Genomic DNA, 62,796 nt, shown 5'->3' on the forward strand with positions numbered 1-62,796 from the left:
TAAACACACCAAAATGTACAGGAAAATGTGCTCTAGGATGTACATAAGTGAACACAGATTTGTTTGGGTGACGGAATAAGTAGTTTTTAAAGTAACTAAGTTTTTATATATAGCTAAGTATTGTCATTTTGAGAATATAATTTAGTTCCCAGCACTTAGTTAGGCAACTCATAATCAGCGGTGACTCTAGCCCCAGGGGATGAAATACCCTCCTCTCCCCGGAGGGAACCTTCACATACACATGTTCACACACACACACACACACACACACACACACACACACACTCCAGATAAAAATAAAGTAAGTCTTAAAAAAATACAGATGAGCTCTTTATTTCCTGATTTGCTGTGACTTTGAACCCCAGCCCCTAACAACTGTTTGGATGACCCAGTCTCTTAGACCAACCCTGTCTCGTAAGTTCAAAGCTGCCCCTTCCCCACAAGTCAGCGGCCTCTAAAGATTATTCTCATCTTCTTGCTCAAAACAGAAAAAATAAACACAGGTCAATTTTCAGATTATGTATAAATACATTATTAGGGTATTGATTCCAATTTATGATCGTCATTGGGCTATTATTCTTTCTTCAAGTCTATCTCAAACATAGTCATGGCGGTACAGACGGAAAACCTCACCTAAAAGCAAATGCACCCAAGAGTTTGCTTTCTGCAGAGAGCTCTGTGCCGCAGGAAATGAGGCACAGCGGTGCTGAATGAGACGGGATCCTGGAATTTGATGAGGATGCTGGAGACCCAGCCAATCAGGAGCTTCCTACCTGCAAAAGTTATGAAGATAACCCTAGGCTGGGTACTGGGTACACAAAGTACTTCTCTCAAAGCCAAAACAAACTGCCAGATATTTGTTGACTACCGTCTGCCTGCCTAACATCCAGATACAAAGTCCTTTTGTCCTCCAACAGTGTGTGCACCTGAGATGGTGTCGCTTAGCAACCTGAGTCAGAATAGGCACTTTGATCCAGCTACCTTTTCCTACAGAAGGGAAGGATCTCATACACTTTGAGTACCTGCTAATAGAACTGTGTGTGTATTCTTTTTCCTTAATTATCTTCATTTTACAGATATGAAATCATGTCCTTGAGGATTTCTGTGAGTCTCATGTAGCTCAGAAGTGGCAGTCCTGGAGTCGAAGGATCCCCTTTGCTCTCACAGTTTCATGCCTGTTTGTTCTGGAAATAATTGCAACCCGCCCTTCAGCCAGGTTGTTAAAGCCGTGTTGAAAACATGTACGCTGAAGGCATTTGAAAAGAGTCGTAATGGGTATTTGTAAGATTTACAAATGTGCCCTAATTGCCGTCTTCTGTACTTAATTCGTCCAGTGTGAGGCAAAGTAGAACTGACTGAATTTCCCTGATTTGTTATTGAGAAAACACCATCAGCTTGCCAAGGGGTGGGGGGCAATTCAAATAGCTTTTGCAATGCCTTATTCTATTTAAAGCAATCTGCTGGACAGATTTCTTCATGCGGTCGGTAGTTAAATGCAGCTCAGATAGAGAATTGGCTCCCCTGAATCTCTGCATTAATATGATTAATTAGTATAGCTCATATTGATTGTTTTCCTGGCAGTTGAAAATGGAAGATAGAGGAAAGACATTAAATGTTAAGCCCTGAACTATTTATTTAATTACCTCATTTCTTTTATGAATATGCTTGCTTTTCCACTTGGAAGCTGGCATAGAGCTTAAGTAATTCGTGCACGGTCACACAGCAAGTAATTGCTGAGGGTCACCAGAGTCAGGTTTGTTAATATGCTCGAGTGATTCCAAAACTGTTACACTATGCTATGATCTCTCCCAAATTCATCTCTGGTCTTCCGGGAAGTGCTTTTAATTGGTTCAAGTAACACACACACACACAGACACACACACACACACACACACATTTAACGCTTCATCCAAAGAGCTTGGAAAAAATATGGGCAAGCCACAACAGCAACAGAATCAAGTAGTATAAGAAATAAATAATCCATATGGAAAGGGCTGTGTGCAAAGAGATGAAGACAGGAGCGAGTTACTGAGGAAGGGGGGGTCTGGGGTTAGAGACGGTCGGCCTGTTCTCTTAGGGTGTCTAGACATCCTAAGGCAGGCGGTCATGCTGCTGCTTTGAAGGACATTTGGCAGAGGCACAGGACATGGGTCAGTGTGACAGAAAGAGGAGGTGGTTTTGGCTGGTTGTGGCTTCTGAAAGCATTTTCTACAGAGAAGTGGCAGCAAGGGTGGAAGGAAGAGAGGAAGGCATAGGTTTTAAAATATTCAAATGAAGAAGCACATTCATTTGGTTACTTTTCTATATATAAATGAATACATATATACATATGTGTATATGTATTTATTTTTCAGTGCTGGGGATTGAACTCCATGCCTTGTACACTAAGTTACATCTTCAGCCTCTCCTTATTTTTTTATTTTGAGACAGAGTTTCAGTAAACTGCCAAGGCTGTCCTGGAACCCACCCTGCAATCCACTCAGGCCTTGGACTCATGATCTTCCTGCCTCAGCCTCTGGAATAGCTGATAGTCTGTCTAGGCCTTCACTCACAGGCCTGGACACATCTGTACCAAAAGAGGTTCATTGGGAAGAACCATATTCATATAAGTGCTGGCAGGATGCCTAAGAATAATTTGTACAGAAGCTGTGTCTGGCTACACCAAGAGATGTCTACTGGCTGGTGTAGAGTATGATTCTAATAAGCTTCATCATGTAAGTCACAGGGGCTGTAAGTTTACATACAGGACATCCTTTCTGCCCCAGCGTGGTCAGTCAGCATCTTTGGGACACTGTTGGTAAAGGAATCAGAATTAAACATTATGGTATTCCTACACAAAGGCTTGAAAATACTTTGTCAGTGTTCAGTGAGCTTTATGGCTTATAAACAAATATTTCTTGAATACTTGCCATACTTCACTTTTATTTAAATGTCTTGCATGTTGAACTTGTCTTGTTCCATTTGGTTTTTTGTTGGTTTGTTTTGGGCCAGGGCCTCTCTCTCTCTCTCTCTCTCTCTCCCTCCCTCCCTCCCCCTCCCTTCCTCCTTCTCTCCCACACCTTCCCTCCCTCTCCCCCCCCCCCTCGTCAAAATTGCCTTTCAGAGTTTCCTAAAATGGAGTAAAGTAGAAAAGAATGAACTTTTGTAGACCCGGAGGGCCATTGTTTAGCTTAAATCAATGATAAGACTTGGCCGTTCAGCAACAGATATGCTGAGACAATGTCGTCAAGACTGTAGAAAGGGACAGAAAAGGTCACCATATAGTGACTGAGAAAGAAATCCAATTGTTACAACAATTGCAAATGTACATGCACCTAATACTGGAGAAATCTGCTTTATGAAGCAAACATTAGGTATAAAAAAGAGAGGCTACAAACATCAATGCCCCTTTTCAGTAATTAGATCACTGGCAAAATTAATTTTAATACCAAAGATTTTAATGATGAGAAGGGTCCAGCCATGTGCACTACATCTGGAGGAAAATATTTAAACATCTGGAAAAGCAAGTCATGACTTGGAGGTGGTGGTTAAATGTGCTATGTTGGGACTATAGGAAGAAGGAAGGTAGGTGACATGTCGTGACTAGGAGGGAAGAACGGCTGGGGAAAGCGGGGTTAGATCTAGAGATCACAGTTATTGCAAGAGGCATGCATGACAATATTTTTTGTGATTTGTTTTAAGTCCACTGTTTTCACCTTCCCATTTCTCCATCTCTGCTCCTCGGCAACACACTGAGCAAGTGTAGACTCTATTTCATCCGCCTTTTACACAAGATCTCTGTCTTGTCCATGGGGGACTATTTGGAAACAAACGTTTTCATCTCTTCCCATTGTTCTTTCTATCATCTTAGGAGCTGGCTCCTCTTAGTAAGTTTTCCACCCTTTCCCTGTGTTTTCTTATGAAAGCTACACTTAGATCACCCAGCATAGGAGAGAGTCGGTTAGTTCCTCATAATGGCCTCTTCTTTCTACTTCTTTTCTCCAGCCTCTTACCTTGTCCTGCTAAGATTTCTGCCAGAACCTCTGGACCATTTTCTCTACTACTGCAGCTACATTGCATGTCTCTTCATCCTGTATCTCTCTGGTGAGTACTGTGTTCTATTTTGATGTTGAGAAAGAATATTGCATCTGCCCTTAACATAGTTCATATTATTTGATGTCATTCACTACAAGCCTGTCAACCCATGGGAAGCCAAGGTCATCATCTCTTCTGGATCTGCTATTCCTCTTATCCATTTGTCAGGGAAGTGAAAGTATTTTCAAATGCTCATCCCAAATCATTGTGCCAACTCTCCACTATTATAACAGATACCTGAGAAAATAGCTTATTCTGTCTCATAGTTATGGGAGTTTAGGTAAGTTAATGATTGGTCTAATTGCTTTGATCCTGTGGCCATGCATATCTTGATAGGGACATATTACAGAACAAAATTATTCACCTTATGGCAAGAATATGATAGATAGGTAGGTAGACAGATAGATAGACAGACAGACAGATGGAGAATGACATGCCATAGTAACCTTCACAACATGGCTGTAAATGACATGAAGACCCCACCTCTGACAAGTTCCTACCAGGACTTCTATTTCAGGGATGACACCTTTAGCACATGAGCATTTGGGGAGCACTTAAGATTCAATCTAAGAAGTTAGTCAAAAACTACAAAGGACAAGGAAAGCTGTCAGACCGCTGAGAGCAGAGCAGGGCAGAGCAGAGCAGAGCAGAGCAGAGCAGAGCAGAGGCTGTTTGCCTTCCTACCTGCACATTAGAGTTCCGGAATATACCAAATGGATTTAACTGGAAAGGTATCTAGACTCTCTTTCTAAATTGACGGAAGCCCACTATTCCTACCATCCGAATAGTGCATGAGTCCCCTTGAACTGCACATGGGACTGAACTGTGCATGTGATGGGAATTCACTCATTGTTATCATGTTGATCATAAAGATACCAAGAAAGGCTTTTGTTTTTGTTGCCATCAAAGACAGTACACCTTTGACAATGTTACAACATGTCAGTCTTATACCTCTGTGTTGTAATATGAGCGGAAGGGCTGCGTCCCCGGCACCCAGCCGCCCGCATGGCTAGCTTATGCCCCGAAATAATTACACGGAAACTGTATTCTTTTAAACACTGCCTGGCCCATTAGTTCCAGTCTCTTATTGGCTAGCTCTCATATCTAGATTAACCCATTTCTAATATTCTGTGTAGCCCCATGAGCTGGCTTACCAAGGAGGATCTTAACCTGCGTCTGTCTGGAGTAGGGGAATCATGGCGACTCCTGATTCAGCTTCTTTCTCCCAGCATTCTCTCTGTTTACTCCACCCACCTAAGGGCTGGCCTATAAATGGGCCAAGGCAGTTTCTTTATTAAATGAAACTAACTCCTCCATGGGGAAAGCGAGCAGGGAGCGCGCTGTAAATCGCCTTCCTAGCCGGGAAAGGTGGAGCTTGCGCCCCCCCTGTGCCGGGTCGGGGGCAAAATAGCCCGACGTTGGGACGCCACCTCTGGTCATAAATGGAGAAGAGGTATCAGAGATGTCTGATTCAGGGTTTGGATATCGTTCAGTGGTAGAGTACTCATCACAGCACGGCTGGGGTTGCACGCAACAAGGTGCCCAACTTTTACATGAGCAACTGGGACCTAAATTAAGGTTTTCAGGCCTATGCAGCAAGTGCTTTCCCCTGCTGAGCCATCTTCCCAGCTCCATAAAATGTTTTTTTAATCATCGCGCTTTTTTGTGAACAGTAGCTTTGCAGGTCACTCGAGTCATAAGTGAGCTCGTAAAACGGCAACTGTGCAGCTGCCTCGCTTTCTCTGCAGGCGCTCTCTCTTCCTAGTGGGGAGCTCACAGAGTCACTGTTCCATCTTAACATCCTGAGCTGGATTCCCTTTGAGCATCTCCATCCACTGAGCCAAACTTGCTTCTGTGGTTCCGTCTCAGAACTTATAACCCTGGACTCTACTCAGCATCTTTTCCTTCACAGTCATTCAGACACACCTGCCGCTGAGGATCCCATCGTTTTTATTTCACCCAAAGAGTCTTCTTTGTTTTCATGAGTCAGATTCAGAGTTGGAATTTCCTCTAGCTAGTACATCTATTCCTTGGGAGTTGAAATTGTTAGTGTATTAAGCCAAAAATCAATCACTATTTTTTTTTAAAGCTGGATATGAACTTTAACACATGTCTGGATATTTGAAGTCCTAATACTACTTCTTTGTTTTACCTCATCCCACCATCCCACCAATTTCTTCCTGCTGCTGCTTGTGAAATATTTTCCATCCCAGGCTACATTCTCAAGCTTATTTCCTCGGATCCACATTCTATGTTGGTATGTAAAGTGTTCGTACTTGGGACACTGTTAGCATCATCATCCACGTCTCCATTATTATTTCTGTTGTAAAGACTTGGTACCAAACTCACTCTGTCTTTGTTGCTTCTATACCGAGGGAAAGGCTGTCTCCACGAAAATAAGCAAGTTCACAGTTTTATGTGAACTTGACTCAAGCTAGAGTCTTTGGAGAGGAGGGGGCTTCAGTTGAGAGAATTCTTCATTAGGCTGTAGCGCCTGTAGGACATAATTAGTGATTGTTGTGGGAGGGCTCAGTTCCTTGTGGGCGGGGCCACCCTGGGCTGGTGGTCCTGGGTGCTGCAGGAGAGCAGGGTGAACAAACATGATGAACATATCTGTGAGGCGCACTCTGCCATGGCCTCTGCATCAACTCCTGCCTCCAGGTGCCTGCTTGGATTGAGTTCCTGCCCTGATTTTTTTTCCGTGATAGACTACGATGCAGAGGTGTAAGCTAAATAAACCCTTTCTGCCTCAACTCACTTTGGGTCACTCAGTTTCATCATAGCAATAGTATCTCCCACTGAGACAGGCTTACTTAACCTGTACTAAGCTAACAAGGGTCATTTAGTAAAGAATTAAATGTAGGGAAATGTCACTGAACATATATGACCAAGGAGACTCCCTGAGCTCCATGAGGAACTCAGCTGATGTCTGAGTGGATGGAAATGGTGCATTTGCTCAAGACTCTCAGGTTTCCCTGGTTTCTCGTAGTGTGTCCACACTATTCCTCAAACTCTAAAGCCCAGCAGTTTCTACTTTCGCAATAAACAAGCATCTTAGTGACACTGTACATGAACTTCCTTCCAGACTCAAGGCCTACACCGTCAAGTTCAGTTTGGGACCATTACTCTGAATTTACTTCCGGTGGTTTACTTTCTTTGGTATCACAAGCCCACACTTGGTCTAATCATCTTGAGAATAGCAGACAGGGAATAATAGCTCTTCTAGGAGAGTGTGAAGGCAGAGCTGAACTGGCTCGGCACTCCGTCTTAGAACTTTGTTACCATAGATCAGTCTCTAAGTTCTTTTCCTCACAGTCATTTTCCAGCTTATATATATATATATATTTTGGTAAGATACACCCCCAGATTAGATATGGGTTTTTAATTAAGATATCTTACATTTAGTTTTTTAATTAAGTTTTATTTTATGTGTAGGGTGTTTTGCTTGCATGTATGACTGTGTGTGGCTGGTGCCCTTGGAGGCCAGAAGAGAGTATTGGATCCTCTAAAACTGGAGTTGCAGCTGGTATATGGGTTCTGGGATGTGAACCCAGATCTTCTATAAGAGCAGTAAGTGTTCATAATTCCTAAGCTATCTTTCCAGCCCCTTATTTTTAATTTTTACTTTATTTATTAGTGCGTATGTGTGTGTGTGTACATGCAATAACTTTAGGGAGTTGGTCCTATCCTTCCACTGTAGGTTCTGGGAATTGAGCTCTGGTTGCTAACTTTACTGGACAGACACTCTTACCCAAGGAGCCCTCACCCACTGTCCGTCATTCCAGCATTTAAACCATAGTTTAGGACTTAAATTTAATCCATTATTATGTCCTATACTCACTCTTTCTTCTAGAGTGAAATGAATGAAAACATGCTTGGTACTCTGAAGTATTTCAGATTCCTGCTAATAATTCCTTGAAGACACCTCTCCTATTTTCCTGTCCCATGTGCTTGAGAAAGAGGGACTTGTTTGTTACTTGGGTTCCATTGTGGCTGCCTTTAAACTGCTCCACAGGAAATTACACAGCTTTCCTCCTCCCAGTATTGGGACCATGAGGGTTGCTGCTTTCCCCCTTTCTTTCCTTCCTCAAGGGAGGTGGAGTATTTCCATCGCTCCATCATCAGAAGCCATGCCCTTCAGGTGTGTGTCTGCAGCAGACTGGCACCCTCCTTTTCGTCTCCTGCTTCTACACTCTGATTTCTGTGTGATCTGACTCTATTCTAGCTTCCTAATTTGTTTGTATTTTTGTGAGTGTGGGATGTATTGTTTTCTAGACTATCTGGAGACGATTCAACCTAGTGTATATTCTTAGCTCCGGAGAATACCTCCATTTTAACCTTCCTCTCATGTCTCACTTATTCTTCTTTGTCTAATTGGGTCAAGTTTTGCCCCTCTCCAACTGTGAGTCATCATCTTGCACCTTTAAAATTTCCATTAACAGTCCCATTTCATGGAGATTATTTATACGCGGGACTTTTCTGTGAGACCTAAGTATTTTTTCCCCGATCCTTTCTTATTCCCGAGTGTGCAGAAAGCATCCAAAATACCTGTACCTTGTAATTGTTTTTGAAAAGAAGACAAGCAACTTTTTCATGGTTTGTCATTGAATCATTGGGCTCTACGGATCGAGATCTCAAGATAATTATAATCCTGTATTTATTCACTTCCTTTACTGTCTTCCGGAATCCCAGCTAAGAGCACAGCTTCAGAGTCAAACAGTTCTGAAGGCCTCCATTACCTTGTCAGGAAAATGGGGATAATGGAAGTTATTGCTGAAAAGAATTCCCCTAAAGATTAAATAAGAAAACGAACCGTGAGCGTTGACTGCACTACGCTGCTCAGTCAGTCAGTGCTGGGTGCGGTCACTGTGTGGGGACTTCTGCTCGATTCTCAGCTTTGGAACTTGGAACCCACATCTACCAGTTTATTAAGCAGCTAGGTCTTTTGATTTTATTATTATTCTTTTGCATAACATGCATTTCATGGTGAGAACTCCAGAAAAAGAAACACTGACACTAAGGTGACCACCTTTGATTTTTGCTTCTTCATTTCCATGCATTTCCTTCAAATTCATGGACTTATACTCACACTGTTTTCATTCTATTTCTTCACTTATCCCTTCCTAAAAACCATTCATAAATCTTCTTTGTGTCGTATTTTATTGGGTGGAGGTCAAATTCAAATCTCACCACCATTTTGCGTCCTGTACTGTACTACAGAGGAAGTGAGATAGAGCTCAGGGTCTTGCATGTGCTGTACAAATGCTCCATTACTGAGCTACCTCCCAGACGTTTTTAATTTTTTGTCAGATAAGTTCTCTCTAAGTTGCCCAGGCTAGCCTTGAATTCACTTTGTATTCAAGTCGGTCTTGAACTAGTGATCAACAGCTCTGTCTCGGTTTCCTGAATAGCTGGGATGATAGGCTTGGCTTCCTCCAGTGATTAATTGTTAGCTAGCTACATGACAAGTTCTGTATTAGGTGGATGAACATGCTTAGGTATGATTTCCTTGAAAAATGACATGGAGAATTAAAGTGAGCAATTCAAGAATATATTAGTAGTAAATAGCACCTGCAAAGATGGCGAGACAAAACTATAAACCAGTGGGGAGGAGAGAGAGGAGAGAGAGAGAGAGAGAGAGAGAGAGAGAGAGAGAGAGAGAGAGAGAGAGAGAAAGAGAGAGAGCACATTTTTTTATTTTCTTCAAACGGAACAGTCAGGAGAGCTTTGTGGAAGAGATCAAATTTAATCTACAAGATCGGCAATTGAAGATGACCAAACTGCAAAGAATATTCTCTTTCATTCCATCCATTATTGTTATTTGTATATCTTGATTTGGGTTTCTAATTCCTAAATACAAAGGAGACAAATTTCTATTGATTAAACAGATTGGGAAATGGGGACCCACCGTGTTTTATTGGATGCTATGCTGTGCACACTCAGAAACCTTTAACATATGGAGAATGGATCCAAGGCAAGAAGTTCCATTTCCAGTGTTTTCGAGGGCAGTGCACATGTCCTTTCCCCAAGCTTAGTCACATTTTTTATAATGAGTAACTGCTCCATGAAATAACTGATAAATGTGCCAACTCATGGTACAGATGAATCCCCCACCTCTGAAGGCTTGGTGTGGGTCCCGATTTAGATCTCCAATACAGGTCCAGTGATTGTTGAAGTTGTAGGAAACGCACCACTTGGAATGGTCATGGTAAGAACTGAAGGAATATTTGTGATCTAGTCTAATGTAGTTGATATTGTAGACGTGGTAACGAAGGGAACAGTTGGAAGGAAGCTCATGATTCCTCCGCTGCCAGGTTTGTGCTAGTAAAGGTGTCTTCAAGCTTTGAGCCATCCAGCCTGTAAAGATGTCTAGGGGCCAGGAGGAGACAAACAGTGAATGAGATCGGCCAGGTCATCCCTGAAAAGTCCCTGGGGAGTAGAAGCCCCCACTGCTCTGTGCATTTGGCAATTGTAACAGCAAGACTGCATTGTAACATAGTGGGATGGAAAATAGTTTCTAAATCCTAAAACAATATTCAAACAAAAGTTATTATTATCATATTGTAAAGATGTTGGAGTCTGCAGACACCTTCTCTCCCACACAAAGAAAGTAATATGTTTTAACCATGAAAAAACTTCTGGAAATAATAAGGCTTGAAAATTAGAGGCAATTTCAAGGATTTTTATAAGCCATACTATTATGATTAAATTTTTTTGAAGTCAGTGGGAGGAGTTTTAGAAAGTATTAGTTTAGAACAAAGAGAAACTGACATATGGTCATAAAAGTTAACTGAGAGATACCGTGCAGGATGAGCTTGAAAGGGTGGATTTCAGAGGATGTAGGAAATATAAGATTTTCACCTCTGTGGCAAAAACACTGGTGTGGACTATGGTAGCAGGAGAGTTGGAGAAGATCTGAAGAAACTGAAAGCTCTTAAGGACCTGAAACCGGGTGGATTTGGTGGCTTGTTGGAAGAATGGGAAAGAGGGAATGTGTAATGTCTTGGAGACGGTGTGGAATATGAAGGTATGTGGGTGAAGATGGCGAGACCAGTCTGGCATGTTGCATTTGGTGAAGCAGCCCATTCACTGTTGAGTGCATCCATTACAATAGAGGCCTGGGGCAGAAATCCCAGCCTTGGAAATCATCCAAGGGCTTTCTGAAATTATGTCACATGGCACATAGAGCAATATAGGAAAGGGGAGAAAACCATATAGCAATCTCTTCTCCTGAGGAGGCAGCTCTGGCACAAGGGACTTTAATACATCAGAAGGAAGACCAGGAGGCTATGCTGCCAGAATCAGTGAAGGAAAACACCAAGGAAGGGAAGGTTTTCATCAGCACCGTGGCCGGCAACGGCTTTTGCTGTTCCGTTAGTTTCTGTATCTCTAGTGTCTGACATAGGCTGTAGGTAAATTCCCTATAAAGTATAAAAGAAGGTAAAAAACAAAAAGCACGGCAGACCACAAGGCTATGTAAGACAAGCATTCACGGCTGGGAGACATTGCTTACAAACAAAAGAAAGACTCAAAGTGAAGAGTATCAAGCAGCTGAAGTCTCTGAGGCTGTTTCAAAAGAAATTTGGGTGGAGAAGGGGAAACCAGAAAGATGGACAGTTTAAACTTGAGGAATAGCTTTTAATTAGGCCTGTGTGCTACAAAGAAAGAGTCTATGAGAGTGGGAGGTTTGAAAGAACAGATTCAGTAGAAAAAAACACCGAAGAGTTTTGAGGCTAGAGTGGGTTATAGAGAGGGTATGGTGGCTGCTGGAATGTGTATAAATCCAAGTACGAAAACATGAGGATAGTTAAGAGTGAGGGGGTACAGAATTTAAATGATTGCTCCCTTAGGGTCTTCGTTCTAACCATGGGAGAGAGGGAAGGGTTGGATAAAGGGCTTGAAAACAAGGAGGACTCAGAGCAACTGTCTAGCAGACTCCGAAAATAGCTGTGACTCTATGCCCAGCTGAGACTGAAACCGAGTCTCTGGAACCCCAGCTGTGTGTGTCTAAGGTGCTCCTGTGTTTGAGCCGGCAACTGCAGCCATTCACAGGGAACAAGGAAATGCAGGAGCTGATGCCTGAAGTCTCTCTTCCCCTTTGGCCTCCTAGATTCCTTTCTTTCCCACTTCTCTGTCCCTAATAACCAGAGCATTTTCTCTAAGCAACCACCCGATTCCTACTAACAAGGCGGCAGCCTTTCATACCATCAGTATAAAGAGAGGATTTCGCAAAATGGAAGAACACCAGTCCCTGGGCTGATTGAAGAGCGGCGAGCCTCCGGCCAGGGATGTTTAAGGAGCCAGACTTGGCACACATCTGAGTCATATGGATGAGTTTTTGATGGAAGATGTTTGGGATGGAGCAGCTGTAGATGTTTGGTTGGGAGACAAAGAGCTGAAAATCTAAATCGAGAGATAATAAAGAAAGACTGAGAATTTAAGCACTAATGGAAATACTGATATTATCGATTTTTGTGTGGAATTAAATACAGAAACAAAATATTCCCCAAGCATATATTCCTCCCACCCTTTTAAAGCAACAGCCTTCAAATGCCTTGTGGTTAAAGTAATTGAAGCATATTGAACATTCCTACTCTCCATATTTTTTATGGCTTTATGTCATTTTTAGTCTTTTGGAGGGGCGGGGGTATATAATGTTTATATGTATGCATATATGCACCTATGATGTGTGCACATATATGCATGTGCCTGCCATGTCACATGAATGGCAGAGGACAACCTCAAGTGTCAGTCCTTCCTTTCTGCCTTATTTAAGGCTTAGTCTCCCTGCATTTTGGCATGGCATACCCAAGGCTAGTTGACCCATGAGCTTCTGGAGCTTTTCCTGTCTCTGCTTCCCTTCTTGCGGTAGGGGTGTTGGGGTTACAGTGCATTGCTGTTAGATTTGACTTTATGTGAATTCTGGGGATTCAAATTCAGGGCCTGGCAATCAGTTTATCCAAACCCTCTCCCCAGGCTGTTTTATGTCTTCCTCATCGAATCATTAGATAAATTCTAATTTACCTAATAATTATCTAACTCATGTAATTATTAGGTAAATTCTGTTGTTACCACCACCCTCATTTTTGAGATGAATTAACTCTGCCACATACCTGGGATTATAAAGCTTGCAGATGCAGAGCTGAAATTCATTCTTACATAACCCTGCCTTGTTGTCCACCTGCTTTCTTTCCTATGTGTGCTATATGAAGGTAAAGAACTCCCAGTGCCGAACATTCAGCTTGAAGGATAATCAACTCCTTGTACACCTCATCCCGGTAGAGCTCTGCACTCTGCCATATGATTTCCACGAGTCAGATGAGAGCCCTGGTGGCTGGGCTTGACTGGCAGCTCCACTCCCTCTGGTATTGACCAGAAGCCAAGGGGCTGTGTCCACCTGTGAGGGATTTTTCTTTATTAAGTCATTTGAAGTGGGAACACCCAACCTTTAACTTGGATCTTTTGAGGCGGGTAGATCTACTTTTAATCTGGGCCACACCTTCTGGTGGCAACCTATCTAAAGGGCATGAAAGAAAGAAGCTTCTGCTCTTTGCCTGCTTGCGTTAACTCTTATTGTCAAGTTCAGTCTTTCACTGAAATTATAGGTTAGTTCCTTGGAGTTCAGGCATGTACTGAAGACTAGCTGAGACATCCAGCCTTATGGTCTGAACAACTACTAGATTCTTTTTATTTTATTTTATTGATTTTTACTGAACTCTACATTTTTCTCTGTTCCCCTTCCTGCCTCTTCCCTCCCTGCTTCAACCCTCTCCCAAGGTCCCCATGCTCCCAAATTACTCAGGAGATTTTGTCTTTTTCTACTTCCCATGTAGATTAGATCTGTGTACATTTCTCTTTGTGTCCTCATTGTTGTCTAAGTTCTCTGGGATTGTGATTTGTAGGTTGGTCATCTTGAATTTTGCAGGAAAATGGATGGAGTTAGAAAACATCGTTTTGAGTGAGGTAACCCAGATACAGAAAGACAATTATCACATGTACTCACTCATAAGTGTTTTTTAAACATAAAGCAAGGAAAACCAGCATACAACTAGTGGATTCTTAGCCTTCCCATTGGTAAACAGCCAATGTCGGATTAGCTATAAATCGCTGTACTAAATATCACGTAGATATGTATTCATTCTGCCACTTTTGTCCCTCAAGAATCTAGTCTAGAGTCTAGACCAGTGGTTCTCCACCCTTGGATGGCAACCTTTGGGGATCAAATGACCCTTTCACAGGATTGCATATCAGATATCATGCATCTCATATTTTGACATTATGATTCATAACAGTAGCAAAACTACAGTTAAGAGGTAGCAACTAAAACAATTTTATGGTTGGGGTCACCACAACCTGAGGAACTGTGTTAGAGAGTTGTTGCATTAAGAAGGCTAAGACATTGGTCTAGACTAATACAGAGCTCAAGTGAAACTGGGTGAGAAACATTTCTAAGCTCCTGTACTTGAGATCAAACACATTACATCTTTTCTAACCTCCACACTGTCGTTTGCCAAATAAAAGTATTTTGGGCTATTTGAACATGAGATCTTAGAAGATGTTTATCTGTGGCTGAGGTGCGATCTTGGGAATACAAAGGCAACATTTGTTCTGAAGAAATCTTTGAAAAACTGACATTGAGTCTATATCTAAAAACGGGTTTGTCTCTTATGCAACACAACACACACACACACACATGCACGCATGCATACTATCTAGTTCCTCATGTAAAGTACAGAGATCTCTAATCAGTAATTTCCTGTTTCTGTGTATTTTTGATAGCACTGAGGCCTCTGAAGGCATCCAACAGAAAGTCAATACCTAAGTTTGTCATCGTCCCCAGTACTTGTGCAACATCGGTCTGCCTCACCCATGTTTTTGTTACTTACCTGGCCCCCAAATTAATTTGAAATTCTTGCCCTGGTAGAGTTCAACAATGTCACTTACAGACCAGGAACTGAGGCTGGGTAAGGGATCCTGCTCAAGGTTTCACCCAGCAGAGGCAGTAGGAGAATCTAGGCACCAGAAGGTCTATGAACAGATTAATAGAAGAAGCGGCACCCTTGTTTATATGGCTCCTGCTTCCTTCGTCAACACATTGCCCCTTTTCATAAGCTCCAGGGTTACCTATTTTTTTATACTGGCTGTATTCGAAAGTTATGCAGATGCCACTTTGTCCATAAAGTCTCCCTGAGGATGGATAATCATAGCCATCTTTCGGAAGTGGAGGAAACCTGGGGACAGAATGAATCAGCCAGATGCCCTGGATTCTGTTCCACACAAGTAGACCTATGAAAAAAAAAAGACACATTTGATTTGGAGAAGTTAGAAAGCAGACTTCCTCTCAAAATACGTTTCAAAACTGTGATACTGAAGCCTACCTAAGGGTTTCTTAGGCTCTTGAGAATGATCTTACTCCTATTTCAAGGACTTCAATAACAAGCCAGGTACACATCATGGTCTCCCCTTATTGGAAAGGGGAGCCAGGGAGGACACTTTGTGAAGAGGGGAGCTCTTGTTAACCATACATAGTACCTGACAAGCTCCAGCTGGAGTCTTCACCTGCGAGCAGCAAAAAGCCGGTTAAAAGAAACCATAGCAAACAGGGGGTGCTGGTAGAACTTGGTTTTAAAAGGCAGCTGCTCATTTGCTGGAGAAGGGTCACCCAGTTTCTACAGACCTGATTTAAAAGAGACAAAGCAAAACCAGGTAGCCATGCAAAAGCATCCTTGTTGAGCATGTTTAGGAAGCCATGCAAAAGCATCCTTGTTGAGCATGTTTAGGAAGCCATGCAAAAGCATCCTTGTTGAGCATGATTTTCAAAAGTCTCAAGAGCCCTACTAAGATGAAAGCCACAAAGACAGGCCGTGACATGGCAGAAAGGCCCTTATCCAAAACACTTTCCATGTTTATAAACATATGATGGGCTATCCAAAGCTTCCAGGCCCACAGGAACACATTAGCAAGTCCATTCAAATGCCTGTTGACTTGCTTTTTCAGAGAGTACCCCTAGAGGAAGTATACCATGGTGGAAGCTGTCAGAGGTGCCTACCTTGCTATCACAGCCTCCTGGGTATGAGTGGAGCTCTAGATCAAACGAAACCCCAACTACACATTAAACTCCCCAAATCCTTGCTGCAAATAGCAGGTCAGGAAAGGAAGGATCAGAGGCCCCTTGGGGTGAGGATGGAAAATACAGCAAGTTCTAAACACCACTGGGTTCTGTGCTAACAAAGCTATCATAAGGGCAGCAATGTCACCAAAGCTTGCAATTTCACAGCGTTTGATGGGCATCACAAATGATTTGTGTTCAGGGATGGATAAGGAGCAGACAGAGACTCACACTGTAGCTCAGGCTAACTCCAGTGTCCCTGCCTCAGCCTCTTCAGTATTTCTGGCTATGCCTGGATATGCACTATATTCTTAGTCAGATATTGAATATTGGCTGCCCTAAGACCAAATACACTTTGATGATATATTAGGTTTGCTGCATATTGTTAAGTCTGAATTCATTCCCTGCCAATTATTAAAATTTTAAATACTCTAAAACACTAATTTTTAGCATCTCTGAAAAATTGCATCCATATAATTAAGGGTAATGGGTGTCCTTGCTAGATATTATAAGTACTTTCCAGTTCCCTGCTAGCTCAGCCCCATGTCACCTGCTGACCTTATGTGGCTTTCTTTGAAGATATTTGGATTTGGAACATTCTGGAGAATACTTATTACCATAGAAGTTATTTGTGGTATATGAAGTTGAACTGAGTTGGAAAGATAATATTTATAATATTTTATAATCTACTGAGTATTAAGATTACTTGTTTTTGTTTATCTACATTTAAATTTTTCTATAACACATATACTTATGGATGGTCTGTAAATGAAAAATAACAAAGGTTACTATGTTAAGAATTCCTGGATCAAGAAACAATAGGTAGCCAAGCACTATGTTACTAGCAAGAAAAACTTTAAGGATATGTTTTTAAGTGTTTATTTTAAATGGAGTTGCACATTTAATAGAATGAATTTTATTCAAAGCAAATATAGCTCGGTAAACTTCCATAAGCCTGGCATAAGCCTATAATCCTAGCAACATGGGAATTTCAGACAAGAAGATCAGAAGTTCAAGGCTAGCTTAAGCAATTTGAGCAAATTCTATCAATGGTCTGGGGGTATAACTCAGTAGTAGATTGATTGGCCTGCAAAAATGAAACAAATAAAAATCAACAAAACCTAACTAAAAAGTGTGTATATATACTTCTCTCTCTCATACACACCCTCCCACCCCCATTATATCCTTGCTGGTGTGTGTCCATGTATATATACATATGTACATATAAACATACACATATGCACACATGCATGTGAATATATGTATATATGACTTTTGTATGTATATATGTACTTGAATGACCAGTACTTGGCGTGATTACTTTAAAGCACATTTTTTTTTAAATGGTAAGAAATAAACTGGGATTTATGAAAAGGGCTTTGGAATGTCAAGTCATCTAATTATTTTGTCAAGTGCTATAAAGAAATCACACCTCAGTAAGTCAGGATGAATCATAAAAACAAAAGCTGTCTTTTTAATGTGGAATATGAGGAAATTAAAGATGAAAGGCTTAAGAAAATGTTGATTCCCAATAGGAAAGGAAAGCCAAGAACCCCTGACTTACCTTTGGTATGTCCATACTTTCTGCTGTAATTCATAGACTTAGGGACACCGTCATTGTATATTAGATAGGCTGTGTTATTGCTCTGTGGGAATACATGAGGATTATAATGGCTTAAGTCCTCTATTTTCAATTACTCTCAGTCTTTCTTTCTTTCTTTCTTTGTGTTTTTTTTTTTTTTTTTTTGATTTTCGAGACAGGGTTTCTCCATAGCTTTTGGTTCCTGTCCTGGAACTAGCTTTTGTAGACCAGGCTGGCCTCGAACTCCCAGAGATCTGCCTGCCTCTGCCTCCCGAGTGCTGGGATTAAAGGCATGCGCCACCACGGCCCGGCTACTCTCACTATTTCTATCAACTTCCCAGGCTGTAGCAGAGAGCTTTCATTAGTACACACAAGAAATCATCCACAGGAACATGAACTCTGTGACATGCAAGACGGACGGAGAGAAGCCCATTTTCACTCATACAGATTTTATATGTATATGTGTATTTGCATATTTGTGTGCATGGGGTGTGTGTGTGTGTGTGCATGTGTGTGTGTGTGCACGCGCTAGACAACAACCTTGGGTATTATTCCTGGCCTAGAACTAGCCCAGTAGACTAGGTTGACTGGCCAGCAAACCTCAGGGAGTCCCCTGACTCCACTTCCTCAGCTCCCGGATTACTGGCATGTGCCACTGCCTGGCCCTTTTAGCCTCATGTGACAGGAGCCCTGTGTGGTCTGTGTGTGAGGATGACACTTCCATTTCCCTTGGTTGTTTTGGAAGCAGGGATCTGATTAAGCAAGCAGTGCATGATCAAAGGGTGCAGAATTGTTTGTTCAGGAAGTAAATCTGGGACAACCAGCCAAAGGTTACACCTGGGTTTTTTCCCACAGATGTTATAGGTGTGGAGTGGAGCAGGTCGCTGGGATCTCATTGCCTCTGCCTGGGTCGTGCCTCACTGCCTTCACGTAGCTTTGTATTTAATCAGGACTCCTCATTACTCCCCTTCCTCTCTCATGTGAGCGTCGTTTTCCCCCAAACCATTTCTTAGTGCCACATTGACACTTAGAAAGGTGGTGAAATTCAGTGTGTGATACTGGGTTTCTTCTGGTGAGATTCTCCAAAGAGGTTGCTTAACCTCTAAGTCGGAGGAAAGCTATTGTTTTGGTAGTGTCTCTTTGTCATGCTTTGGGAACGTCTTTTATTTGTTCTGGGTGGTTCCATTTCATTGTGTCAAGATGCAGTGACTTTTATTGAAACCAGTGATGTTGATATTGAAAAAAATCTCAGTGACAAAAGCAATAAAGGAAACTCATTTCCTAAAAACAAAACAAAAGCCCGTCCCTACGCCCCCTACGCTCTTCTCAGGTAGAAAAGTCAATAACGAATCTCTCGAAATTAATTATTTGAGGTAATCCAAAGGCACTTAAAAATGTTCAGTATAGTTTTTACTGTTCTGTTTTGCCTTCCGGGAAGTAATCTGTTTTCTTAGGCTTGGGCTTTTTGTTCGTTTGTTTGTTTTTGTTTTCTGTGTGATCAATCACAGCAGTGCCAGGATGGTAAGGCATCACCCTTGGCCTGAGAACTCTGACGGGTACTCTGAGCTGGCACTGACCGTGGTCACAAGGCCATGTGTAGTAAGTTGACCTAGCGAAGACATTTACTCTTACAATAGATGATATTTATTATTACAACAGGGAGTGCAACAGACAGCTAAAGTTAAATTGATTGTAGCCCTGTTGAGGAAAGATGCTACTGAAGAATGGAAAAGATCACAGAATAGGCATGATAGGGCTGGCAGCATAAACCTGTGGTTACAGCCTTAAGGAGGATAAGACAGGTGGATCATGAGTTCAAGACTAGCTGACAGCCTTGGCTACACAGGGAGGCTCTTTCTCTTAGAATGTGTGTGTGGGGGGAGGGTGCATTTGACAGAGCAGGCAAATGTGAAGGTGGAAGTTGATTGGTGGGGGCGTGGGAGGAGGTCTTCCATTACTTCTCCACCTTATTTTGAGATAGATTCTCCCACTGGATAGAGGAGAGGAGGTCTCAGTTTCAGCTAAGTTGGCCGCCATCAAACCCCATCAGTCTGCTTGTCTCCACCCCCAGTACTGATGTTGCAGGCATCCACCAAATTTGCCTTTGAGGGTCATCTCCATGGGCCCCAGCTCTATTCCTTTAACCCATGTTAAATTCTGTCTTGATCACTGGATGTTGGACTGAGGGGATTATCCTCTGACCCTAGTCTAGCAGAAGATATAGTTAGACAAGGATAAGCCACTGCCAGAGCAATTTAATTATTAAGGGATATGGAGGGTCATTATTTGAAAGAGTAAAAGACTGGGAACAGTTCCAAGTGTAACCAGACCATTGGACTAGTCCCTGAGACATTTGTGATACAAGATTGGCTAGTCTGATCTTACATCCCACTATCAGAAGATCAATACCAACCAGGTCAAAGGGTAGAGAAGACAGCTCTCTTTCACTGGGGCAGGTAGTTCTGTCTTCCAAAGAACACCCAGGCAAAAGTGTGTGCCATTTACTCTGCTGCTTTCTTTTGAGCCAATCAGATATGGGAACCAGTCCCTTTCCTGACATTTTCCTGTCTAGAACCAAGCGCTTGAAGCCCTGTATGTGTGTGGGTTTTACTCATACGGCGAAGGCTTTTCCACTGTCATTTTGCTCTACCCCAGCCTCCCTTTTCTTTCTCTCGCACCCTTGAACTCCTTACATTCTTTAGTTTAGAGTAAAGGTGGGCAAGATTTTAGTCTGTAACCCAGACGGGCCTGGAGGTCACTTATATAGCCCAGTGGACCTTGAACTCATGGCGATCCTCCTGCCTCGGTGATCTTCCTGAGTGTTAGGATTATAGGTGGGAACCATACCTGACCCTTCTCCCTGTTTTTGTTCTGCTAAGCAGGTGTAGTGTCTCCTTATTCCTAGGCCTGGACTGCCTTTCATGCCCCGAGATCATTATTGGAATCTGCCAACCTAAATATCAAACGGTCATCTACTCCAGCTGAGGGGAATGGCAGTGGCTTGACAATGTTATCTTTTCCTCTTCTCCACTCCAGGAGTCCCTGGGACAGAGAGGAGAACAATGTAGGGGTTATTTTCTCACTTACGGCCCTCTGTTCCAGGATCCCATCACCTTGGGATGCAGAAGTGCTCAGTCAGTTTTCATTTTACATGATAGCCTGCTTATTCAAAACTGGGTTGCTGTTGAGATGAAATCGTTTTGAAAAGCACCCGCCACAGGGCTTGGCTCATCACATGTACTCAATCAGGGCTTGGAGTCATTTTAACTGTGTAGTTTTGCTTCGAGGTTGCTTTTAATAGCAGGTGAATAAAACAAGCACCCCACCACCACCACACACACAGTGACGTCTCCTGAGAGAATGTTCAGGTAGACTCAGGTAGGCTGGGGTGGCAGAACTAGAACCTAAAACAGTCTTGTTGTGGTGAGTGTTAAAGTATTTAACAGGTAAAAAGCCAAGAACCTACCATAGTGTAGACACAGTCATTTTAAACATGCTCATAAAGTGTTTTCAGGGAACACATTCATGGAGTGGACCTAGCATAGGATAGAGAGATTGATTTAATTTAATTTTTACTTATTTATTGTTTTTGTTTGTTTGTTTGTTTTTCAAGACGGGTTTCTCTGTAACTTTGGAGACTTTCCTGGAACTAGCTCTTGTAGACCAGGCTGGCCTCTAACTCCCAGAGATCCGCCTGCCCCTGCCTCCCAAGTGCTGGGATTAAAGGTGTGCACCACCACTGCTCAGTGAAGTCATTTTAAACACATCCACAAATTATTGTCAGGGAATGTCTTCATGGAGTAGAACTATGTGTCGGTTACTGCTTGGTATTACCTGCCTTCTGCGTCTGGAAAGCACGGTCTCTAAACAAGATGGATCCTGCAGCACCATGGGGCTGGCCACCCTGACGCAGTAGGATGCCTGCTAATCTAATCTGTCTTTAGTCAGTTCATTACCTTGAAGTCCAGGTTGCTGGCTTCATCTCCACTCAGATAAGTGAGGTCTAAGACCCTGAAGCTAAAGCCTTAGGTGGCATCCTACAACTGTTTTGAAAATAATTAATTCAAAGGAAAACCCAGAGGAGTTTTTCCTTGGATCACTAGCACTCACCAACACCGTGATTCAAACAGCCCAAACTCAAGGCCTGCTGCTCACAGACCCCTGGCTGCTGGACAGGGCTCTTACCCCATGCGTAAGAAAGGACATGCTGAGCGAGTTGGCCGAGATCTGACAGCCTGAAGACTTCGGTAAGCCATCATTTCACTTCTTGCCTAGTGATGCTAACACTTGGTGTCACATTGTGAGAATTTCTGTTTGTTTTAATCAAAGGTAGTTAGCTTAGCAAGGATTTATATTTCCTGAACCTTCCTGGTTCCCTGGTTCCCTTTGCACTGATTAACTAATTGCATCAGGTTGTGAAGTTGAGTTTCCAGCAATAGGATGAGACATGGTTGCTATTTAGTCATGGATAAAAGATAAGCCACCTTGGCTAAGTATGCTGGCTTGCCCAGTTTGGGTCTCAGCACACCCTTTTCCTTAAAAGGATTGCCTTGCCAGGCTGCTTTTGCTTAGTCTGTGTATTCCTTCATATGTTACTGAGATGATTCTTTGTTTGTAACAAAGTAAACTGACAACTTAGCATTGGTATAGATTATGATGATGTATTTCTTAAAGCCTTAGTCAGGTTGATTCGGTTGTCCTGGTCTAGTTCTGAGCGAGTTTATCTCAAGTTTCTACAGTTAGGGGTTGGGGGGGTGTTCAATATATATATATATATTTATATTTCAAAGATGATTTCAGGTGATGATTTAGATTGTTTATATCCTTTCTATGATCTCCACAAATGATAGACTGTAACCTACCTTGGAGTTGTATGCTTCATACAGCGGTTCCAGGGTCCTTCCCAAAATACTTCTGTTGTTGTTGATCAGATGGTTGCTCTTCTTCCATTTTCTTGTTAAGGAGTCTAGGTACAGGTACTCCAGCCCTGTTCTGTTCTTGTGAAACACTTTGGGCACCTTATAAAAGATAACCCTAACACAGCAAATAGTTCAGAGTTGTTAGCATTTGTCTGATTTCCTGCTGGCAGGCTGTGTTACCCACATCAATAAACCATTCACTGTGTTTCATAGGAGGCCTCTGAGCAAAGGGACTACTCAAGGCTTCTGTCCATTTCTCTGTCCCTCTTTTTACCTTTCTCCCCAGGAAGGCAAGCTTGGTGTGGGTAGTATGTTCTAAGTCTTAGAATCTAAGATATCAGGTGACCTAGGGACTGGGGCCCTTGGAATGATAGCTCATCTGTGTTGAGAGTAAGTCTGTCTCTCTGGTGTCCGCATAGCCAAATGGCCCCAGTGGCCATAGAGGAGAGAAGGCTAAGGTCTGGGTCTGTGATTTACTCTGCGTTTCTTGGGGTCACTCTTGCCACAGTGCTTAGTACCTGGTCTCTTGAGGGCTAATCAGATGAATATAAGCTCTAGTTATGAACTTTGTCTGGAGTGGAGCCTTTCCTGCAGCTTGGTTCTGAGCAACTTTCTACAGTTTATCGGAATGTTCTGGATGGAAGATTTGCTCATCAGGGGTTTGAAGCAGGCCTCTTCCTATGTCTGTGGTCATTCCATTTGTTCTGTCCTTTGCATAGCTCACCGTGAGAACAAGTGGTTGGGCCTATGTAGTGTTCAGTCAGCCTTGGGTCACCCCAAGAAAGCCAGGCTTTCTCAAGTGCTCTAGTTCCATTGTGACCAAGGTCTATGTTTTACTGAGCTGGCCTGTGTCCTGTAGGCATCTTCCTTTTAGATGCCAATAGTAATCCAATGTTGTGGCCATTAAAACTGTCTCTAGACCTTGTCAAAAGTCCCCCAAGAGAAAATTTGCCATACTTTTAAAACTATTGTTCTAACCAAATGCATAATAACAACATGAGACCCTGTAATTAACCCCAGGAGACTCAGTGAGCCAAACACAATACATATACTGTCCCAATGCAACAGCCTGTCCAAGAGCACCACACCCCTCACGTGGTCCTCTGCAGACTTAGACTTCAGTTCCAGTGCTTTACCTTCTTATCCACAGGTCCAAGTCCCCACACGTGGAAGGAGACACACTGACTTTGGGACAGGTCAGCAATTTCTCTGCTAAGCAGCTATGCCTGTCTTTTTGACATGTACTTCTGAGAAATAAACCCATTCAGTTGTGGGTAAAAAATTCTACCAATCACAATTTGGCATCCTTCCCCCTCCCCAGCAGAGCACCTGAAGATTGTTACCACACCATGGTCACCTAGGTGATAGTGGTACTTTTAGTCATTTTTCATGGGTGACCATTTCTGTATGCAGTCTCTAGCCTAGAAGTCGAGGTTGAGTTAGATACCTAGACAAAGGAATGGCCAGAAGCGTCCAGCTCCACATTTTGAAACCAGGTTCATAGTATTTTGCACCAAACCTATTCATCCTATGCTATTACAGAACATCTACTCTCAAAAGCTACCCACCCCAGCTGCCTCCCCACCTTCCATCCTTACAGGCTATTCTTGTGCCTCTGTTTCCCCTGCCACCTCTTTACCTGAGGTCTGTACATACTGTGGTCTCCTTTGCCTGTGATACTGTGGAAGTCTTTTTACTCTGTGGTTCTTGATTGATTCTAACCATCTGTGTTTTGCACTATTGCCACACATTGGATCACATCTCAACCTTGTTCCAAGTCCTTAAGTAGCTTCCTTTCAGTATCAGGTTCAAATCCCAAAGCGCAGTCCGCGAAGCCTGGCCGTCACCTCCCACAGTAGTTTCACCAGCAGACCCCTCTGCACATCCTCCTCAGTGTCAAGCAGTGTGACACCAAACTTTCCTTGTCACCTCCTGATTCTGCACTAATCCTTTGTTCCTCCATTGGCCTGAGAGGCCATAGCATCTCCCTAGCATTTTAAAAACAACTTCTTAATTATTTTCAAAACACAGCCCAATGTTAAAGAGGCTCAAAGAGACCTTCTGGGCTGTGTGCTACCTAACAGCCACTCAGTCTCTTTCTGCCATGGCCCCCAAGAGCACTGACTGAGTCTCCAGAGAACTGTTTGGAGCTTTCTCAGGGGCAACTCACCCACTCAGCAACCAACTCTACCTGGGGATTGAACCCAGTGGCACACTTCAAGTCTTTTTCTTTCTAATTTATGTATGTATGTATGTATGTATGTATGTATGTATGTATGTATCTATCTATCTATCTATCTATCTATCTATCTATCTATCTATCTATTTTTTATTTAAAAGCATCAAAGATATTCTTGATTTATTTAAGAGGTGAATAAAGCTGAAACAGTACTGTCCAGGTCCAGTATCCCGACAATTAGAAACTGAAACAGTAACATCCAGTATCCAATTAGAAACTGAAACAGTAACATCTAGTACCCAATTAGAAACCAAAACAGTAACATCTAGTATCCAGACAATTAGAAACTGAAACAGTAACATCTAGTATCCAGACAATTAGAAACTGAAACAGTAACATCTAGTACCCAATTAGAAACCAAAACAGTAACATCGAGTATCCAATTAGAAACTGAAACAGTAACATCTAGTATCCAGACAATTAGAAACTGAAACAGTAACATCTAGTATCCAGACAATTAGAAACTGAAACAGTAACATCTAGTATCCAGACAATTAGAAACTGAAACAATAACGTCCAGTATACAATTAGAAACAGAAACAGTAAAGTCCAGCATCCAAACAATTAGAAGTATCTATCTATCTATCTATCTATCTATCTATCTATCTATCTATCTATTTATTTATTTTATTTTATTTTTTTGGTTTTTCGAGACAAGTATTTATTTATTTAAAACAAGCTCTCATCTAAGCCAAGCTACCCTAAAACTCATTTTGCTGCTGACGATGGCCTTGAACTCCTGATACGTTTGCTGGGATTACAGTGTGTCCCATCCTATCCAGTTTATGCGGTGCTGGGGACTGAGAGCTTCATGCATGCTAGGCAAGCATTCTGTCAGTTCAGTCATATCTCCAGCTCCAGCCTGTGGCTCTTTAAAGGGAGGAAGGCAGGTGGAAGTTTTCCTTAGGCTCGCCACATACATGCCCCGACTTTCTATTTGCACACACCCGTCATCCCATTGCATTTACCTACCAGTCCACAGGTTCACCATTTTCACTTTTGCAAGAGATTTCTCCCATGGCCGGGACCCCAGAGAGGGCAAAGAAGAACAAAGCAAGAGCTGTTCTTAGAGGGTTTGCTGTCATTTTCTATCTGTTGCCAGGGACTCTGCCAAGTCTTTCTCAGGCCGTGCTGGCTCAGATGTGGGCTCTATTCTCTTTCGCGGTTCACTGTTTGGACATAAACAGAAGAGGCTGAGTCCCATGTCACCTGATGGTTCTGTCACAACATTCTAGTGTGACTCTGGATGCCTTTGTGCTCGATTATTGACTAGTTTGCAAAGTCATAGAAAAGTCTGGAGGGAAAGGGGTATTTAACCTGCTAACAACCTATGTAGCTAACTCCGGAGTGAATTAGAGAGTGTGAAGTGCATAGGAACAAGAATTCTTGACAAGTAGAGGTTGAGTGAGGTATATTCTGTGTTTTTTCCTCTTCTGATCGACTATCCGTGAGCATAAATGCATGTGATTCATACATTAGAAATGACAAAACCTCATGCCTTATTAATAATTAGGATCTGTCACCTACAATAATCCCTGCCTTAAGGGAGTAATTTCTGAAACAGTGCTCTGAAGGTCGCTTTAAATGAAGAACAAATTCAATTGCATTTTAGCAAAACATATTGACATATCTTCCCCACACCCCTGGTTCTGACCACTCAGCAAGGAGCTTGGCTTTAAAAAGGCCTTGGGTTTGCTGTGCAATCCGGTCAATATTAACCGCCTACTCTTTGGGGATAAATAAAAACTTTACCAACCTCTCATCAACTCTTGCCATTCTTTCTCACTCCTGAAACTGAGGTTAGAGTTGAAGGCTGAAGGAAAATGGCCCATTACCATGACGACTATGAAAAGGTGAGCTGCCCCGTCCTGAGAGAGGGGGAGAATAGACAGACATACAGACATCTGCAAGGAATATCTTTGCTTACCTATGAATTCCTGTTTAGCTGTCATGCTAAGTGGCAGTTCGCTTTATTCCTGGAAATCATGGTGACTCTGCTCCATTCCTCTTCTTGATTATGGATTCAAACCAGAGTCATTTTGGAGAGCCAGCCCATACAAGAGCCTTGACGGTCAGGTCGCTTCTATGGACTAACCTAGCAGGTGTTCTTCAGTTTGTAGGGAGGGTTTGTGGATCTATTTATCCCTAGACAGAGGACTAAGGAGCGCTATGGAGCCACTGACAAAACTCACATTATCTGGGGTACCAGCAAAAGGGAAGAATTCTGGGCCTCATCTTAGAATCAGAGTTCCTGAAGCTGGACCAGGAACCTGTGAAGTGTGTATGTATGTGAGCTTCTAGGCGGCGGTCGAAAGTCCAACTTGGGTGTTTGCCTCAATTATTCCATCTTAATTTTTAAAGGTAAGGTTTCTCAGTGGCCTGGAGTTCGCTAATTTGGTGAGGCTGGTTAGCCAGCAAGCCCCAGGAATCCTTGCTAGTTCTGGGATTACAGATGTTTGCCACCATGGCTAGCTTTTAAAAGTGAGGGCTCCGGGGTATCGAACTCAGATCCTTATGCTATGTGGCAAGCACTGACGGACTGAGCCACTTCTCTAGGCTCCCAGAGCCTACAGTTTAAATAAGTTTATTGTTAGTGCAGGTACATTGTAAAATTTAAACCCCCTGCCCTGAGACCTAGCAGATGTGATATCCAGAGACTAACAGCTTTCTAAAATGGGGCAGTAAGAATCAACTAGACCAAGAAACATTTTTCTCACCATTTTTGCATTTTGCTTTGTAGGTTATGATTGTGTGTAGAAAATGATTTCAATAGCTGCAAACAATAAACATATTCATGGTGTGATGTTTATTTTAAAAGAAAAATTACTATAATTTAAATCTTTTATTTTATGAAACTTATGCAATTGAGCAATCAAGTATAGGATTTGTTGAATCATTTAGTCAACATGAGCAAATCATTTTCATTTATGTGACCTAAAGGCAGCTTTACCAAATAGGCTAGAGAAGAGTTCCTGCTTTTTTTCCTCCTTGTCATATACAGGGCAGGATGGTGGTGATATTTGAGTGAGGGATCCTTAAGTTTTAGCCAAGCCTGTTCCTACCTTTCTGCGAGTAGGCTGAAGGACAGCTGTATTTGGGTGGCATTTGCTAAATCCAATTTCAGTTCAAGGTCTGGAAAGACGCTTTTAATAAACTTTCTTTGCTGGTGTTGCTGACTTGACCATGTGGCTGTCCCTCAGCAAACAACCATCCTTATGCAAACGTTTCATAATCGAACTCTGTAACCAGCTTTGAGGGTTTCCGGGGATTCCAGCATGGTCCCTATTCCTAGACTCCAATATATCTCCCCTCCCCCATTTTTTTCTTTTTACTAAAACTAATAAAGTGTTACTATGGAAAGAAACCTACAGGTTGGGAGAATGAGGAAAATACAAACAGGACAGAAGGCTTTTCATGATACCGCTTGCTTTGGAAGGCACACTGTATAAGAGCATGGAACCACCACAGTCTTCCACAGCCTGAGGATTTGTCAAAACAGTAGACATTGCTTCCTTTTCAACTTGATCAAGTGGAGTAAACAGGGAGGAGCTCATTGCCTGGAAGTGGGCTGACTTTGCATTCATTCTCCCAAGAATTCTGGAAAGCTGTAGTCCCGGTTTTTTTTAAAAGTTGTCTTTTTCACCCCATCTTTCTCACGCCCTTCATGTTTCTCATCTTCCATGAATTTCAGCATGTGTGTCTGCATTAGCCCTTGGTGATTCTTAGACGTGCTGTATTTTTTTTTTTTTTTTTTTTTTGGTTTTTCGAGACAGGGTTTCTCTGTGGCTTTGGAGCCTGTCCTGGAACTAGCTCTTGTAGACCAGGCTGGTCTCGAACTCACAGAGATCCGCCTGCCTCTGCCTCCCGAGTGCTGGGATTAAAGGCGTGCGCCACCACCGCCCGGCCGACGTGCTGTATTTTTATTTTTAATTGTGTGTATCTCTGTGTGCACATGGGTACAGCACCTTCAGAGGACAGAGGCTTTGATCTCCTTGTAGCTGGAGACGACAGGTGGCAATGGCCAACTAGACATGGGTGCTGCTAAGTGAATTCAGCTCTTCTGTAAAAGCTTCAAGAGCTCTTATCCTTTGAGCTGTTTTCCAGTGCCAGCATTTGATTCTTTATTTGGCTCTTTTCCATTCTAGGTTTTCCATCTCTAGATCTTTTTAGAAAATTAATCTGTCACTTATTCTGTCTCTCCTAAATAACCGATTATTTCTTGAACTGTGTTCAGCAGATTCTTACCTGATTGTTAATTGTTAGACTCTTTCATTTTTTCCATATGTCTCTTGTAGTGTGCATGCGTGTGTGTGTGTGTGTCTCTCTGTGTGTGCAGGTGGAGGGGATGTGACTGCAGTCCTCAGGCTTGTGTGATAAGGACTTTGCCTGCTGAATCTCCTTTGGCTTCCTAGTTTTATTTCTTTCAAATGAAGTTTTTAATATTTATTTTATTTCCTCCATGTTCAACTGTCTATTTCTGTCAAAACATTTAGTGTATTATCTCGCACCTTGCATCTAATTCTACTCGTTCGTATGGGCAGGTTAGGCTTTGGGGCTGACTTTGCCGCTCCTTGTTGACACCTTCCTACTGGTGTATACTTTTCCCTTTGGGCTCTACTTTACATTTCTTGCAAATTTGTCTGTGAAAAAAATTTAAGGTACAAGAATAAAGCTGGGGCTTTTCAGCCTCTGGCAGCTGCAGACTTGGTGGCAATACAGTCATCTGCAAGGGCTCCCATGAGTCAAGCTGCTGGCTTTATTTATGTTTTGAAGTATGAGTTACATCCCATGAGATGTGTCTGTTTAAGGACAGCTTTCTCTCTGAGCAGAGTTTCGAAATCTGCTGACAGACTGAGAGGAGTCTAGAGTATGGCAGGCTGGAGGAAAGTCAATGCTTGCAGTGTGAGTAAAGGAAGAGGCTTTGAATTGTTGATAAAAAGAGACAAGTCAAGCAAACGCAGGCCAAGAAAAGCTCATGGAGGGCATGGTTAAGGAGAGCATCCTCAGTGGCAGAGTGGATATGTGGATCAGGCTGGTTCCAATCACCCTCCATGCTGCGTTGGAATGCCACTTTCTACCGGAACTTCCCCCACTCTGGCTTTGGCGTCCCCACAACAGGTCAGCAGAGCTCACTCTACAGCTTCCGTTAGCATGATTAACACACCATGTGACTACCTGCTTGCTTCATTTTGCGTCTTCCCCTATTCTAGAAGTTCCTGGATACAGGTGGGAAGCTCCTAAATCTGGCCCACTAACTGTTTTTATAAAGGTTTACTGTCACACAGCTGTACCCATTGCTGTATGGATTGTATATAGTTTCTCTTATGCAATAACAACAGAACTGAGTCGCTGAACACCACCTAAAAAGCCCAGAGTGTTGGCTTTTTGATTCTTCATAGGAGAATGCTCTTCCACTGCATGCCTACAAGGGTGGAACATTGTCTGCCTTGTCCACCCTTGTGTTCCTAAGCGTTGTCACACGGTTTTCCACCTACACAAATCTAAGTCAGTATAGCTCTGTGAACACACAAAGTGGATGGAAATGAACGGGCAAACTTCAAGTGATGGGGCTGGAAAGGCAGCTCAGAGGCTAAAAGCGCGTGCGGCTCTTACAGAGGACCTGGCTTCAGTTTCCTGCATCCACATGGTGGCTCACAACTCTCCAAAACTGCAGTTGTAGGGGATCCCATGACCTCTGTAACAGGTGTGCATGTGCTGAACAGATATACACACAGGCAAAACATTCATATGCACAAAATAAAGATAAATAAATCTGAAAAATACTTTAAAAGAAACAATGAATTAAAGCTAATGAGAGAAACCAATAAAGCGGCAGGGAAAACTCCACCCTCAGAATCTCACCACCCATGTTTGCAAGTCTGGGAGGCAGCTGGAGGGAAGAGAACCCGGCTGCCCGCATCCCACATGGCTTCTGCATCTCAGCAGCTATGTGGTTTTCGCCTCACGAGTATCTGCTGTCTTTCTGGAAGCTGGGACTCACCTGTCCCCTCACAGAGGCCTCTCAGAGACCAGAGGAACAGTGCCAGTGACTTCTGGTCCCTTCCCACTTTCTTTCTAGCACAGGTATTTCCTCTCTCTTCCATATAGACTAAAGCCAGCAGCTCCTGGGGACGATGGTGTTAAATGGCTGCTAGCAGGCTCGCATCATTGCTGCTTTCCCTGGTCCCAACTCAGGAGAAAGTCAACGTTCGCCTCGAATGGCCAGTGCCTGATGCTGAAGGCACAGCCCACTGTCTGCTCCAGAGAGTGCTTGCTACCTTTGAATTCTCCTCATGTGCGTCAATACACCCATGCCAACACAGATTCCAGCTGAGTTCAGAGTCTCCGACAGTTAAAAGGATGATGTGGGAAGGGAGACATCTTGAGATTGGTGAGCTTCTGCCTAGGACGGTCCAGTCTACATTCCCAGTCTGACCCCGTGCCTCTCTGGCAGCTTTTTCACATCTTGGAGCCAGTTTATTTTACAGGACGGATTCTTGACTGCCAGCTCGCGGAGCTGTTGTGAGGCTTAGCAAAGATGTCGTCAGGTGCAGCGGGTGGAGAGTTAGATGATAAAATACTACGCAGCTGTGAGCGTCTGGTAGCATGGCCAGTTCTCTCCCTGTCAGGATTAGTGTGTTCTTCCTCTCACTCATGAGTTAGACTCCAAAGAGGACTGCCAAGCAGACTAAGGGATTGTGATAAAGGGGAAAAAAAAAAAAAAAACACAAAAAACCTGTCCTTTGATGGCATATGGCTCTTACTTTGTCTCTCTATCCCCTGATGGTGTATCCTGAGAAGGTTACCTGATTGGCCCCAGTGGCTTCCTTATTCAATAATGGACTCCAATATGTATTCCTGGGGCTCTAGTGGAGAATTAGAGGGAATTACACGCACACATTTCCTGCCATGTATCAGGCCCGCAGCACATGGTTGTTGCAAGCCTCGTCCTGGTACTTTCAGTGTATAAGGTTCAACACATCTCCTTCCAGTCTGTATCAGATGCCACTACCAATTCTGTATAGCAATGGTACTCACCCCTATTCTAGAAGTTTCTGAGCCCCTTCTTCCAGATTTCCTCCCCCGAGGCATTTCTTTTGGTACTTTTTGTGCCAGGCAAAAGAATGAAAGTAACTGAGTGCCCGCATTGGAGTCTCAGTGAGGTCATGGGTCAGTTACCCTTCCTTTGCACCATGAATATGCAATGAGACTTTATTCTTCTATTGAAGCATCCACTAGGGTCAGCTCTGAACAGGCTGCACACCTCCCTCATGAGCGCTAAATCACTCTTCAGGGTCAAGCAGTACAGTCTTGTCATGCATTTAGTAGATCCCATGCAGCAAGTCAAAACAAACATAAAGCAAACACACAGACACGTACATGTCCCGCTACCGCTACACTGGCTGCTTCTAAGACCATCACTTGGTATTATTGTTCTTATCATTTGTACGTATTGAGGCCCACAATTCATATGAGTGCTTGTTGTTCTCATGTTAGGGCAGCATTCCTCCCCCTCCTTGAAGATCTTATATTCGCAAAAGCCCACGAAAACATTCAACGAAGGAGAAACCTAGAGGATTTGAAGACTTTCCTTGGCAGATTTCAAGAAAATAGGCAGAGAGGAAAAGAGGGATAGAGGAGGAGGGGGAACGGGAGGAGGGAGAGTGGGAGGAGAAGGGGGGAAAGAGAGGAGAGGAGATAGAGACTGATTTTCTTATCTATAATTCTTTTTTTTTTTTTTTTTTTGGTTTTTCGAGACAGGGTTTCTCTGTGGTTTTTGGAGCCTGTCCTGGAACTAGCTCTTGTAGACCAGGCTGGTCTCGAACTCACAGAGATCCTCCTGCCTCTGCCTCCCGAGTGCTGGGATTAAAGGCGTGCGCCACCACCGCCCAGCTCTATAATTCTTATGTGCCACAGCATAACTGAATTATAGTATTTAGATGCAAAATAGCAAACATTTTTTTTCTCTCTCTTGTGAAAGGTAGAGAGGGTCCTTATACTAATTCTGAGACTCAAGAGAAGACTCTAGTTGATTTAAATTGATGAAAATCTCTTCTTGCTGTGCCTAACATTCTCTCAGTAGCTTTCCTGTCATTAAATTTATTCCTATGAAGATGTAAACAGACATGCGTGCTACATCAACCTTTACTTTTGGATACTGGAAAGAGCTTAAATTCACAACAACAATAGCAACAACCTCAATTAGTGTCTTCCCGTGGCAACAGAATAAAGAATTCCAGTGACTGAAGCGCGGCAGAGTAGAATAAAGCATAGAAGCCTGAAGAAAGCTGAGAGGGGCTGCGAAAATCGGGCTCTGAGAAGGAAGGGGTGTGCGTGTGTGTGTAGGGTTCTGTTGTCACAAATTTTTGCCAGACTATTATAACTCCAGATAACATCCAATAGGAAGGTTTATGTGTGGCTCCACGAGGGTCTGTCTTACTTTATTGTCTGAAAATGATTTGAACTCCTAAGTTCCATAAGGCAATCTCATTTTCCCATGTAAGAATTCTTATTTTTTGTAAAAATTATTTTTGTTTTGTGTATATGACTCTTTTGTTTGTTTGCATGCATTTATGTGCACTGTGTGTGTGCCTGGTACTTGCAGAAGTCAGAAGGGGGCATCAGATCACCTGAAATTAGAGTTACAGATAGTTGTGAGCCACCACGTGGGTGCTGAGACCCGCACCTGGGTCTTCTGAAAGAGTAGCCAGTGCTATAACTGCTCAGCCACGTCTCCAGCCCTGGCTACAAATTCCTGGCTACATAGACTCGTGTGGTGAGCTCGCGCCCTACCTCCTTCCTCCTCCGGAACTTGAGAAGAACTTGAAGCTGCCTTGTTAAGGTTTCTCAGGAATAAGTGAAAACAGATTTTCCCTTATTGAACTAAAAATGACCCAAATTTCCAAAATAGTCTGCAAAATGACGAATCTTGTTTCTTGGACAAGTCATTCACGGCAATGTATAGGACTATGCCATGCTGTGGCACACAGAGAGGTGGTCCATGCTAACCTTCAAGATGCTGGCGCTGGGAAAACTAAGACATGTGCATATGTGAACGAGGAAGAACGAGCATGGAACGAGGAAGCTCAGTGTTAGTGCTTGTGAGTTCACAGAGGAGAGCCCATGTTTTAGGGCAAGGACCGGTGTGGACAGAACAGAGATTTATAAAGACAGGGCATTCTAGGGAGAGAGGATTGGTACTTATTGGCATTTAAAATCACAGAGACTTGAAATTAATTCTTAGCTGTGTAGCTAGAGAAAAAAAACCTGTTTTCACCTTGTTCCAAATCCAGAAAGTAGAGAGCATTCACTCCGTGTCTGGTACATGTTGGCATTCGTATGTCAATGTTGATATCAAGAGAAGGCACGGAGAAATGTGCATAGTGGAGAATGCTCATACATGGGTAAAGGGAAATATGCACCTCATTTAGATATGTTCCTTCACGTGTCTATTCAATTAGGATTCACCCAAAGTTCAATTTATATTGGTGGGATATGGTTTTATCTGTAGATATAAACAGCTCAGATTGGTGGGTACCTATGTGACATGATTCTCATCATTGTCTTTATCAAAAAAAAAAAAAAGGAACAGGGTTGAAACTGATATCAGAACATTGCAGCTATTCCTTCTGGACACACTGACTTCCCGATAATGGTGTTAGCTGACATTCATTGAATACTACATGCTAGCTGTTCTGAGCAGTCACTTTCAACTTCACAATTACACGTAACAGGTGCTGCCATTATCCCATTTTATAGATGGAAAAGGGGAGGAATGAAAGAAACAGACAAGTACTTGCCCACGTCCCTGTAGATGGTAGTTGGCATAGGCCATCTGAATCTAAGGTTCATGCTTCTCTTCCTGTTTTCTCAGGAAGGGGACTATTTTTTGATGGCATCAGAACTGAGCCCACTCTTCCTGTATTGGAATCTTTTGTGTGTTTTCATTAACTATTCTGTGTCATCATGCAAGCAGCGGAGGTGGTTAGTAGCACTATCGATTCATTCATGACACATTTATCAAGTTCCTATTTAAGATCCAGGCAATGTGCTGAGTGCTGGAGTTGCCATGGTAACCAAGATAGAACTTTCTCCTGCTTTCATAGTTTATGGCTTTGGAATGAATCATACAAAAAGAGGCACTTGCAATACAATTTGATAAGGATTCAGAGGCCATATCAAGGGTCTTGAGAACACATCAAAGGAGCCACCTACTCTGTGTTTCAAGGACTAAGACCGATTATCTGGAGGAAGTAACACCAAAGACATGGAGGACGACAGGAAGAAATAAGGCAGGTGAAGAGGTTGGTGTAGTCAGGGAGTGAGAAGAAAGGGACGGTGTGAAAAAGAGGCGAGGTCTACTGGCAGAGGAAGCATCTGATCCACACTGAGTTCAGAACAGCAGAGGCAGAGCGTAAGTAGGGGTGAGAGCAGACATGACACTGGCGATAGTGTTTGGTGGTACAGGCAGGAGTGTCGCAAAACCACTGCGTGTCTGCTAGACTCCCTGCGTCCTCACAAGCTAAGCTACTACGTCTTGGATATGCAAGGGCAGAAGATGAGGCCAAGGACTAGGAGGTGTAGGAGGTCCCTAGGGAGAATCCCTGAGACTCAAGGCCCTCTGGTGTCAAAAGTGCTCTCCTTCCCAAGTCAGTAGACTTAACCAACATCATCTCTGCTGCAGCTGCATCCAACTGCCTGCCATGGGCACTGTTCCCACTGGAAACAAAGCTGGAGCTGGCAGAGTCACCAGCGCCCCCTGTAGGGTGCAGTGGTTATCCCCATTGGTGCAGATGGAGACAGGGAAGCTCAGTGACATTCAATCAGTTGTCACAAGCCACCAAGCCACCAAGCCACAAGTGGCAAGGTGGAGCTGAGGTCTGGACAGAGCCCAAAGCTTCTCTAACAACACAACAGCTTCCTCTCTGCCACTACTGCAGTCTTTTGAAGAACCCCAAGTTCTTCATGTTTCTTACTGGCTTCTTCTTCTCCTTGTGAATACTTCTTTAACATTCTCTTGTGCTTCTCGGGCTGAGCTCGACCTGCCTAACGAGCCTAGCATGACCTTGAACTCCCTATCCTGCTGCTTCCACTTCCCAAGTGCTAAAGCTGCCCACTTACGGGGTGCTAAGGATGAAGCCTAGAGCAGTCTGTCAAACGAGCCACCTCCCCCAGCACTTTATGGACCCTTGATTTGAAGATGTTTCCCCAAAATTGGTTCACAGATTTTAGGGGTGCGTCTCTAAGAGTCCCCCATCCTGGATAGGCAGGATTCAATCCGGACACCCTGAACTTTTGTATATGTTAAGTGAACAAGAGCTTGCCCCATCTGGCTACATCTCCAAGATCTGAGATGGCCTCTTGTTCTTTATGTCCATTAAGGAAGCGAGAACTATTTTTGATATTGGCCCCTATTTCTAAAATCTCCTCAGAGGGACTGGTGACTCCTCATGCAGTGACTTTTGGCAATGCTTGGCATCCTAAATTAGAGCAACAGGAGGGGTTTCTTGCCTGCTTTTGTTCTTTGCTTTCGTTCTTACCACTTTCATTACCACATTCATATTCAGTATCCATACTCGTAGCTCTAGGGTTTTCTGTCCCTTCACTCCCTGCTGACTCTCCTCACAAACATCCAGCAGCAAGTTTGGTGCATGCCAGCCACAGAAAAGGATGTCTTCACTAGCTAAGCCTCAAACACAGGCCTTCATGACTGCATCGCCTGCCTTTGGTTGCACGTCTCTCCACCAGAGGCTGAGCTCTGCTCGCAATCAGGTGGCCCTGGCTCTGCGTCCTGGAGGCATTGTCCTGGAGGCATTCTGGGGGCTATTACTGATTACCCTGCTCCTTCCTGGCCGCAAACAGAGAAAGCAGTGTTCAAATTGTTTCCATTATCACAGAGCATTTTCTCAGAAATATCGCTGTTTTAAAAAATGGATGGTATGGGCATGGGATTATTTCCAGGTAACACAGTCATGGAATGCTCTAGAAAAAAGCTGGTTTCCATGGGGCCCACTATCTAGTTTAGAGTCAACAGGTCTGAGTACGTATACAAACTCTGCCTTTACTAACCACGGGAAGGGGGAGAGACACTTCATTTTGGTCCACCCTTTGTAAGATATCAGTACCCAAAGCTGTTACAAGGAGAGGTTGCATTGCAGAGAAGTGGGGGGCTGTGACCTTGGAACTTTTGTTATTACTGTTTTAAAATATATTTTAAATATTTTTTAAATAGAGGCTGGAGAGAGGCAGAGTAGTTTAGGGTACATACTGCTCTTGCAGAGGACTAGAGTTTAATCGCTAGCATCCACAGTAGGTGGTTCCTAACTACCTGTAACTGCAGCTTCAGGGGATGGGACACCTCTGGATTCATGGGCACCTGTACAAACTCTCACACATGCACAGAGTCAAAACGAAGTAAATGCTTAAAATAGTTATCAAGAGAACCACGTGCCTGTCTGTCCTCGGGCTAACCAGGTATGTTTCTACGAAACGCCAGTCTGCCAAGGCTGAATGTGATTTCGCTTTCATGAGTGTTTTGTCCGATAAAATGAAAAACTAAAGGGACATCTTTAACTTTATTAGCCTTCTTCAATCAGATAATTATATTTTCATTACAGAATGACGAAGTGGAATTTGTCCGAACTGGCTATGGGAAGGATATGGTCAAAGTTCTCCATATTCACAGGGATGGAAAATACCACAGCATCAAAGAGGTGGCCACTTCAGTGCAGCTGACTCTGAGATCCAAAAAGGATTACCTACATGGTGATAACTCTGACATCATCCCTACAGACACCATCAAGAACACAGTGCATGTCCTGGCGAAGCTCAAAGGGGTACAATCGTGCTTCGACGCTTGCTGCTTCTTGAAGCAAATTCAGTGCAAGCTCGCGCGGGGGTGGAACTTGCTTATTTTAAGCTCTCATTTCCTTTTAACCTATTTTTACATATATGCCATTTTTAAATTTTTCCTTTCTGCCCTAAAATTCTCAGGATTACAGAAAAGCTTCTCTCATTTTATTCTTTTGATTTATCTCATTAGATAGGAAAAAAGCTCCTGGGCAAATTAACCTCACATTGGAGCTATAGACAAGCCAAGGCCGTGGAAGAATTTCAGACTAAATTTAGCATGTTTTTTGTGCTTTTCTTTGAGTCCTATCACTTTTAGGCTGTGTGTTTGTAGCAGAAAGGACATTGTGGTACAGTAAAAGAGAACACTGACCATAAGATCAATACTTAACAGCAGAATCTACTGTCCAAAATTTTGTGCTCCCTGTTTTAGTTTCCTGATTGCTGCGACAAAATACCCCGTGCTCCAGGGCGCGGGGGAGCAGCTGAAGGATGAAGGGTTTATTTTAGCTTGTATGATCCAGAGGTTCTTAAACTTTCTGATGCTGCAACCCTTCAATAAAGTTCCTTATGTCATGTTGATCCCAGCCATGAAATTATTTTTTGTTGCCACCTTATAACTGTTATGAATTGTAAGGTAAATATCTATGGTTTTCAACGATCTTAGGTGACCCCAAAAGGGTCTCGACCCACAGGTTGAGAACCACTGGTAGCCCATCACTGTAGGAAGTCTTGACAACAGGTGTGTATGCACTTAGGCATCCTCTGTGTGGTCAGGAAGCAGACTGACGAAACTGGCATTCAGTTTGCTTTTACCTTTTCATTTATTCTGGGATCCCAGGAGATGGGATGGGCTCACCCACATTCAGAGTGGGTCTTCCCCTTATGGAAATGCTCACACAGACACACCTAAAGACTGACCTTCTTAGGGAACACTGGAGCCCATTTGCAAACCTCATGATAAGCTCCAGCATTACAAACACATTGAGAGAAGATTCTGGATGTAAGTTGCTTTTTATTTATCTTCCAGTGACTCCTGGCATGCAAAGCAGGCTTCTTTTAAACACAGAACCGTTCTGGGGAGGTGGCTCATCTGCCAAGAGACTGGCTGAGCTTCCAGAGAACACTGGCTCCACTCCTAGCACCCACATGGCTCACAACACCTGGAACGCCAGTTCCAGGAGCTCTAACACTCCCTTCCAGTCTCCGTGGCACCAGCCATGAACATAGTGCACACACATGTATGCAGGCAAGACATATATAATAAAAATAGCAAAAATATTTTAAAATAAAAAAATAACAAGATAGAGTCTCCCAGGTGATCAGAATCTATGAGCACACCCAGGAATAGTGGAGGAAAACAAGGACCGGACTATTTCATCTCCTGAGATTCTAATTCTGTGTTTCTCTCATTGGAATAAACCACTGATCAGGAAAGAGCCCCCTGTGAGCATTTGGCAATTACTTTTGGCTGGGTTTGCCAGTGGATGCCTGTAATTCCAGCCCTTAGGAGGACCACCATGAGCTTGATGCTTGCCTGGGCTACACAGAGAAGCCGTACCTTAAACAAATAAAACAAAAAATGATGTAAGCCAGATATAGAGGTTTAAAAATCTCAGAAAGAGGCATAGGCAGAAAGATCATGTGTTCAAACCGAGCTATGTTGTCAGTGAGCGGCTACCTCAAAATAAGCGAAACAATTAAATCAACCCAGGTTTTTTAAACGAGACATTTTTAAATGGACATTACCAATGTTTCTTTCTTTCTTTCTTTCTTTCTTTCTTCCTTTCTTTCTTTCTTTCTTCTTTCTTTCATTTTTTTTTGTACAGATAAAGAGCATAGAGACCTTTGCTATGAACATCTGTGAGCACTTCCTTTCTTCTTTCAACCATGTCACCCGAGCCCACGTCTACATAGAAGAGGTCCCCTGGAAGCGTTTGGAAAAGGTTTTGTCACTTATGTTTCCAGTCTATTGAAAGAAATTGCTATGGTGGTTTGTGCTGGAGTGTGACTGGGAAACACTTTTTCCTCCCTTTCAGAATGGAGTCAAGCATGTCCACGCGTTCATCCACACACCCACGGGAATACACTTTTGCGAGGTGGAGCAGATGAGGAATGGTAAGGAGCCAGTTTCCGTGGTTTTATTGTGCAAGAGACATCAGGTGTCTTTTGTTGATGGCTTTGCTTCTCTGGCCCATAGCAGTTCTCTTTACTGACACAGAGGAAAATGGTAGAGAGTTTGTAAACTGTTTAAATCTGAGAATGGACTGAACATTGTGCCTTTGGATTGTACTTTACAAGGTTATCTGCCTTTCGCTGAAAGGTAGCGAAGAAAGTGAATCTTTCTGCTACAAAAACTGGAGTTTGAGTGGCAGAAATTTCACATGACCCAGTTTTGAAGTGAAATGGGGGTGGGAAAGTAAAGGCTGGAAATGACAAGGATGCAAATTTCCAAATTTTCTGACTAATATTTTTGGTACAGTATCATGAAATAGTGATAGTAACCAATATTTGAAATTATTAATGTTTCCCTGACATTTTATTTGCATAATAAAACCCTAATAGTATTATAATCCTCTTACAATGAGTCTCATTTAAAATTGCAATGACTATTACATAATTGTATTTAGCAAGAAATTTAAAATTTAAATCTAACTATGATACATTATTATAATATAGACCTTATTAGTACCAATAATTAATCTGAGTGAATAAGGTTCCCAAAACTGGTATTCTATTGATTTGTTGAGGTTGTCAGAAGCAGAATTAGATAATCAATTCAGATTATTTAATCTCTTCAAAACATGAGAACTTTGAAGCATAGCATCAAAGATGGAAGAAATACAGCTATCTCAATAGGAGACATAGTAGTCATTAAGGATTCAGCGTTGACTTTGAACTTTCCTGTTTCTGATGTGAGATTCCCCTCTGTATGCTGTGAATATGTTTTATTACCATTGGTTAATAAAGAAGCTGGTTTGGCCTATTCAGAGCAGAGTATAGAAAGTCAGGAAATGTAAACAGAGATAGAGGAGGAAAAAAGGCAGAATCAGAGACACCATGAAGCAAGAGGTAACAAACCACGAGTCTCATGGTAAAATACAAAATAATATAAATGGGTTAATTTAAGATGTAAGAGTTAGTTAATAATAAGCCTGAGCTAATAGATCAAAGAGTATTTAATTAATATTAAGCCTCAGAATGATTATTTCATAAGCCACTGCAGGAGCTAGTGAGCGGGACCTGGTGGGTGGAGAGAAACCCGTCCAGGGAGACCAGCAGAATGGAGAATATTTATAGCTACATGTTTCTATTTCATGTCTTATCTTCTTTATCTTTTAACATTTCTAACTATTTGAGTTAAGACTAGATATAGCAAAGTCTGTCTCAACATTTGGATATTATCTCCAAAATTATTTATAGAAAAATTTGAAACATTGTGTTAACTGAAAAGATGATTAGATCACCAAAAGCTTAGTCATGTGGCACAACTCCCTCACTGAGCTGTTATCTAAAACAACTTGCCCTCCATCTTGTCTTCCCTCCTGTCTTCTTTTCTTTTCCCTCAGTCTGAGTCTCTTTCCTCCCTCCTTTCTGATGGGTGAATTTAGAAGCATAAAAGGGAAACATATCCTAACTCATGCCCAACATTTTCTTCCTAAGCCACGCTGACAACTCTCATGAAATTTTAAAGTCTAAGCCAGCTCTGCTTAACTTTTTATATAGTTTTAAAGTCTTTTAGTATTCACTTTAGGAATCCAAAGAGAAAATGAGGAAAAATATTTTTAATAATAGATTTAGCTTAATCCCAAATGTTATTCACTCTTTGAAATATCAAATCTCCAAAATCATGTACACAGCGGTATTAACAATACAGCCTGAGTCACTTTTGCTAGATTTCTAGTGCTGACTGACGACAGGTGGCTGGAGGCCACTCTATTGGTTAGCATAACTCTCGGCTGCTTTTCAGAGGCCTTTGGGAACTTAGCACACTCTTTTTTTTTTTTTTTTTTTTTTTTGTTTTTTTTTGTTTTTTTGTTTTTCGAGACAGGGTTTCTCTGTGGTTTTGGAGCCTGTCCTGGAACTAGCTCTTGTAGACCAGGCTGGTCTCGAACTCACAGAGATTCGCCTGCCTCTGCCTCCCGAGTGCTGGGATTAAAGGCGTGCGCCACCACCGCCCGGTCTTAGCACACTCTTTATCCCATTCTTCATCCCACTTCCAGAGACTAGAAATAGCCAGAAGTAGACTTGAGCAGAGCCGATTAAAACTAACGTTCTCGTGGAAATGTCATCCATTCAAGAGTATTGGGTCACTCACTCATGCACTATCTACTAAGCAAGTAGACTTTGGAGACGTATTCCTTGCACAAAAGGTGAGGGGATGTGCAGGACTTTTCCTGACCTCAGAGAACCTGTAGTAGATTTCAGTACTGGAGATACACTTGTAAACAAATTCATCACACCCTGAAAGGCTAAAATCCACGGTTGAGGGATTAGAGGCATCGTAATGGAGCAGACACATTCCAAAACTCAGCTCTTCCCAGGGTAATGTAGAAGGCTTTGGCAGAAGAGAGGAAATGTTTCCACCGACTTTGCAAAATGATTTGCATTATGCTGGCCGTGAAAGAGGAAGGATCTGTCTGAGAAGCTGTAGCTCTTAGAGAGGCAGGCTACAGAGAGGAGCGGAAGAGGGGGCTAGGGTATGCTGAGCTCCTGCCTAGTGCTGAAGCCCACATAGGACAGATAGTGATTTCATTGTTGAACAAGCAAAACAATTGTAGAACAGAACTAAGTCCAGTGAGTCTGATTCCTTGGGGGTCGCTGAGGGGGTCTCCTGTGCTGGAATGACATGTATAGTCTAACTTAAAGGCAGTTTGCATGATAAAACATAGAACACATTCTAATTCCTATCAACTGAATCTCTAGTTAAGGCCAGAGAGGTCTTAGAGTCAGGATAGGCTGTGTTTGAAGTTGAGCTCCACTAGTTAATAGCATGACTGTGAGCCAGTGAGTCACCGGTCTTCAGTGGGTTTTCACTTGCAGTGTAACGACTCTGAGGTCCACCTCTGAGGTTGTCCAGAGAAATAAAAAAGATGGTTACTATATTGACTTTATTAAAGTTGTAGGTATAGTATCCGGCATATAGGAACTTCATAATTATTATCATTTAGCTCGACAACAGAAAAGTAGAGATCTCTCATAGTCAAATGAGTAAATGAGTGTGTGTGTGTGTGTGTGTGTGTGTGTATGTGTAAATCTGTAAGGTCTTTGTCAGATGTTCATTTTGAATGTTTGTTTCCCAGCTGCTGGGGCTACTTTGGGAGCCTCTGGCATATTTAAGAAGTAGGACTTCACTGGCAGAAGTGGGTGACCAGCTCTTGGTTTTGACCTGCTCTTTGATTCCTGGTCAGCTGCCACCCATAGAGCTTCTGCCCCGCGCTCCCTCTACCCTGCACGTCTCTGTTCTGCTATTCTCTCAGCCATCATGGGCTGAAACTACGTGATAAAGTGAGCCACGCAAAGCTTTCCTCCCTTACACTGTGGATTCGCTTTGCTCAGCAGTTTTGACCAGAGTATGCTGAGCAGGCTGGAAAGGCAGCCGGTAGTGAGACATCTGGGGATTTGTTACAGAGATGAACGAGGCAGGAGAGGAGCAGCAGGCTCGCAGCTTGTTGTCAGTCCCTCTGTGAGGCCTTTGTGCAATGTAACCAGTGCACCAGGGGTTGAGTGGAGGTGGAGGTTGAACGGAAGGAGTTACAAAGTTGGATTTGCAGTGGAAGGACCGGCACTAGAGAGAATACCCATGAATAAAGTGTGGAGGATAAAGATGGTGTGTTTTGGAATGGGAAGAGGGACATAGATTGGGGACCATCAACAGGTGGACGATAGATGTATGAAACCCAGCGAAGGAAATAGTTCCAGAAAATAGAGATATCATATAAAGCATATTGACCAGGTTCTGTAAAGGAACAAAACTGGTAGGATAAATATGTATATATCAAATGATAATTTAGTAGATTGGCTTACAGAATACAGTCCAGGTAGTCCAGCGATTGTGGTCGCACACCGAAGAGCCCAAGAATATTGTAGTTAGTTGCTGAGCCTGTAAGGTTGGATGTCTCGGCTGTCCAGCCTGGCTCTGAAGGCCTGCAGGGCTCCCAGAGAGCCGCTGGTTGGAAGCCCCAAGAACCTCGTTCTAATACCACTGTAAGAGGGCCTAAGTTCACGGCATAGGTGCGCTTGCCAACAAGAGCGAAGGCAAGCAAGCCAAGAGCAGAAGTTTCCTTCTTCTGTGCCCTTTTATGTGTGCTGCCACCAGTATGCGCTGCCCACATTTAAGATGGGTCTTCCTACTTCAAATAATCTGATGAAGATAGTCCCGCACAGGAGTGCCTGGTGGCTTGGGCTGTGGTTGTTCCCAGATGCAGTTCAGCTGTTAGCCAAGACAAAAAAAAAAAAAAAAAAAAAAAAAAAAAAGTGGAAAAAGGGGAGGTAAGAGGGCCCAGGGAAGATTCCTTAGTTTAAGACTTGGGCAGAAGGCTGGTCTGAGAGACAGAGGAAGGAGGTGTCTGGAGAAGGTGGTGTCACGGAAGTAGAAGAGAACCTCATTTTTATTAGGCTAGTTATGAGGGTAGCAAGAAGTACTGCAAAGAGACCGATATGTAACAGCTCAGCACACAGCTTCCTCCTCCACATCTGGTTTGTTGTTGGGCTAGAGGTGATACAACTCAGACAGAATCCTGATAACCGTATTTTGTTACTTCCTATTTGGGGGGGGTCACCTTGGTAATAAATAGCCATTTGGATAAGTAGAGATGTAAAGACACTGAAAGAGAAAAAGAGGCAAGACCCCTCAGACATAAGAACCAGGTCATAAACGGCCCCTAACATTTCCCCTGGCAAGACTCTGACGGTCATGCCTCACTGAGTGTCCAAGCAGAAGATGAAATAGATTTGCTATCTGCTACAGAAAGGTTAAGAAATCTAGGTTAAAAGATAGCAGAAGAGGAATTCGGAGTCGGTAAATATCCTTGGTGATTTCTACAAAGATATTTTCAGGCAGGAGAGTGGTTGCGGAAGGTACCAGTGGCTAAGTCCAGGACGCTACTGATGATTAAGGAAAACCGAGTTCTCTTACCAGCTGCAGGCCGGGAGTCAGGATCTGCCTGAATTCTGATCAGAAGGCCGCCGCCGCTGCCCATGTTCTAATGCTGTGGCTCTCACCACACAGAAGAAAGAGCAGCCTCAGAAGCAGTTCAAGTCTTTTGTCTTTGTAGATGGCAACAGATAATCCTGTGGCAGTCTGCCCAGAAGTTCCAATCGACTGATATCCTGCAGGACTGGCAGAGCTGGAGTAAAGGGACAGCTATGCAGTAAATGAGTTCAAGTCCCCACGTGCACTGGACGCAGCTGTGTGTCCACACAGGGTTCTTCAGGTGAAACTATTTGTACCCATCTCTCTTTTGAGACTAGAGGGGTATGATCTTTTTGTGGGAAAGTCCAATTCCTAATTTGCTCATTATCTAAGTATTAAAATGGAAGAAATTATGGCAGGAATTTCTGTTATAATCATCTTCATAAGCAACACCCAAGGAGAGATGACTCCGTGGCTCAGAACTCCTGATGTACAGGCATGAAGACTTGGTCTAAATCCATAGTGCCCATCACGTGGATGCTTGTGCATGGGACTTCAGTACTTGGAGGGAAAGATGTTCTGATCCCAAGAGATTTCGCTGGTCAGGCAGCCCAGTCAAAATGGAGAGCTTCCAGAGACACCTTGTCTCAAGGCAATTATGTGGAGAATGTTAGAAACAGACACATGACATCCTATTCTGGACGCTGTACACATGTACAGAGGGGCATACACTCACCCACTCACATGCACACACACACACACAAAAACACACACACATACACACACGTCACCACATATTAAAAAGAAAAAAAAAAGAAGCCATGGCCTTGTGTAGGTTTCACTGAGAAAATTATCATTAACTCATATGCTCCAACTTCCCCCGTGAAGGCCAATGTTACAAACCCCTACGGTTTGTGGGCTTGCTAGGATGGTAAGAATCCTCCCTCCCCCAGCACAGGTTCTCAGACACACACTCATCCACATGACTCCAAAGGGATCCTCCCCAAGAGAACTCTGGGCTTCACCTGGTCAACTGCACTCCCTCCTGTTGACCTGAACAGTCTGAGAAGCCTGCTGAGTCTTGGATGCCTTAGATCTGGCGTTGCTGTAAAATTTATTATATTGTTCCTTCTTTTTAGATCCTTTACAGACACCTCATTATGTTGAAAATTTGTGTATTTCAAAGTCTACTGGTTTTATGAGCGAATTTGGAGGAGAGAGAAACTGGTTCACCCATAGGGTCCGAGGCTGCTCTGCTGTTGGTGACTTCCTGTGTCCTGATAGGAGAACTTGGCTCTGCATGCATGAGACATACTGCTTGTTTAGGTGCCATGGAACCTTATGAATGCTTTCTCTCCTAGACCAGGAACTTGGCTGAGCCTGGACATTATTGTGGTGGTTGGGCCACTAATTTGAACTACGTTAGTCCCCAAACCTCTGCAGTATTTGAATTAAAACTCACAATTATTTAAGCATTCAGTGGCTCCCGTTCTGACTCTAACTAAAAAACAACACCAAGCAAAACAACAGCAAAAAAACAAAAACAAAAACAAACAAACAAACAAAACAAACAGTGTACCAGCTAAAGTATAGCTAAATGGAGAAATGGAAGATGAAACAGATTACAAATAAGAGATACTGTATTTTGATAGTGGAAAATGAAAGCCCTCCCATCGACTGATATGAAGGTTACTGGGAGGTAGAGACAAACAATGAATCTGACGGAATCAGAGGCCGGGGACAGATGAGGTAGGTTTAGTGATGAGAAATTAGACAAGGGGTCAAGTGAGAGTCAATCGGAGAGGTAAGCGGGCCAAGTGAGAAGCCACTGAAACACTTGCTTTCATCCTTCGACCGTGGGGTTGAAGTCTTTCTTCCGGTCCTTCCACAGGAGAAGTCCTAAAGTCGCCTTCCTCATCACCCAGCCAAACTAAAGTCAAGTTAGCCCTCTGCTGGTGACGTCCTCTCTTCTGCGGCACCCCAACCCTGCTGGAATTGCACAGCCGGGGTTTTGAAGATTCTTGGGAGAGCAGAAGGCTCTACAGAGGCAAACATTATTTAGTTGATCTTTGCTTTTCCTCAGCCCTTTTCAAGTTTGCGGTTTCATAGTAGAATGATTTAATATAGTTTTAAAATATCTCCCTTTCAGCTATTTTTGTCCATTTTTGGAGGCGTTAACTGTGGAAGCAATTATCTTCTTCATGACAGGAATTTCCCCCCCTCAGATCAGTAAAGCTTTGTGATTTTTGACACCTGATGCGTAGGTAAGGAATTGGGCTTGTTTTCTATTAACTCACAGTGAGTTCCTTTCCCTTAGAGAGCTTAAAGGGTCGGCACATGCTTCTCCGAGAAATAAACCACCATTTGCTGAGTGTGTAGGAGGACACGGGGAGCTGAAGAGATTTTGTTGTAGCCCTTGTGCAACGTGAGCTCTTCTTGTGGTGTCACCCACGACCGAGGCGGGGAAGCGTGGGCTCGTTACGTCCTCTCCTCGGATGGTGCCCAGAGAAGGACACTGCTTCTGGTGGAATTACTTCTTGTGGCTCTAAATCGGGATCCTTTTAGAGTGTGTGTGAGAGTGTATTTTTAGTTGATGGCCCCATGAATTTGAAAGCCCCAGGTTTTTCCCAGTGCTCAGTGGGCTGGGGCACTGCCAACAGAGAAGATAAAATAAGCGCTCTGATTTCATCCAGCATGTCTAACATGGGCCAAGGAGGAAAGATTCTTTCAAACCTCAAAAAGGGTAGTTTTTGTTGATGGTGTTCACCCAGTGGTGGAGGGTATTGAAGGAAATGGCTTCCGCTCTGACCAAACTGGGAGCAGTTCATTGTCCATGAGAACAGAAGACGTCTATTCTGTAGGAATCCGATGCCAAACCACATTTGAAAATGCAAGGGCATTCTCTGTTTCCAGAATCTGCTAAGAAAAGAAACCATTTCAAGGTAGCTAGCCAGGGCTGTCCCAGGGCTAGTGGAACAAGAATGGAGGTCTTTGCTTTCAGAGTCCAGGGAGCCTGTAGGGTACAGGACTTAGACAGGTGGTTAACACTGGCGTGGAAAAGCCAGTGGTGAAAAGACCGCCGTGTTGCCTTTCACAGTGTGTTTTGTACACAGGGGATGCTCTGTGGGGCCTGTGCTTTACCTGAGGCACATGTCAACTCAAGCCCAAGGATGGCTGCTGTCTCCATTTCACAGATGAGAAAATTAAGACAGGGAGAGGTGAAGTGCTTCCTCCAGGGGCACAGTTTTCATGCAGAGGGAGAGTGGCGTGGTAGGGAGTCTCTGCGACTGAATGTAGGGAATTTGAATGCCAAGACTGGGGATTCTAGACATGCAATACCACCCTGCACACAACCCAGCACCACCCTTTTCTGAGTAAGATTATGGGAGGAGCCAAAGTAGATGCCGGGGATGAAAGGTAGCTGCCCTGGAAGATAGGGAGAGTGACCATTTTAGTCCATCTCTCCCTTCACCTCTTCATCCTCTTTCAAAGGCTTCTACTATTTGTTTTTGCTCCGGGCCGCCATATTCTGCTTCATTTCTTTGAGTTTCTCAGAGGAGTGGCCGTGGGATGCAGTCTGAATATTTGTAATGACTGGAGTCATTCTTTCATGGAAACTCACAGGAAATTTATCCTTTGAAAGATTTATCTCTTTATCCTTTTAAAATTACGGATACTGTAGGTGTCTGTGTTGAGCATATACACACACACGAGCGCAGGTACCCACTGAGGCCAGAAGCATCAAACCCTTCCGGAGCTGGAGTTAGAGGTAGTTGTGAGCCAACCACATGGGGGCTGGGAACTGAACTTGGGTCCTCTGCTGGGGCAATATCTTTCTTAGCGGCCAAGCCATCTCTGTAGTCCCTGTAAAAGTTTAAGGGATAAAAATCCTATCAAGATGCAAGGAGTCATTTCAGAAAGTGATGCTTTAACATTCAGTGGATGACGGAGATGCTTTTCAGAGGCAGAGGCCCCCAAAGCCTCTGTGGATGGGAGCAGGGTACCCTCTGGTCTCCTGGGAAACCCGCTTGAAGTACTGAAAGGAGGCAAAGAGAGCTTCCGGAAGGAGAAACACAGCACAGGTGGAGAATGAGCTGGGGGGAGGGATAAAAACACGGAATCTCATGGCATGCTGCTGAATTTAAACCTCCGCTCTGCCCACTTCTCGCTGTGTGACAGTGAGTGCAGAAACGGAAGTCTCCTGCATAGAAACGTTTACTCTGTAGGCTTCTGAGGACACAGTGAGAAATCACCTTGGGAAGGCATCAACCAAAAGCTTAGAAACTGGACGGGCTGGGCCAAAGTCGAGGCCTTTTTCCTCTCCTTTGCTACCTGGAGTGTGAGAAATGGAGGATGTAGGGAAGGCTCACGGCAACACTGGAGGAAGTCCACTGTCCAGACGAGAAAGAGAGTCCATTGTTGTGTTCTCGCTCCTTGACGCAGGTGAGGTTCTCCAGGGTTTGAGGCAGACAAACTGCAGTAAAACACTGTCTCTGGGGGACCAGCGTCTTTATAGGTGGAGAATCTGGGCTGAGGATGCAGTGTGGGGGTGGAGTACCTGCCTACCATGCAAAAGACCCTGAGCGCTTCAGTACCAAGAACCAAAGTAAAAGAACAAAAAAAAAAAAAAAAAAAAAATTAAATCAGACAAACCTGGGCAGCTTAAGGCGCAGCTTCCTCTTGGTCTGTCTTCAAGGACAGCATCCGATCAGAACTTGTAAAAGTTAAAGTTTTCTGTCATGCCGGTTTATCCTAGGACACACTATACAGAACGCTCTATTTAATCAGAACATCGGAGGGAGAATCAGCTGATCTACCACTAATCTTCCGACCATTGCTTCCTGATGGCAGGACGCGTGCAGCTTTGAAAATATCAGGATAGGCAGTGCTTATCTGGCTCCGGAGTGAGTCACAGCAACTGAAGCCACACAGGTGGTAAGGAAAACCAGGGTGGTTTTGGAGAGCTTTGTTGTTATCTCTGACCTTTCTTGCTATATAACTCCAGTTGTAGCTCAGGCTGGCTTCTAACTTGTGGCAATTGTCCTGTCTCAGCCTTCCAAGCATTGAAATTATAGACGTGGGGCTTCTAGACCTGGCCCTTAGGTCTTGATTGTGGACTATGAATTTTCTTCTCCCTTTACTAAGAACATATCGTGATGGACAGGCCATGAAGGATAGCTATCTGTCAGGACCAACTTAGAGACTGAAAAGAAGTAGCTTTAAGAATCATGCTATGGAGCCGGGCGGTGGTGGCGCACGCCTTTAATCCCAGCACTAGGGAGACAGAGGCAGGCGGATCTCTGTGAGTTTGAGGCCAGCCTGGTCTACAAGAGCTAGTTCCAGGACAGGCTCCAAAGCCACAGAGAAACCCTGTCTAGAAAAAAACAAAATAAATAAATAAATATAAGCATGCTATGGGACTTTAGGGGTTTTCAAATGCTCCCTAAATATCCTCTGTCCTCACCAGCCTATACACACAAATAAAGTCATGCTGGTGTTCACTATGGATTTTTGTGGTGCTGCAGATTTCTCAGTAATGAACTTTCAGGTGTCCATCCAAACTCCCTCACCTTCTGAGAGCTTGCTCAGGAAGAAGTCTGCTCTGCCTGGCTTCTATTGCCAGCCATGACTTCTCCTGGGAGGAAATCTTCTTCCTTCCCAGTGTATCAGTGCCATGTTCTATCTAGGTCCCACTACACGGCTAGGCCTACAGTTCTTTTCTATATGTAGAGATGAAGAATGGCCCCTCCCTTACTCTGTGCAAAGCCTCTGTCATCTGGGTCCTTGCATGGCTTAAATGCATTCGTGAGAACCCAAGGTTAGTCACTGTGGCATTAAGGAAAAGGAATCCAAGGCTTCCTCTGGGTGTAGTTTGACCAGGAGCAAGCCCAGATCTGTATTCTCTACTTCTCTCTCCTCGTCTCTTCTGTCTGTTGTATAAATCTGAATCTGTGCCTGCCTGCCTGCCTGCCTTGTCAACCCTGCTGACCATGAGTCCCTAACAAAGGGCTTTTACTCTGTGTTTATTGATGAGCTGGAAAGAATGGCATGGGGAGGGGATGAAGGATGTTTTTCAGAAATCTTCAACAGAGTTCTGGAAGGAATGAGGCTCTACTGACCCCAGCTGACCCAGACAACAATCAGTGTTATCGAGCCGTATCTGTGTGCTGCGCTCACTCTTTATGGCTGATTGCTATTTCATAGGGCTGCTTTTGCTCTATTTACTATTTTCAGCAAGTGAGAGTTATAACACACATCGATTGCTCTCTGCTCAGGGCGTGGGTCCAGTTTCAGATTAAAGTTATACATCAGCCTAGGTTGTAAAAGTTGATTACCTGGGAAATCCAAGGCGAATAAGGTTAGTTGTTATAGGTTGTTACACTGTTTTTGTGAAAAGCAGTTAACAAACAGGCTGAGTACCCAGTAGGACAGCAGTCTTAAGTCTTGAGTGACATCAATGTGCATTCTGCACTCTGGCTATGATGATGTCCAGCAAAAGTTCCAGTCTCTTAGAAGGCCCAAGATGCTTCTGTAATAGGATACTGCCACAGGTCCTGAGCTAGCACTACTTGGCACACAGTAAGGAGCATCTTCCAAAGGTGCCTATCACCTCCCACCACTCTGTTCCCTTTGAGGGAAGGTGGCAAACCATCCCTTTCATCATTTTTATCCTTTCTCCAACCCCTGATACCCATGAAGCAGCTTCAGCCTAAAGCCAGAAGTCTCCATGGGTATCAACTGATATCAATGGATATCATTGACTATACAGGTCAATGCCTGCATCAGCAACCTTATTTTTCCACTCTTTGATCTCAGTCAGGTCCACACTATTGCTCACTCCTAAAGCTGTCTGGTCTTGGCTGAGCTTATATCCACCAGGGCATCAAGTGTTCTCAGGGTGTAGTGAAGCCTGTCGCCAGGCACTGTAGATCAACCAGAGGACACATTGCAGGAAAGAGATCTCAGTGGCAGAGAGAAGACAAACTCCTGAGGATCCCACCAACTCATGTCAGAGCCACTAACATTGGAATGGCATGCACCTTGTGATTTGTAAGGTGATTTGGCTAAGATGTCCTCACAGGTCCCTAGGAGGAAGCCAGCCCAACATGGATGGGTATATCCTTGGATCTTCTCTTTTCCTCGGGCAGGAGAGGGCAGAGAGCCTGGAAATCCATAGAGAAGGAATCCCAGGACACGAGAAGATGGAGGCACAGGGTGTGTGTTTCTACAGCCAGGATCTTCACAGCTGCTGTAGTTATCGGTAGAGACACCGTTCTGCTGTAGTTATCGGTAGAGACACCGTTCTGCTGTAGTTATTGGTAGAGACACCGTTCTGCTGATGCTCACCCTCCCTCCCCTTCTGTCTGAAACAGGACCTCCAGTCATCTGCTCTGGGATCAAAGACCTCAAGGTCTTGAAAACAACCCAGTCGGGATTTGAAGGATTCATCAAGGACCAGTTTACCACGCTCCCCGAGGTGAAGGACCGATGTTTTGCCACTCAAGTCTACTGCAAGTGGCGCTACCAGAGAAGGGACGTGGACTTTGAGGCTACGTGGTATGAGAAGCCAGCACTGGGAGCTAGGACTGGGCCAGGTTATTGGAGTCTTGGATCAAAGAAGAAACTTAGCAGCTAGTCAACTCAACTTCCTAGTTCTTCCAGAACCCCACCCCCACCTCTGTGTGTGTGTGTGTGTGTGTGTGTGAAGTGTATATGCACTTGTATGCATGTGCATGTGGAGGCCAGACAACAACTTGAGGTGGCTTTTCCCAGGAGTTATTCACCTTGGTGTTTGTGACAGTCTCTTACAGGACCTCGGACTTGCTTCTTAGGCTAGGGTTGCTGGCTAGCCCAGGATCTTTCTGTGTTCTCCTCAGGGCTGGGGTTAAGCATGCAGCATAATTTGCAGCTTTTAATGTGGGTGCTGGAGATGGAACTTAGATCCCTACGCTTACATGGCAAGCTATCTTCCCAGGCTCTCTTTTTCAGATTGTATCAGTGGCTCTCAGTCATTAGTGTGCTGTGGAATTACTCAAGACATTGTTAGAATAAAGGTCACTGGGCTCACTCCTGGGCCCCTGGGAGAATTTGCATTGCTAACAACATCCCAAGTGACATTTCTACTGCTGTGCTCCGTCAATGAAGATGACATCTAGCCTTCCAGCAATACAGAAGCCCTGACCTAAGCTTTCAATCCCTTCCAGCTTGCCAGAGACTTTCTTGGTTTCAATACTGAAACTTGTATGTCCCAGGAAACCCCTTGGTTTTGGGGAAATGGTGACAATTGGAGGCTAAGCTCCAAGTTCTCTGATATTCCTGTGTTGTGTTAATGGGGTTGAGGAGAGAGCTCATTCAGTAAAGCATTTGTACAGCAAGCATGGGGATCTGCATCCGAGCATCAGAACTTACACATAAAAGGCTGGCTTCAAGGTGTGTTGTAATCCAGTGGTGGGGAGATGGAGCCAGGCGCTTTCATGAAGTTCGCGGGACATCCAGCCTGACTGAATAAGTGGCAAATTCCAGGTAAATATCAAAGACCTGGTCTTAAAGGAAAAAAAATGGTGAGCATCTGACAAAGGCACCTGAGGCTGACCTCTGGGCTCCATATGGATGCTTACATGTATGCATGCGTCTGCACACATAGATATGCACACAGACACACACACAGACACACACATGAACACACAGGTACACAGACACACACACAGACACACACAAACACACAGAGACACACAGAGACACACACAGAGACACACACAGGCACACACACAGGTACACACACAGACACACACACAGACACACACATGCACACACAGGTACACAGACACACACACAGGTACACACACAAACACACAGAGACACACAGACACACACACAGACACACACAGACACACACATGCACACAGACACACACACAGTCTCTCACACACAGGCACACAGACACACACACAGTCTCACACACACAGGCACACAGACACACACACAGTCTCACACACACAGGCACACAGACAGACAGACACACAGGCACACATACACACACATACACACAGGCACACAGACACAGGCACACAGACAGACACACACAAACACACAGAGACACACACAGACACACACAGACATACACAGGCACACAGACACACAGACAGTCTCATACACACAGGCACACAGACACAGACACACATGCAGGCATACAAACACACACACAAACACACAGAGACACACACAGCCTCACATACACAGGCACACAGATACACACACATAAACACACAGAGACATACACAGGCACACAGACACACACACAGGCACACAGACACACACAGAATAAATAATGCTTGAACCATGTAAAGGTATGAGTTTTATGCTGTCTCTGACAAGGAACTGTAGGCTTCTGAACACTCAGATCCCATTTCTTTGCTGAAACGCTAATCCTTAGACACTTCTACCCTGAGATGAGCTGGAATCTGTTCCTTCTGCACAGAGCATCCTCCCACTGGAGTTTTTATCTGCTCTTTTTATTATGTGACAGGCTTTTAAGTGCTCGAAGAAGAGCTTCACCCTAGTCCTCTTTTCACCCTAGTGCTCTCCCTGGGTAGCTGGAGCCTTCTGTATTGATGCTGAGAAGATCCTCAGATTGAAGCGGCCAAGCAGGGCAGAGCTCCAGGCTTCCCACTAAAGACAAAGGACTCAGAGGAGACGGTTTAAGTTGTGAGCTCAGAGTCATCATCTCTAAATGGGGGATAATCACATCACCCCTCAACTGCATTAGAGATTCGTGGATTTTAATCACATAGGTGTTTGGCTTACAGGATGACACTAAGACCCCTGAGCCAATAGTTCAAGGATACAGCCCTGCAAAGCAGGGAGAGGCTGTGAGTTTGGGTGTGTGTTCCTTCATACACAGTCTGCATACATGGTAGATGATTGATGCTGAAATGCTATTTGGCGTTGGTATCACTCTGTGAGAACAGTTAGGTGTTTAGTGTGTGTGTGTGTGTGTGTGTGTGTGTGTGGAGAGAGAGAGAGAGAGAGAGGGAGAGAGAGAGAGAGAGAGAGAGAGAACAAGAGGGAGATGTGAAGTGAATTTTGCTTATTTTCATTTTGGCATTACAGGAAAATAATCTTTTCTAAAACCATCCATTCATGGTTTTTGGGTACTTCTACTTTGGGTTTTCTACTTCTTGGCTTTATAATACATTCCTAACAGATTCATCCAGCTCCTCCAGTCTTCTCCCATTCTGTGTTCTAGGGGCACTGTCCGGGACATCATCCTGCAGAAATTTGCTGGGCCCTACGACAAAGGCGAATACTCACCTTCTGTGCAGAAGACACTCTATGACATACAAGTGCTGTCCCTGAACCAGGTTCCTGAGGTATGCTTTGTCACTCACCCTTCTGAGGACGGAGAGAAACTGTGTCTCCTGTCAGCTCTAAGGAAGAGTGGAGTGTTAAAATAGGAAAGTGGAAGACACATGAGAAGTGACATCTGTTGTTGTTCAAAAGCTTGTTATAGCAAGTGAGAAGAGCAGAAAATGGAAAAATCTGTTCAGCCTAAAAACACAGGCCGCTGCCACAGGGCTTCAGGTCTGCTGAAAATTCTTTGAGCTTCCTCAGCCTACCGCAGACTTAAACTTCAAATTCAGGCCACTTCCATGCCTTGAGGGAGAGATAACTAGACAGAGGTTATACGTTTCAATGTATGAATGATAGATGTAGAGAGATTTACTCCATCCTTCCATTCTTCCTTCCTTCCTTCCTTCCTTCCTTCCTTCCACCCACCCATCCATCTATCCACCCACCCACCCACCCATCCATCTATCCACCCACCCACCCACCCATCCATCTATCCACCCACACATCTATCTATCTATCTATCTATCTATCTATCTATCTATCTATCTATTGATATTTCTGGACATTGTGCCTGTAGCAGGACTCAAGGGATACAAGGATAAGCTAGACATTTTCCCTACACTCTAAAAATCCATCATTAATTGAACAAAGAAAACAAGGAAATTTAAAAATGTATTGGCAATAGTCTATTATGGACATACAGGAGAAGAGAGTCTAACTCAGGTATAAGGGGCAGCAGCAGACAGATTTTCTAGAAGGAGAGGGGTGTGCTAAGTCTTCAGAAACAAGCAAGAGTAATCTGGGTTTATACTCAAGGGTGCAGGAGCAGCAGCCCAAATGCGGAGACAGGAGATAGCACAACATAGACATTTTCTGTCAAGGGCCAGCCATCTGTGGCATGTTAGGAAGGAAGTATTTTCCTGTGTGCAGGCATATGGTGGCAATGAGTCAAGAGGACATTTCTAGTCTTATTTATAGTCTGTGCTTTATTTGGAGAGCCACCGAAGGTCACTGGGTTGTTACAGCAAAGTGCAGTACAGCCGGATTTGCATTCTAGAGTCATCACTGGTAGCAGTATGATAGAAAGCATGACAGACCACAGGCCAGGAGTCCTGTGGAATCAAGTTATAGAAGTACGGCCAAGGTCATGTGAAATGAAGGGAAAGAAGCCTCGCCTGGACCAGAGGGACTTCTCTACCTTGCCTAGCACTGCAGCAATCCTTCACACTTTCTGCTGCCTGTTCTGGGCAGAGCTGGAAAAGCCAAGGCAGCAAGCTCTTCAGGGGCTCACGGCTGCCCCAGGATTTTTTACCCAATAGCCCAGAGGCTTGGGCACATCTCTCCTATAGACCCACTTTGTCCTTGGAGGATTCTGCCACTGGGGTGCATATTCTTAGGGACCAGAGAAATGGATGTGGCTTGTCGTACCAGGAGAATATCCATCCGTATGATCAAGGAGAGAAGATAGTTTGGCCCAAGGCCTGGGGCTAGCTTTTCCCAAGTCCTGGCACAGTACCACAAAGGGTCGGAATTTTAAATCACAACCTGAGCTTATAGGCTTAGCAAAAGTATTTTTGTAAATTAGAAAAGCAGAGTTTACTGAACCTATGTCATGTATATGGGTTTGCAGTTTTCCACTTATCCTAGGGCCTATCAATGTTATGGATAATCCTGGGAGCCTGAGCTTTTCCGAGTCTTTATACTGAGGGGAGAAGAATAGGCCTGCCACCTGTCTCATAAGAAGACTGGCGGGGGACGGTGATACAGTGATGGGCATCAGAGGAGCATGGGAGAGTGCCTAAAAGATACAACCGTGGTCACAGGAAGATGAGCGAGGAAGACGGAGGAAGGGAGGGACTCTGCAGTGCCGGGCATAACTCGTGCTCTCGTGGATTCCAGATAGAGGAGATGGAAATCAGCCTCCCGAACATCCACTACTTTAACATCGACATGTCCAAAATGGGACTGATCAACAAGGAAGAGGTAAGAGGGCTTTCAAAACGCCGGAAGCATATTTCTGCCTCATCTCCATTCAGTATCACCGCCTAAAACCTGTAGCAGCTGCTGGCTGTGGGGAGTATTTATAGCCGGCACTGACTAGAACCCTCTTCAGCGCCGGGTCTTTCAGGGCCCGAGGCTGAGCACTCTAGAAGTGGATGAGTGATTATAGAGGAGAGATGTAAGCTGCAGGAGGAACAACGAGAAGGAACAGAGTGTGCCCAAGGAAACAGCTCTGAGATCTCCTTGGGAAGTGGCATGGAAGGTCGCAGCTGCTTTATTCTTCCACCAGGCGATGAGGAGAGGGCAAGATTGTATTTTCATTCTCTTTTATCGTGCCCACCTTTTGATCAAATAGCCAATTCGGGAGCACACAATACACTTGGGAGAGATGAAAGTGTGTTTGTGCTACAGATGGCAAGACTAAGAAATTCGTGTTTTTCAAAGGGAACCTTTGTTTCAGGAAATACACCGCTCTGGCTTCTTTTTAGCCGACAATCAGATTGTCCAATGAGGCAGCCAGGAGCTTTGATTGGTGGCCTTTTTGGTCACTTTCTGGGAGATCAGAACTGACCCTGCGCCATGGACATTTTAAGTGATTGGCACTTTGAGCCATCGGCAGCATCATTTTGGGGAACTGTGTTTACTGTATATGCGGGGGTAGCGAAGAGACCGTCCCTGCTGATGAACCCCACATGCGTGGACGCACAAGGTTAACAGAAGAGGAGCTCTTACACTCTGGGACTTCTGACCCAGGAGCCTTTCAACCCCTCTGACCAGACACCTGATTTCTCTTTTGCAAACAGTGTTGGTGGGTTCCGCTGGCTCTGCACCATCAGCCACGGTGGATGCTTGCCCGGGCGCTGGAAAACAAGCATGGGCTTATGTACCTTATAAAAAATGATTGAGGGCCCAGGATGGCAGGAGAGGGAAAGTCTGGCCCCAAGTTCATTGAGCTGAAAGGACAGGCAGCTCTATTTACCTTAAGGAAGGGAAAGATGGCAATGAGCCTCATTTGTGAACGAGGACAGAACACTTTTTAGTGTGATTACTCGCTGAAAGGCAGGGATAGGAAACAGTCTGGACCATGTCTGCCAGAGGAAAACAATGAGTTTCAAACAGAAAAGGATCTGACGAATGACTCCCAGTGAAGTCGAGAGGGTTTCTGAGGGGTCCCCTGAGCCTTAGGACCGTATGCATCCCCTCCAGAACTGGACATGGATGAGTCTTTGTGGAGGGGTTCGAAGTTGCAGGGAGGAATATAAAAAGAAGCTGCAGAAGATGACCCTTCCTAGATCCCAGAAGGGCCGGAAAATAGGAAGCCCTGAGTTCTCTGTAATAATAATAATAATAATAATAATAATAATAATAATAATAATAATAATAATAATAAACAACCTGTGCTTGAGCAGTGTCCTCACACTGAGGGGGATGGCTTTAGTCACCCAGCTGTCTGGATCGTTTAGCAGTACACTGCCAGCCCTGTGGCCCTCAGGTGATCTGCAGAGAATGGCTGCTTTAGAGCTATGACCAATGATATCCAAAGTGAGTCATCTAAAAAGGTCAAATTTGTTCATTGCCTTTTAAATAGCAGGACTGTATAGTGCATTTAGAACTATCTATATCATAATGGCTAACACACAAACAAAATGTTTCTTGGGGGCAGGTGAAGTGGCTTGGTTAGTAAACCATTTGCTTAGTAAGCATGGGGACCCAAGCTTCGTCCCCCAGCACCCATGTAAACAGCCACGTGCTGTAACATGTGTCAGCTGTAACAGGTGTCAGCTGTAACATGTGTCAGCTGTGACATGTGTCAGCTGTAACATGCGTCAGCTGTGACGTGTCAGCTGTAACACGTGTCAGCTGTGACACGTGTCAGCTGTAATACATGTCAGCTGTGACACGCGTCAGCTGTGACATGTGTCAGCTGTGACATGTGTCAGCTGTAACAGGTGTCAGCTGTGACATGTGTCAGCTGTGACATGTGTCAGCTGTAACATGCGTCAGCTGTGACGTGTCAGCTGTAACACGTGTCAGCTGTAATACATGTCAGCTGTGACACGCGTCAGCTGTGACGTGTCAGCTGTGACATGCGTCAGTAACTACAGCACCGAGGAAGTGGGGGCCGTAGGACCCCTGGAGCTCACTGGCCAGCCAGCCTTGCTAAACTGATGAGCTCTCAGTGAGAGATGCTGTCTCAAAAAACAAGGTGGAGGTCTGGAAGATGGCTTGGCAGGAAAAACACTGGATACACAAGCCCTGGTGACCTGAGTTAGAACCCTGGGACCCATATAAAGGTACAAGAGAGATGCAACTACACAAAATGTCCCTCTGATCCCCACAAGAGTAGTTTGACACACACAACCTCCTTCCCAGTTCTCTCACAAACATACACACACACACACACAAACAAATACATGAATATCATACACATATACACATTTATACATACACGATAGCCCAAACAACACAGAACACTCTCAAAGTTCCTATATTTTACGAAACATCAACTCATCGACTATTGAAGGAAAACCTGGCACTGCTGGACTTGAGGTAATTTTACTGCCCAGTACACAGTTTCATCCATGACAACTGGTAACATCCTTGCTTTAATACTGGATCTTAGAAAAGAGAATGCTGTCCTCAACTCCCTGAAGTTTCCCTGTGGTTTCTTTACAGGTTTTGCTGCCACTCGACAATCCCTACGGCAAAATTACTGGGACAGTCAAGAGGAAGCTGTCTTCAAGGCTGTGACATTACGGATCCAGTCGGTTGTGATGCTGGAGATCACTGTGTGCTGACCTACAAGAAAATTCAACTAAGGACTGATTGCTTTCTTCTGTGTGAAACAATTCTTTCTTTGTTCCTAGTTAAACAAGGCATTTTGTGGATCTCCGTATTCCAGGTACAGCATGCTCCATGGCTGTGGCAAGTTTCCTGAAAACTCTCTGGGCAGTGTTGGAAGAATCACAGTGATAATTATCCTTTCTGCTCTTTGGTCTGTCTGCCTTAGAATCGGTCTTTAGAATCAGATCACTAATAAAGTAATCGTGAAACAGTGGTGGCGCCACCTTGATTGACCAGAACACAAGCTCGGGGAGCAAACGCTGTTGTCAGCCTACTGAGAAGTCTGGGTAGTGCAGAAAATATAACACAGTCACGTGAGAAGACACTATGGTGACTTCAACTGACTGAATGTTTGTGGTCTTAAGAACTCTGGCATGCAGACAGAATGAAGCTCCTACCCTAGCTGAGGAGGTCCTGGCTTTCATTTGCTGCTGGAAGAGGGACATTAAACTTTGTTTAAGGGTGTGGCACCTACTATGTCAATAGGGCAGTTTCCGTGCCTAGAAGTAGTCAGATAAACCCAAACTGGCCCCAATGAGAGAAAGGGAAAGAGAGAGAGCGAGAGAGCGAGGGAGCGAGAGAGCGAGAGAGCGAGAGAGAGAGAGCGCATGAAGTTTGGTGAGTGAGGAAGACCTGGGATTCTGAAATGAATTTGGATGGGAGATGAATATGATCAAAATATATTGTATAAAATTCTCAAATAATTAATAAAAGCATTATTGAAAATAAAAATTATGCTTTTAAGTTCCTCTACCATTTAGCATAAATAAAGACAAGAACATTTCTGCAGTCTTAAAAAAAACCTCTGGTATATATTATTGATGATTTACTTCTGGCCTAATAATGTTTTTATGACAATGCTGTATTGCTTTTATGATTTTTACAACCCTAGGAGAACACTTAGCACATACTGGAACATTAAAATAAGTATATATTGTTTTCCCGTGAATAATGCATCTCCCTCTGGTGTGAAGAGCCACTTTTTATAAGCCAGCCAACAGACAGATGGATGGATATGCACATGGGAAGACGTATGGAACACACTTCTCTGAAAACACCAGAGACTTCTGGGTAGTGGGATTCGGGGATGAGATTGGCTTTGGGTGGTGTGCTTTTCTGATTCTTCCCACTGTGCATACCTATTGCTCTCATGATCAGAGGAATATAAACGTAAGTGATGGCTTAAGAATGGATACAGACTTGACGGGTTAGCTTTCCATCAGTCGACTTACACTACCATTGCATGTATTCCACAAAACTTAAAAATGACAACTTTCGAAACCCAGAGGTGAAACCCATGTAATGAACAATCTACACCACTCCCCTGCAGTGGTGCTTTCTTGTTGGGGCCACCAGCCTGCACATAATGACAGAGACTTTTAATTATGAAAGCTTGGCCTTTAGCTTAGGCTTTCCACTAGCTCTTATAACTTAATTAACCCATGATTTTTAATCTACTTTCTGCCAGGTGGTTTGTTACCTCATCTCTGTCTTACACATCCTGCTCTCCCTGTGTCTGGCTGGTAAAGCCCAAGTGCCTAGATTCCTCCTCCTCTTCCTCTGTATTCCCAGAAATCCCCCTTCTTTGCTGCCTAAATATCGGCCATTCGGCTCTTTATTAAACAAGTCAGAAGACTCCTTAGGCTGAGACACATCTTTAGAGTGTACACAAATATTTCCCAACGCTTTCCTCTCTTTTTAAATGCCCCTTTAATTTTTTTAATTTTTTTAGTTTTATTTTATGTGCATGAAGGCTTTGCCCAAATGCCTATCTGTGTACTTGGTGCCCATAGAGGCCAGAAAAGGGCACTGGATCCATGGGACTGGAGTTACAGTTGTAAGCTGCCATGTGGGTCCTGGGAATCGAACCTGGGTCCTCTGGAAGAACAGCCTGGGCTCTTCCCCACTGAGCCATCTCTCTAGCAATCCCTTTAAACTCTACACAGCTTTTAGAAATGTTTCTGTGTAACTCTCAGTGTTGTTGATAAATTGCTTCATCCACCTTTGTCCCTCTTGTGCCTTGGGTGCTGCTGGTGTTAGATCTCGATCACTGTAAAGAAACACTTGAGGCAATTAACTTTAAAGGACAAAGATTTATTCCAGCTGAAGGTTTAAGAGAGCCCAGGGGGGCGCTTTCCTTGGGGCCTCTTGTGGGGATGGTGCATCCTAACAAGGGGGAGCACACAGAGGAATTTATGCCACAGCCCAGAAGCAAAGAGAAAGAGGAAAAACTGTGCCTCTGTAACCTGTTTGGAGGGTATGGCCTAGTCACCTAGTCCCACAGGGTCTCCGCTCTGCAAGGCTCCACTGCCTTCCAATACGCCATCCTGGGACCAAACTCCTTTGGAGACACTTATCCAAATCATAGCCAGGGTGGCTACTGGTTAAGATAACTCAGTAAAATCCTGGTTCTGCCTTGTGATAGACCAGTGGTTCTCAACCTGTGGGTCACGACTCCTTTGAAATTGAATGACACTTTCCCAGGGGTCCCCTAAGACCATTGGGATGCACAGATATTCATATTACAATTCATAACAGTAGCAAAATTACAGCTATGAAGTGGCTACAAAATAATTTTATGCTTGGGGTCACCACGGCATAAGGAACCGTATTAAAGGGTCACAACATTAGGAAGGTTGACAACCGCTGAGACAATTCTCACCTGTGAAATAGGGTTGACAATAGAGCCTACTC

General features: G+C 43.8%; 2 protein-coding genes across 2 annotated transcripts; one reads left to right on the top strand and one right to left on the bottom strand.

Annotated features, from left to right (window-relative positions):
* Window positions 1-10,105: 10,105 nt before the first annotated feature.
* Dnase2b (deoxyribonuclease 2 beta) lies at window positions 10,106-26,008 on the bottom strand. The gene is made up of 6 exons (XM_057794138.1): window positions 25,896-26,008; window positions 22,628-22,799; window positions 17,748-17,829; window positions 15,199-15,360; window positions 12,280-12,477; window positions 10,106-10,443 (listed from the first exon to the last, which is right to left on the bottom strand). The coding sequence occupies exons 1-6, from the start codon at window positions 26,006-26,008 to the stop codon at window positions 10,106-10,108; spliced, it is 1,065 nt and encodes a 354-aa protein (XP_057650121.1).
* Window positions 26,009-26,746: 738 nt separating this feature from the next.
* On the top strand, window positions 26,747-60,167 carry LOC130889369 (uricase). The gene is made up of 8 exons (XM_057793008.1): window positions 26,747-26,776; window positions 37,541-37,759; window positions 39,602-39,718; window positions 39,812-39,890; window positions 52,281-52,464; window positions 55,154-55,277; window positions 57,157-57,240; window positions 59,935-60,167. Exons 1-8 carry the CDS (start codon window positions 26,747-26,749, stop codon window positions 60,007-60,009), a joined length of 912 nt encoding a protein of 303 aa, XP_057648991.1. The 3' UTR covers window positions 60,010-60,167.
* The last annotated feature ends 2,629 nt before the right edge of the window (window positions 60,168-62,796 follow it).

Source organism: Chionomys nivalis, chromosome 18 (genome assembly GCF_950005125.1).
Source record: "Chionomys nivalis chromosome 18, mChiNiv1.1, whole genome shotgun sequence".
Lineage (NCBI taxonomy): Eukaryota > Metazoa > Chordata > Mammalia > Rodentia > Cricetidae > Chionomys > Chionomys nivalis.

Coding starts and splice junctions, on each gene's coding strand:
- Dnase2b (XM_057794138.1), bottom strand. CDS start 26,008: ATGACAGCAAACCCTCTAAGAACAGCTCTTGCTTTGTTCTTCTTTGCC. Junction 22,800..25,895: donor AATGGTGAACCTGTGGACTG/GTAGGTAAATGC, acceptor TTGCTGTGTTAG/GGTTATCTTTTATAAGGTGC. Junction 15,361..17,747: donor AAAGTATGGACATACCAAAG/GTAAGTCAGGGG, acceptor TTTTTTTCATAG/GTCTACTTGTGTGGAACAGA.
- LOC130889369 (XM_057793008.1), top strand. CDS start 26,747: ATGGCCCATTACCATGACGACTATGAAAAG. Junction 26,777..37,540: donor ACCATGACGACTATGAAAAG/GTGAGCTGCCCC, acceptor TTTTCATTACAG/AATGACGAAGTGGAATTTGT. Junction 52,465..55,153: donor GTGGACTTTGAGGCTACGTG/GTATGAGAAGCC, acceptor TCTGTGTTCTAG/GGGCACTGTCCGGGACATCA.